Source organism: Melospiza georgiana, chromosome 7 (assembly GCF_028018845.1).
Source record: "Melospiza georgiana isolate bMelGeo1 chromosome 7, bMelGeo1.pri, whole genome shotgun sequence".
NCBI lineage: Eukaryota > Metazoa > Chordata > Aves > Passeriformes > Passerellidae > Melospiza > Melospiza georgiana.
This window is the reverse complement of record NC_080436.1, coordinates 40544808-40599616: the sequence shown is the minus strand read 5'-3', so window position 1 is coordinate 40599616 and position 54809 is coordinate 40544808. Positions and strand designations below refer to the sequence as shown.

General features: G+C 46.5%; 2 protein-coding genes across 3 annotated transcripts; one reads left to right on the top strand and one right to left on the bottom strand.

Annotated features, from left to right (window-relative positions):
- The first annotated feature begins 7606 nt into the window (after positions 1-7606).
- CCDC148 (coiled-coil domain containing 148) lies at positions 7607-45295 on the top strand. Of its 2 annotated transcripts, XM_058028375.1 has the most exons (14): positions 7607-7687; positions 9176-9297; positions 12833-12936; positions 13507-13589; positions 13750-13913; positions 14169-14264; positions 14356-14537; positions 20576-20714; positions 22665-22871; positions 36210-36350; positions 37587-37705; positions 40822-40939; positions 42502-42642; positions 43636-45295. In XM_058028375.1, exons 1-14 carry the CDS (start codon positions 7633-7635, stop codon positions 43780-43782), a joined length of 1818 nt encoding a protein of 605 aa, XP_057884358.1. In that variant the 5' UTR covers positions 7607-7632; the 3' UTR covers positions 43783-45295. The 2 variants fall into 2 exon arrangements, with proteins under 2 accessions (XP_057884358.1, XP_057884359.1); XM_058028376.1 differs by lacking the exon at positions 9176-9297 and having other exon boundaries at positions 7621-7687.
- On the bottom strand, positions 44126-52101 carry UPP2 (uridine phosphorylase 2). The gene is made up of 7 exons (XM_058028377.1): positions 52076-52101; positions 51389-51506; positions 50202-50360; positions 48113-48227; positions 47325-47534; positions 45953-46099; positions 44126-45587 (listed from the first exon to the last, which is right to left on the bottom strand). The coding sequence occupies exons 1-7, from the start codon at positions 52099-52101 to the stop codon at positions 45439-45441; spliced, it is 924 nt and encodes a 307-aa protein (XP_057884360.1). The 3' UTR covers positions 44126-45438.
- Between the last annotated feature and the right edge of the window lie 2708 nt (positions 52102-54809).

The following is a 54809-nucleotide window of genomic DNA, read 5'->3' as shown; positions in this document are numbered from 1 at the left end:
TATTTGCTTGTAGATGATGCACGATGCTCAGCATGACCACCGGCCCTCCTTGCAGGGCCCCGTGCTCTGGCTCAAGGACAATAATGCCCTGTAATGACACTGATAACGCCCTCTGCAGCTTTCCCAGTGCCAGCAACAGCATCCCGCAGCCATGCAGGGAGCTGCATGTGGAACGGGTCCAGCTTGCCCAGGAGCCTCCCTGGCGCACATGTGTGGGGGGATAGGATGTGAGAAAATAAAGATAGTGCAGAAGGTAATCTCACCCCTGAGGAGCTGCAGCTGTACTAATTACCAAAGATTAGGAACAAGCCTGCCGTTAATAGGCCACAGCTGTGTCCAATAAGCATGAGTGCTACAAAAGAGTGGGTTAGCTGGTGGTGAAGAGAGCTGGAGTTTGTTGGCTGTGCTGTGAAGGAGTCAGTGCTGTGAGGAGCTGTCCATGAGAAATCCCCAAAAAGGTATGGAACTTTTGCCATAAGATGACAACATACATGCCCTTATTTTCTCATTTGGATCAGTTTTCCGGAGCTGCCGTTGCTGCCCGTGATGCCTGCACCAAGGAATGTGCGAGCACCCATGCACAGCAGGAGTGGGGGCTCCTCTTGCCCTGGGTACCTGTTCCAGCAGGATGGAGGGGGTTCCAGGAGCAGCAGCTTGCTGCCCTGTGCTGCAGCTCAGTCCCCTGTCCTGGCAAGCCCCATCCCAGCATTGTTTCAGCTGTAGCACGGTCCCAGGAGCGCAGGGAGGGTGTTGTGTGTGGGGCAGCAGGAGAAGGGCTGTCCCTAGGTGAGCTGTGCTGCTGGAGCCAGCTAATGGTGAAATCAGGTGTGCACCTGTAAGTCAGCGCTCCTCCAGGATACTGCAGCACTGGAAATAAGCAGGCAGCTTGGCAACAGCCAAGGGAAGGATTTGGAGAAAAGATGGCAGGAAATGCTGAGTGAGATGTCCAGTAAAGACAAGGTCATCAGCAGCTGGTCTGGTCTGTGGGTTTTCAGGTCCTAAGCTTGTAATTGTCATGTAAAAAAACCTTAAAAAACCCCCAAACAAACCAAAAACAACCAAAGCCCAAACAACTCTCCCCAAAGCCCACCCACAAAGAAATAAAAAATCCCTCAGCCCCCCAGCTCCAGGCAATGCAGGTATCTGCTCAAGGACAGGGGAAGGTCTGCTAAAATCCTTTGCAGTTTCTACCAACTGCTACAGTTGCTGAACGAAATATTACCTATCTTCTTACTAGTTTGTATATGAGGTTGGAAAAAATGTTGAGAAATTAACCAAATTGTAATCTTTCTTACCAGACCAGGGATACAGAATGTCAGGCTGAAATCTAGAGATACTTTTGAATAAGGAGGCTACAAAGAGAGTGTATATGCAGAAAGATTATTTAATTAATGTTTATGGACTGTACATTTCTGATGGCTGTGACTGTGAGGCCCCAGACAAGAATGAGTTGCTTTTTGTAGTAAGATATCAGACAGCATTATGCAATAATTTAAAGTGAAGTTGTGCCAAATGCTTCCCTGCACATAACTCTGGGAATTTGGCCTAGCAGGGCTGGCAAAAGCTGTACAAAATGATACTGATGCTCCTGACAAAATAAGCTGCAGTGGCTCCTAAATCACATGAATTATCTGTCCCTCTGGCTTGTCTCTCACAGGCTGCAGACAAACGTTGTGCTCTGGCTCCCACTGCCCTGCTCAGACAAAAATCGTCTGTGCTGGCTAAAGGGCAGTGCCACAGAGTAGTTGGTGCCAGTGGTGCCCCACAGGGTCCCTCAGGGCCCTCTCTGCCCCCGGGGTGTGCCTGGGCTGTGTCCCACCTGCGCTCGGGCAGGTGAGATGCAGGAGTGCTCCCGAGTGTCAGTGGGCAAGGGCTGCAGCTCCACACAGCCGCTGCTTCTCTGGCTTAAACTGGAATAGAAGTGTCCTGGCTTGAGGAGAAACTGGGCTTATTCCGACAGGGCCTCATGCTCTTGAAGCACTGTTCAGCTGTTCTGGCAGCAACACGAACCAAGCCAGCTGACTCGTGCCTGCAGTGCACTGGGAAATGCGTGCAGAAATTGGTCTGTCAGCAGGGCTGCGAGGCAGAGGCCTCCAGCAGTGGGGCAGGGACCCCTTCCACACAGGTTTGGGTTTGTTAGGTAAAAAACATCAGTAACTAAGCTAGCATGAAAATGGGGTAGGAGGAAATACTTTCATTAAAAATACTGCACAAAAGGCAACAGTAAAGGCAGAGGCAAGTGCAAAAGGTGAGGAAAACTTAAAATTACCTTTTTAATTCCTTAAATAAGGAACCTGATTCCTGTTTCCCTTCTTGCTTTGACAAAATCTGAGACCTAGCTAGATATAGAAAATAAAGCAATCGTGACTCTCAAACTGTGTATTTCCACTTGTGCATTTTGCAGCAATGGAAACAAAATCACATTGGCTGGTTTATCTGAAGAGCAATGCGGCTGTGATTTAACAACTGGAATCCAGTTATTAAATATGTTGCACAGATTTTTTTTAAGTCCAGTCTTCGGTATGTTTTTGTTCTTCTTTTTTTCCTTTTAAACAGACTCAGTGGCTTCAGCCTGCTCTGAGCTTCTTAAACTGTCTTCCATTGAACTTCTGCTACTACTTAGTATTGACTGTTTCAGTATCTGATGGTTCAGTACATGTGATGCTTCTTGCAGAACACACCGATCTATTGCAGCTCCTTTTGAGGTCTAGCTCCTTCATTAACCCTGCCTGTAAAATTGCATCCTTATTCCACTGGCCCAGTGGTGTTACATGTGGAATCTGTTTCTGCAATCCCTGTGGTACAGTGCAAATCCTGCCTCTGCCTCTTGATAATAGAAGTGCAAAGCCCAGGTACTTTGTGTTGCAGGGAATGTTGATTCTCTGCAGTTTTGTGTAACAGCATCTTTGCTTCTGTTGTGCTAAGTGAATTCCATAGATTTAAGTGTTTTTTCTGATGCATACAGAGCAGCAGAGGGGTGAGTTGCTTGCTGCACCATTCCAAACAAGCCTTTGCACACAGCCTAGGCGATAGCAGGTATGCTTTAGGGGCCAGGCAGTCACAGGTCAATTTAACATAAACATTCATTATGTCTTAAGTAATGGAGAAAATTTTATGGTCCTGTAATGGATAACTCGGCCTCATGTCTTCCAATCATTCTTTCATATATTCATGCATATTGTTTCATTTCCTAGCTTTTGTTGTACATGGAGGTAATAAATAGAAATCAAAACAGAACATTAATAAAAACAACATATGACAAAATTCTGCAAATCTCTTGTGTTACAGAAATTTCTTGTAAGTTTCTGTAAATGATGCCTCAGAGTTTTTGCCTTTAGCTCAGCCAAGCTGGACTTTGTCCAGGTTTGTGCAGGCACATGCCAGGCATTGCCCAGAGCAGCTGTGGCTGCCCTGCATCCCTGGCAGTGCCCAGGCCAGGCTGGACATTGGGGCTGGAGCACCTGGGGCAGGGGAAGCTGGAGGAGCTTTCAGATCCAACCCCCCATGTTCTATGATTAAATACTCACAGCATCAGAGCACTTTCTCATTTCATGCTCTTTCATTTAAACCTTGCAATTGCCAGGTGTGCTCGCTGCAGCAGGCCAGCTGTGTCTGGTCACTGGAAATGGAGTGTGCATGTTTTCTTTGAAACTAAACAACATAAAATGCCAGCTGACTCACTTGGTCCAAGGTGACATGGTGACTTCATTTCCTACCCTTTTTGTGTCAACTTACCAACTTCTAAAGCATTTACTTCCTTTTTTATCTGTTTGTTTTTTCTAAGTATTCCTAAAGTTTATTTTCTCTTGGATTTTCTAAGAATATTCCAAGAATGGAGGGGAAGTGGAGTTCCCTTGTGATGTGCAGATCCTCAGAAAGCAGATGAGCTATTCCCTACCCCTGCAGTGTGACAGAGCAGTCCATGAAGCTGATTGTTTTAAGTGTTACTCAAATTGATCTTCCTAATTTGGATTAAGTTTTACTTAATGAGGAAGTAATGAGATTATCATAGACAAAAAGGACTGTGTCTCTTTTGGGAACATACCATTTCTGAGACTTGACTTTATTTCAAAGAGAGCTATAATTCTTTCTTTAGGGGAATGTAAATTTAAATTACAATCCAACAATGGGACTTTTCTAGAAACTGTTTTGGCACCGAATGATAGAAGTATTATGCTGTGTGTTTTCTTCCTGTGGAAAGGATTGACTGCTGCAAGATTAACACATTCTGGATGGGTGCCATTTTCAGATAGTTAGTTCAACTAGAAGAGAAAGGATCTGATTAAGGGATCAAGCTCATTATTTGTTTGTTATTTGTACTCCACACCCTACAATGGGAGTGAATCTTTGCCTCTTTTCCTTAACAATAATTAGGATCAGAGGGTTCAAAACCTGCATATTAATATGCTTTTTTTTTAAATGAAAGCATGCAGTAACTAAGTGATTAACATTTCCATTAAACTTTAAAATCTTTTTAAAAGCCTTCCACAGAATGTTCAAGACACAGCCAGATATCCAAAAGAGAGCACTGAGAATAAGGGACTCCTGAATTTGGGGATTTTTCCCGAGTTTGTGTTTTCTAGGCACCTCTGCTGTAATGCACAATCCCAGCTCCTGGTGATGCTGCTCTCAGTGGGTCTGTGGTGCAGTGCACCAGGTGAGCCATGGACGGGGCTGTGGCACCTGCTGTCACAGGGTTCTGCAGCCTTCCTTCACACAAACCCGAGGAGCACCTGCTGCACTGCCCCTGGAGATGCTGCCCAATTCCCTTCTGTCAAGACTTGATTCGTACTATTGATTTTTGCATTTGATAACGTGAGTGATTTAAAACATGCACAAGAAATTGTGTTTCAAAAGGCACGTCTGGCTCGTTAAGCACCGTGCCTCTGTGCCAGAAATCCATCTGTCCCTCACTTGGTGAGCAGCACTTTAGCTGCAAGGGAAAATGGCACTGGTGACCCAGATCTGCAAAGGTTTACGCATGCAAACAACTTGTTGAATGGAGACAGTGGGATTAGGCTCTTTTAAATCACTGGTGAAACTCACTGGGAGCACTGACTCGTGGAGCTGGGCCTGGGCTGGACCTGGCTCATCCCCAGGAGCAGAATGTGGCAGGCACCAGGCTTGGCTTCTCCCAGGAATGCTGGCTGACGCTGGGGAGTTTAATTTCTATTTAAATTAAACGAAGGAGAGTCTTGCCTCAACATTGGCTATTTGCATATGTAAGAATAAACATAGGTCACATACCTCAGACACCAGCAAGGGCTCACTTTAAGAATGTACTGAAGAGTTTGGTTGAATTGGAGATGAAATATTTTAGGAAACTATGTTTTTATTGCCTAAAAGAGTTCAGTGAATAGTGAAATGCTAAATTGTCAAAGGAGCAGAAGAAGAGATTTGGTAAACCTTGTGCTTTGTACTGCTGCTGAAATATTTAGCTGCTTTTGGCTGCAGGCAGAGCTGACTTGGCATTCTTGGGGGGCAGATTTCCATGTACAGGGACTTCTGCCTGGTGGCTGGTTGATCTTGTGCACTTTTTCTTTTTAAGATGCATCAAGACTTCCAGACTAGTGCCTGCAATGAAGTTTGAGCAAAGTATTGGAATTTGGGCTTAGATGGACTTCTACAGTATTTGAGAGGTTTCTAACCATATCTGCATTAAAGCAGAAATAAATATAACTAGCAGTGCCTTTATCATTTTGATTAGTATGTTTATTAGTTACTGAAGCTACTGAATGCAGATCTATATGGATCTTGTCCTTTTCCAGAACCATCTTAGTATTCACTTTCAGTGTTTTAGTTAGTTCATAATGTTGAATAAAAGAAAATAATGCCTGTGAAAGGCTGAGATCAAATACAAATGTATGACATCATTGTGGAAGGGAGAAATGGGTTGGCTAGAAGGGATTAAGGACTTGGCTCATCAAGTATAGTAGCCCTAAATTTACAGAAAATGGCCAGTAAATTTTTTGCATCAGTTCTGTTCTCGAGATATATTCCTGGTTTCTTGTGAAAGGAGGTGAAGCTAAGGTTAATATGTGTTTAATATGTGTGAAGTTTTGCTCAAATACTGACATGAAATCAGAAACATGTCAGCAGAAAGAAGATATTAACAATTTGCCAAATGAACAAATAAATAAATAACGCAGAGGGGTAGCTCTGCTGCTCTAATCTTTCTGGTATCCATAGTTATTTTTCCAAAAGGACAGCGTGTCTTATGTTAGAAGCTTGTCATTTAAAGCTGGCCAGATGGGCCCAGATTAGGATGATGGTTCCCCAAATGTGTAATGCAGGAGAGTGACGCTGATGCGGCAGCTGCACAGGGAACAGTAATAAAAGGTTTTAATAGAGGGAAGTGCCTGTGATGCATCCAATCTTCTTAGGGCTTTGAGTACTCCCAATTTTCCACCAGTGTTATTTCTGCCCTCACTGTATGGGGTAGATGAGAGTCACTGTGGTACTCCCCAAGTTTGTCAGTAGAAGCAGTGCCCAGATGATCAGAAAACACAAAAAGCAGGCACAGGAAGACTGACTGTCTATAGCTGGATGCAGAGGGCCAAACAGCTCACAGCAAAGTGCACTGTAAACTGTCTTCAGCTGCAGTCTCACCTTTTTATTTGGCTGACATTAATAGCTCTCTGTCAGAGCAGTCCCCCTTGCATTTCTTCTGCTGGTCTGCCTTCCCACCTTCCTGTTGCATTGTGCCATCCTTGGAATTTGTAGCAATAAACCAGTTCATCCTACTAAAACAGTGAGGAAATAGTTCCACAAGTGAACAAATTTTGCTGCTCCACTATTTGCTGTGTTACTGCTTGCTGTGGGACCAGGTAACTGTCAAAGGGGTGACAAAGAGCTGGAATTTTGTGTGTATGAAATTTTGGCACAGTGTGGCTGGGTTTGAGGGAGGGGGTTCATGGGGAGCCTTGCTGGACATGGCCTTTCCTTTCTGGTGTGACTCAGCTGTTGGTTCAGTTCAGCTGAAGCACCTCAGGTGGAACTATTGCTTTTATTTCTGTGCCAGACCTGGGATGACACCAATGCATGCTTAATTGAAAGTAAGGGGTCTGGCACATGCAAGACATTTTTTTACTGTGTTGTGTAACTTACTGCATGTGACACATCCTGTTTGACCCACGATGATGTGGGTGCCTGATGCGTGCTGCTCACCAGGAGCTGAGCCGCCCAAATAACTGCCCTGGACTCACAGGTGTTGCTACAGAGGGGTTAAAGGGACCTGGGCAGTCTCCAAAAGAAGGAAAGACTGATCTTTCCAGGCTTAATTTCTATAAAGCAAAGCACACCTCAAAGCCTGATCTGACATTTGGATTGAGGGACTCATATTTTGAAAAGCATAAAGCAAAGAATAGATGAGCTATGTCACAGCATTACAAATTCATCAAGGAAATAGTATTTTCTTTTCCTGGCTGCTAAATGGTATGAGGCACATGAAATCTCTCCTAAAATGAAAGATAAACTGGAGGAGTTTGTCTAATTACATTTTAAGTGAGATGTACCTCTTCTCAAAAAACAATAGATATTTTTGAAAGTGTTTTTAGATTGCATCCACAATGTTGGTGTTCTCAAAACCTATGTTTGTTTCTCAACAGGTATAAAAATACATAAAAAATAAAAATGGATGAACTGGACCATGGAGCATTGTTTTTAGCTCATAGGATTGGTGGTGAAGGTATGTATGCTATCATGTTTAATTGTTTTGTTGACTCCTTATGAAATACTCTGCGATGAACAGCCTCATGTAGGAGCTATTATAGCACCCTGGTTATGGTTTGAGTTGGGAGGGACCTCAAAGCCCACCCAGTGCCACCCTGCCATGGCAGGGACCGTTCCCCCCCGTCCCAGTGTCCAGCCTGGCCCTGGGCACTGCCAGGGACCCGGGGCAGCCACAGCTGTGCCAGCCCTGCCCACCCTGCCGGGAACAATTCCTCCTTTAGTTCCTGTCTGTGCCCACCCTCCTTCCAGGCTGTCACTGCAGATCCTGGTGAGGAGCCTTTCTGTTTCCCATGGAAGCCCCCTTTACATACCAAGAGGCTGCAATAAAGTTTCTGTGCAGCGTCCTCTGGCCCAGCATCCCCTCCTCTGTCAGCCTGTCTTGGCAGGAGAAGTGTTCCAGCCATTTCCAGGGTCTCTGGGCCAGGTTTGTGTCCCCCCGTGTCCTGGAGCTCAGTGTTGGTCTCTGCAGAGGGGCAGAGCACCTCCCCCAGCACCATTCATCAAATGAGTCAATAACTGAATTCCACGCTGCCTCTCCTGCAGGCCAGGCCCAGGCTGGCTTGCTGGGCTCCCTGCCAGTTCATGCCCAGGTTTTTGCCCACAGGATCCCCAAGCTGCCCTCCCCAGGGCTGCTTCTGTCCATTCAGTGCCTGTCCCAGGGCAGGGGGCTTGGAAAAGCCCTTCCCAGCGAGGCATCATCTGCAGAGGTGCTGTCAGCTTCGTGCGGGCGTGCAGCAAATGGAAACCCTGGGATGGCCCTGCAGGAATTATTTTACCTTTTGCCTCTCTGTGAAACCACATGTCAGGCACAGCATTGCCAGCCACAGAGCTTAGTAGGGAATGTGAAACATAACAGCCAATTTCACTACCAAGGAAAACCAAAGCAGAGATTGTAAGGAAATGCCAACCCTGATCCCTGTAAGCCTCCTAGCTTATGTGGAATGACTGAGTATCTGTGTGCCAGGGCAAAAGTTTGGGTAGTTCATTTACAATTGTAATTGTACCTCAAATTTATACCTTCCAGAAAAAACTACTCCTGCTGCTCAACCCATAGGTTACAAAAAACATTGGGGCAGCTTTCCAATCAGTGCAAGAAGGATGCATTTATTGAAATTTAGGTATATCTGTATTAGAAGTTATTACAATGCCTGTAAATGCAGTTTAAAATGAATTGATAACTAAATTCACATGTAAACTAAAGACTTGGCAAATTAACTTTTTGTAAACAAACAACTGGTTACTGTTTCCTATATAATTTTGATGTTAGTGTATTAGTTTGTTTGTTTCAAATTGTCATTCACCAACTAACAATATTGGTATGAAAACTTCTAGTGTTGAAAACATTGGTTCTGATTTCTATCTGTAGAGCTTTCATTTTATGCCTTGCACTTAAATTATTTCTTGAGAAATTGAAATGTCCTTGTGTGTTTTATACGATAACTAGACAATTTGGTGGTTCCTGCCAGAAATGCTCCTTGCAGCCAGAAGTACAAACCTGTTGACTACAAACATTTGTATGAACTCGCTGCAGAGGCAAAAATGGCCTCTGCACAAATTCAGTTAAAGGTATGATTTTTGTTTTATTTGTAATGTGAATGCTTTTGAAATTCAGTGACCTTATTTCTTTCAGCCAGAGGGGGTCAGATATGAAAGTTTATCATAGCTATACTGGGATTTGGATGTGTTAATGTCAATGTGGGGACTTTGTTTGGATCAGGGATGCAAAGTATGTGTGGATTCTACTTCCTCAAAAGACAAGAAAAATCTGTGTTTTACTGCCTTGAAGAAATTCACCCAAATTTATTACATAATCCTGGGGGAAATGAAGAATTTGTGTGATTATATGAGAAGGGAAGGCTGATCCAGAAAAAAAAAGCCAAACAAAAAGAAATGAAGTGAGGATTTCCAAAACTCAAGTGGAGGTAGATCTTACAAAGAAGATTAAAAATGTTTAATCGCCATAAAAGGTAAATGTGGAGCAGACAGAAAGGTATAAATTAGTGCAGAACATCTCAAGGGGTAAAGACAAGAGGAGCCTTATTTAATGCTAGGGAAGGGTGGGTGAATGAGAGAGAAAAAAATAGACTATAAATTATTATTATTATTATTTTGCTTCTTTAGTGCACGTAAGTATCATATATCAACAATTCTGGCAGATATTGGTCATGGATTGGCAATACCAAATTCTACTGAATTTGTTCAAGCTTTATGTTTTCATCTTTCTTTTGTTTTTTCACCTTCTCAAGTGTTTTCCAACTGAGTAGGTAGTAAAATATGTATGGTGGAAACTCCAGAGAGACTAGTATGTGTTCCACCTACTACTTTTTGTAGGAGGTGGAACACATCTGATTCAAGCCATTCAGATTTTGAAGAGCTGGGCTCTTCTTCCTTTGAGGTAGAAGCAAAGAAACAAATGGTAAATCAGCTGCTGACTGCTTAAGAAATAAAAAGACAGCCCAACAGGGAAAAAAGGTAATATTGCAGCAGTTATACATAAATGGCAATGCTGTTGCTGTAAAATAATTTCAAGAGCATGTTGAACTTTACATATAAAGGTACTTCAACTTTTGTTTCACTTAGTTTTAGAATTGGTTTGCAGATGTAACTATTTTCAAATTGCTTTAAATACAGTATTCTGTTTGCTAAGTCTGATTTCATATAAGATTTTCATATTGTAACAAGAGAAAGAAGTAACAGTAATGTTTCATGAAATAGAGGAAACTATAAGTAACTTTTAGAGTGTGGAAATATGTAAGCAATAAAAGCAAGAGATTATCTTTGATGCGAAGGTGTTGTAACACAGTGACCGAAGGCCTCGTGTGTTGAAGCTGCAGCCCAGCCCAGCGCGGCTCCTGTAACACCCGGTGTCCCAGGCACGGCACACGGTGTCCCCGCAGTGTCCCCAAGGCAGCTGCTCGCCAGGAGCAGCTCAGGGCAGCTCTGGTGCCAAGGGAAGCATCAGCCCCCTTCCAGCGGGGCTCTCCAGGAGCCAGGCGAGCTCACCCACAGGCCCTGGACCCAGCTTAACTGAGCTGCATTTGTGTGTCTGGAGCAGGATTTCAGATGGACCCAGCTTATCTGAGCTGGGTCTGTGTGTCTGGAGTGGGATTTCAGGTGAGCTCACCCACAGGCTCTGGACCCAGCTTATCTAAGCTGTGTTTGTGTGTCTGGAGTGGGATTTCAGATGGACCCAGCTTATCTGAGCTGGGTCTGTGTGTCTGGAGTGGGATTTCAGGTGAGCTCACCCACAGGCTCTGGACCCAGCTTATCTAAGCTGTGTTTGTGTGTCTGGAGTGGGATTTCAGATGGACCCAGCTTATCTGAGCTGGGTCTGTGTGTCTGGAGTGGGATTTCAGGTGAGCTCACCCACAGGCTCTGGACCCAGCTTATCTGCGCTGGGTTTGTGTGTCTGGAGCAGGATTTCAGGTGAGCTCACCCACAGGCTCTGGACCCAGCTTATCTAAGCTGGGTTTGTGTGTCTGGAGTGGGATTTCAGATGGACCCAGCTTATCTGAGCTGGGTCTGTGTGTCTGGAGTGGGATTTCAGGTGAGCTCACCCACAGGCTCTGGACCCAGCTTATCTGCGCTGGGTTTGTGTGTCTGGAGCAGGATTTCAGGTGAGCTCACCCACAGGCTCTGGACCCAGCTTATCTAAGCTGGGTTTGTGTGTCTGGAGCAGGATTTCAGGTGGACCCAGCTTATCTGAGCTGGGTTTGTGTGTCTGGAGCAGGATTTCAGCTTTGTTGGTGGCTGGCTGAGGCACTGTGATTGCAGTTTTCAAGCCCCTCCTTGTCCATGTGAGTGCTGCAAGGAGCAATTCCACCTTTTCCTGCTGGTGTCCCCAGGAGAGGGGCAGGACAGGGGACACGCTGGGGACATGTCTGGGTGTGGGATGGCAGGAGAGGGGACATGCTGGGGACATGTCTGAGTGTGGGATGGCAGGAGAGGGGGCACGTCTGTGTCTGTGGGTGTGGGATGGCAAGAGGGAGAGGCGACATGCTGGGGACACGTCTATCTCTGGGTGTGGGATGGCAGGAGAGGGGACACGCTGGGGACATGTCTGGGTGTGGGATGGCAGGAGAGGAGACACATCTGTGTCTCTGGGCGTGTTTGCTCAGTGGACATGGAGGGGTCCTGGTGGCTTTGTGCAGCTTTGCCCTGGGCAGAAGGCTGCAGGTTGTTTCCAGCTGAGCCAAGGGGAGTCCCAGCAGTTTTGACCTGGAACATCACTCCTTTGCTGGACTGGATGTGGGGTGGGATCTTTGTTGGTTTCTCCCTGTTGTGAATGAGCACAAGCTTGCCCGTGTGTGTTTCTTGCCCTGCTGCAGTTGTGGCACAGGGCGGTGTTGTGTCTGTGTGTGTGAGGGGGGCAGAGGGTCGGGCAGGAGCTGTGGGGCGCAGGGATGGCCAGGGAGCCCCAGGGAGCGCGGGCAGGAGCTCTGTCCTCAGCGTGCCCCAGGCCAGAGACGGGACAGCAGGAAGGGTCGGAGGAAACCCCTTCCCTCGGCATTCTGAGCCTTTTTCCATCACTGCGGGCTGGGCAGACTCGTCTGGTTCCACTTGAGCAGGCTTCCCTCTGCTTTGAGCAGGAACTCCATCTGTTCCAAAAGCAGGTGTTCCTGTTTTATCCAAAGTGTGAAGCAAGGTTTTTGTCAAGTCCTCCGTGTGAGAGCCTCTCTAATTGGATAGATTTTGTAAAAAACTTCTTTTTTAGTAATGCAGTCTTGAAATTCTTTTTCTTGACATATTTTCATCTTTCATCTTCCCACCTGAAAGAAAATGTGTATTTTGTTCTTATGTTTATCTTTCCTCATCTTTAGTTCCAGGGACATAGGAATGGGATAGGAAAGAAGAAAATGGACTGATTTTTTTTTTTCACTTTCTCCTCTCATCAATTGTGATTTGAAATGCAACAAACTTATTTAATGAAAGTTGGTTACATTGGACCCCATTGTTCTTTAGAAAAACACAGTTTTAAAAAAAGCTATTAGGTTTTATTTTTTTTATTAGGTTATCATTCTGTATTTTAAAGCTTCCATGTGAAGGCATTTGATAAAGCTGTTGAATATGTTCAAAACGCAACCTTTAATTTTCCCTGCAGATTAAAAAAGCAGAGCAAGTTTCAAAAATCAGCAGAGAGCAAATGCTGCTGAAACAGCATCGTCAGGTGTGGTGGCAAGAGTATAAAAGACTGAGTGAGAGCAGGTAAGGGCTGAGGACCCTGAATGAGTGATTGCTAAAGAGACCAGCAGACAGAGGTTTTGGGCTGGCATAATTGGTTCGAGGGACTCTGAGAAAAAAAGATTATAATACCTGATTTGAAGGTGTTTTTGTGTGGGGAAGGAAGGTTTGTGATGCACGTGGAGAGGGGTTGTGACATGAGGAGCTCACCTGAGGGCAGGGAGAGCAGGGAACGCTGCTCCCAGAGCTGTTCGGTTGATCTGCAGCATCTGAAGCCTGTGTCTTTGTGAGAATATAAAAATATCAAAAGTTTCCAGATGCCTTTTAGTTCCTTTAGAGGCTGTCTCTAGGCTGTGTGTTGAGGTCACACAACAGGGGACATTAACAGTGCCCTTGTGCACTACCCTGTGTACTCAACAAGAGCATTTGTGGATCCTTTACCACCTTTGTGTCCAAGGCCTTCACTTCATACCTTCCCAGGAAAAGAATCGCCTTTTTAATGTAATTATTGGGGTATTTGAGGCTCATCATTCTTGCAAATGTAATGAATAAGAAATTAGGTCTTTCTGCAAAATGCATGTTGATTTCCTTCAGGCAAAAAGCAGAAGAAGAAATGAAGACTTTTCTTGATGAAGAAAGCAATAAGAACAACTTCTTTTTCGATTTGAGGGAATTGGGTAAGAATTTTTTATTAATTTCTTAATTACTTTTTTATAGTCAACATTATCTTGATTGTTTGTTTGGGTTTTTTAATCCCTTCCTTGACAGGCTTAGATTTACATAGCACATGCTGTGTAACATCTTTTGTGTGTTTGAGAAAGCTTTATGTTCTTACAGAGCAGAAACTGTCCAAGGAGTGGGACACTTATCAAACAAACACTTTAGTTCCTGTCTGGCAGCTCAAGGAGGATCTGAAACTCAAGCTGTCTCAAGTGCAGCGTTACCTCTCAAAAGAATCTTGTCAGAAACCCAAGATCAATTCAGCTGAGGTGCTACAGCAGGTCGGTGTTTTAACTTTAGTTTTACAATTCGCTATCACCATATTTTTGGCATTTTAATTTATTTTTTGTTGAACTTTGAGACTATAGCTCACATGCAGAGTTAGCCATTAGCCCCTCTTCTTATCATGGTGTAAATCTGCTCACCGAAGTCTGTAAAACCGTAGCAGTGTAGGGCTGGAAATCTGACTCTGTTTCTAAATAAGAGTTTTCATATTGTAGCAAGAGAGAGTAACAGTAACGTGTTTCATGAAATAGATCAAATTTATGAAGAATCAACAGAAGGCAATTTTGGAAGGTCTCATCCTTGAAAGTCTGGCTTTGGAAAGGGAGCTCGAAGAGTGCAAAGAAAATGTAAGCTTTTCCTTATGAGTTGAAGTTGAGGTTGATTGAGGGGGTAAATAAGATACAGAGTAGTGCCCTGAGCAGCATTTCTCCATTGCAGGCATTGGAGCACTCTCCTGAAGATAAAAACGGGCTTTTCCTTGAAGTTCCTCCCGAGCTGGTGTCTCTGGAGTGCCCCTACCCTGACCTGCAGGCCTTGGTGGTGGAGGAGTACCAGGAGCTCGCCCGCGGCTACGGCGCCAAGCTGCAGCAGGTGGATCAGCAGCTGGAGGCTCTGTGCAGGTACTGCCACACCTGTGCAGGGCTGAGCTGTGTGCCTGGGCTGTGCTCTGTGCAGGTACTGCCACACCTGTGCAGGGCTGAACTGTGTGCCTGGGCTGTGCTCTGTGCAGGTACTGCCACACCTGTGCAGGATGGGCTGTGTGCCTGGGCTGTGCTCTGGGTGCTGTGGATGGCTCTGTGCAGGTACTGCCACACCTGTGCAGGGCTGGGCTGTGTGCTGTGGATGGCTCTGTGCAGGTACTGCCACACCTGTGCAGGGCTGGGCTGGGTGCCTGGGCTGTGCTCTGTGCAGGTACTGCCACACCTGTGCAGGGATGGGCTGCGTGCCTGGGCTGTGCTCTGGGTGCTGTGGATGGCTCTGTGCAGGTACTGCCACACCTGGGCTGTGCTCTGGGTGCTGTGGATGGCTCTGTGCAGGTACTGCCACACCTGGGCTGTGCTCTGGGTGGCTGTCCCATTCAGTGTGGCTCTGCTCTGTGCAAGCAGGGCAGGCACTGCCCAGCCCTGGGCTTGGGCACTCGGTGCTCTCACAGCTGCAGTGAAGCTTGCAGGCCTTGCAAGGGTGATCAGCTGAAATAACAAACAATGTGTTTGGTGGATTAAGGGACCAACAATCTGGTGTGCGTCAAATGTCCTTTGCATATGCTCTTACAGGAATGGAAATTGCTCCTTCTCTATGGTAATTACACTAGCAAGATTATGACAGAGAAGTACAGTCTTTTTCCAAGACACACCTCCAGGGCTTTTATCTATCAAGCAGATAAAAAGGTCCAATGTTATCACAAATTTTGGATCTCTGCATTAATTGTCATCACAAAGAAATACAAAATATGTATATAGCTCTGATTCAGATAACCAAAAGGAGGAGAGATTTTTCTGTAAATGGAAGTGTTTATTGAAAGAGCAGTCTTCATAATGATCTAGAAGTGTAATAAACCTGTGTATTAATAATATAAAGCTTAGTCTTCCTGCTGAGGCTGTCTAGAGCCAGCAGGTCCTGAGTTGCAGGCATTGTGTGGCCTTTGTTTTTGCCATCCCTGATATTCCTCTGGATGGCTTCAGGCTGTCAAATGACTAAGAGGGGGTCGGCCAGTGGAGTGGTTTGAATTCTGGGCAGGAGAAACCGGGGGGAACAGGAAGGTCCCTGAATTTCTTTGGTAGAACAATCTCCTGTTGCTTCCAAATCGGTTTTCTGTGTACACATACAGTGCAGTGTTTGTTCTGTCCCTGCTGCTGAATGGGTCTGGGGTGCTGAAACAGGCTGAAGATGCTGGCTGCCATAGAAAGGGATGGTATGATCTACTTATCTTTTGTACAGATTGTACAAATATTCTGTGTTCTTGTGGTACCTGAAACATACATGTTATTACTGGAGCATCCTAGCAGTTAGCACATGATGCTTATTGAAAATTGTTTTGATTTATGGAGCCACAAATGGCAAATTTAGGCAGTTCTTTTGCTGTTCTCTCTGATATTTTGTTATAGTTTCTCTTACAGAAGAAGTTCTAACAACCTCAATAAGAAAATCTGTGGCAAATGCTAAATCAGTAAATATGTACAAAGTCTTTCTCACAGTTTTAATCAAATTTGTGTCAAAGTTCATGATGAACACAACTTTGGTGAAAATTCATAAATTAAAATCCTTGACTCTCACAGCATGTGTGCTACTGAACAATAGACAGATGTGGATATAGACAACAGAATTTCTGAAAATGGTTGAAATATCTGCCATAGTATTTTCAGTGATCATAGGCCAGGTGTGAGTTTAGGTCTGGAGTCAGTTAATTTTGCACCAATAATTAAATAATATCAGGATTTAAAGATAAAATACCATATCTGCGATGAAAGAAAATCAGTGGTAGCCTGAGCACATGTGCAGAGGCACTTGGAAGGAGGGAGTGTGATCCCTAGAGGGGAGAAATGCAGTGGATGGGGCTGGGGGACGGGCAGGAATCTGTGAGAGGCTGCAGGGACACAGCCCCAGCTTGGGCCAGCCCTGGGAACTGGAAATGGAGGGAATCATAAACGAACCACCAGCAATCATCAATCAGGCATTTGATTTAAAACTAGACCTTGGACTTTTGTTTGCCTTCTGGTCTCCAGATTTTTAATGTGTTGCTCATTTATGTTCAAGTGATTTTATTCACAACACGAGTAAAAATTAGTTTTCAATTTTAAAACAAGAAAGACTTTGTTCTTATAGCATTGCTTGCTTCCAAGGTATGAATTTGTAAAACTCAACTGGCTTCTTACATTTATATTGGCTAATTTGCATGGAGATGTCCTATGAGTTTGCAAAGATGCAGCCTTGTGATTGAGGTATTGTATAATTCATCATGCTAACTGTGATCCAACTGGCGCAGATATTGGAGTGACAGCCCCTCGACCTTGGTGGGTACCCCTGTGCTCTTGTGGTTAATTCAGCCTTAGGAAAGCCTTTGCAGCTCCTGCCACTGCACCCAGAGAGGCCACACATCCTCCTGCAATGCATTCCTTTCTTATTTTTGTCATTTGAGAAGTTGCTCAGTAGCACATGATTCTATGATAACACAATAGCTGGGTCACTTAACCACTTCACTTCCTCTGCCATCATATGTTGATTGTACAGTAAAGAAACCTTCAGTTAATACTACTCTAGCATTGCACATCCCCTTTTTTTAGCACTTCAGACTGTCTGGAACAGAGAATTTGGAAAATGTACATAAAATGTTCAAACCAGAAATTTTGGAATAAGATAATGTTCTGGTCTGGTCTATTCTGTGTGATTTTCATTCACACTAGAATGCACATTGCAGTAGTCATTGCTTTTAGAAATGGAAGAAGAGCTTGGGTTTGATTTCAAGCTTTATACAAGATTACAATATTTTATAATCTAATTTAATTTTTTTTATGTTGCTGAAACACAAATGTTTGTGCTTGGGAAATACCCAGGTCGTGAGCTATCCCACAAGTTGTGAGCTTGGACTGATGCATGTTAGAATGATTCTTTAAGCACTATTATATTTTTTCCACAATTTCCAAGGGTGTCTGAATTATTTAAATGACTGAAGGATGAATGGAGCATTGCAGGCTCAGCACTGCATCCTGTGCAGCATCCTTTCAAAGGAATGGGACAGCAGGACAGAGCGGAGCAGATTCAGGGTGGATTCCTCTTCCAGGCCCCTGCGGGCTGTTTGTGCCGCAATGGGCAGCGCCTTCAGTGACAGCAGGGGCTGGGCTTCTCACCTGGCGCCACGGTGGCGCTCTGTGTGGTGGCATTGTGGCACTCTGGCACGGCGGCACTGTGTGTGTAGTGTCACGGTGGCACTGTGTATGTGTGGTGTCAGGGTGGCACTGTGTGTGTCTGGTGGCATGGTGGCACTGCGTATCTGATGATGCAGTGGCGCTGTGGCATGGTGGCACTGTGTGGTGGCATGGTGGCACTGTGTGGTGGCATGGTGGCACTCTGTCGCGGTGGCCCTGTGTGTGGTGGCACTGTGTGGTGGCATGGTGGCCCTGTGTGTGGTGGCATGGTGGCGCTCTGTCGCGGTGGCACTCTGTGTGGTGGCATGGTGGCACTCTGTGTGGTGGCATGGTGGCACTGTGTGGTGGCATGGTGGCACTCTGTCGCGGTGGCATTGTGGCACTCTGTCGCGGTGGCCCTGTGTGTGGTGGCATGGTGGCACTGTGTGGTGGCATGGTGGCACTCTGTGTGGTGGCTCTGTGTGTGGTGGCATTGTGGCACTCTGTGTGGTGGCATGGTGGCACTGTGTGGTGGCATGGTGGCACTCTGTCGCGGTGGCATTGTGGCACTCTGTCGCGGTGGCCCTGTGTGTGGTGGCATGGTGGCACTGTGTGGTGGCATGGTGGCACTCTGTGTGGTGGCTCTGTGTGTGGTGGCATTGTGGCACTCTGTGTGGTGGCATGGTGGCACTGTGTGGTGGCATGGTGGCACTCTGTCGCGGTGGCATGGTGGCACTCTGTCGCGGTGGCCCTGTGTGTGTGTGCCCGCCGATGGCCGCGGTGCCGCTCCCCGGTGCCGGTGCCGCAGCGCGGGATGTGCGGGGTTGCAGCGGGGAGAGGGAGCTCCCCTGGAGCCGTTTGTATTCCTCGGAGCGTGCAAAGCCAGGGATTAGTGCTGGCTAAATCTGTTCCAAAGGAAGCAGCTGCCTCGGGCTGTGCGGGTGAGACAATTGCTGTGTTTCAGCTCCGAAACAAACAGAGATTGTGCTGTGCTCTGCTACAATGCTGCATACAAGAAAACCAAGCTCTACGTTTAAAATTTGGGTCAGGCATTCGGCCTGGCAAATGTTTGTCAATATCTTGACAGTGCAGAAACTTGATAATACCTTAAATATTCATGTCAAATGTGTTGGCACTTTTCAGACTTGTTTTAGATGAGATATTCCTTTCTGGAATTTTACAGAAGTGTAAGTGAGGTGACATCTCAGATTCATTCAGCAGGAAATGTTGAAATTCTCCGTGTGTTTGGTGGCTATGAATATGCTGGGCTGGGTCATGCTGTTTTGGGTTTTTTGGTTGGGGTTTTTTTTTTTCACTATTTTTCTACAAGCAGCTGACAAAATCTCAGCACAGCTGACAAATTCTGGCACAGCTGACAAACCGAGGCATTGGCAGTCAGTTTGTCCCTACTTACAATAAACCACTTGTAGCTCTCTCTCCAGCTGATTGCTCCCCAAAGGATCTCCCAGAAAGCCTTGTCCCTGTGGTGAGCAGCGCAGAGGTTTGGCTGGCTGGCATTAGAGGAATATAGACGAGCAGGAGCTGGCAGCGATGCAGCGTGGCAGGAGCAGTGCAGCTGTGGCGGGGAGGAGCTGCCCGGGGGCTGGGGCTGCTCCCTGCTCTCAGTGAGGGATCCCACCCTGCCTCACTCCTCCTCTCTGCAGGCAGATCTGTCTGTTCACCAGCCCACATGGGCAGAAATATCCAGAGTGAAACGTTACAGAGCCGAATCTCAGCTCTTGGAACTGTCTCCCTGCTGCCGCTGAAGTGGCACGTTCAGGTGCCACCGTACTGAGGTGTGTCACCTCATACTGAGGTGTGTCAGGACTCACAGGGGAGGATTGCTGATTTATTTAGTGGTAGATCATGGTGTCTAGCTTAATGTTAATTACCTGTGAGGTTTCTCACAAAAATCCCCTTTTTGAAGCACCTGTTCTTTCAGCCTGCATAAAGATAAGGCTGTTCCAACGCCTCGCTGCATGCAGTGCTATGGAACATTGAGACAGGGCTGCTGGCCTGGGAGCCCAGGAACTGCAGCAGCTGGAGGCAGCAGGAATTTGGGGGGTGGGTAGAGTCTCAAGATTGCCTTTTAATTATCCCTGGGCTCTTAGTCACTTCTGAAACCAGGTCACTGGGCTAGAGAGACCTTTTGGTCTGACTCAGTGTTGCTGCTTGGATGTTAATGCTGACAATGACAGCCTGACATTAATCCTTTCAGGGCCAAGAGTTCAGATTGAGGCTAAAAATCTACATCCCAGCCTGTGGTATTCTTTCAGATGGATGTTACTTTTTGCTCCCCTCATTTTCTGAGACAGAGGCATGCAAGCTGATTACTACAGATCCTACTCTAAAAATGGTGACTCTTTTGCCTTGCTGATGAATTTATGGCTGTTTGGAGTTTGGTAAACTAGATCCTCATTTAGCTGTGTGCAAGGATTGTCACTTCATCCATTCCCTTTTGATCATTTATTTAGTGCTCAGTGGTGGAGTCTGATCATCTTGTTCTTTTTACGCTGTATTTTCCCTGTGGGGTCACTGATTATCCAATTATGTGGCCTGTTTGAGAAACACAGTGACATTCCCCAGTAAAAAGCCAGATTAGAAACAGAGCAATTCACTCAAATGATGACACGGTGTCATATCAGCAAAGCAATGCATGTTTGCTTTATTTCATTAATCCCGTTTATTCACCTCTAACCCAGCTCCAGTTTACAGCACCAGGACTGTGAGCCCGCTCGGGGCTGGGCTCTCCAGAACCAAACTCCTCCTTTTCAGCAGTTAATTTAGACTGGGATGCATTGTTTTGTATTCTGTAGGAACAGTGACTGGAAGGAAGAAGATCAGTGGGTTTTCCAGACTGTTATCAATCAGTACCCAAGCGATCTGCAGAGGAGGAGGACTTTGTACCTGGATATGCTGCAGAGGCACCTTCCCCACAAATCCAGGCAGGAGCTGGTCAGTGCTGGCTTACCTATTCATTCAAATATGCACATTCTTAAACTATGTAGTGAATGGTTGTATTAAAGAATGTATGTTTATTGAAATTTTTTCATGTTAAAATTTCTTAATTATAAATTTTGTGGTGCACAGTAAACAAGAAACATCCCTGGTTTTAAAATGCAGGAATTTTAAAACTTATCTCTTCAAAACAACTCCTGGGCAGATTTTTTAGTTCCACATAGTCTTACAGCCAAACTCACAAAAATAATTTGTTAGCATTGTTTCTGCTGTACAGTTTTATAGCTGTGTTATGCCACTCTGCTTCTCTTGGTGTTTTTATTTTTTGTGAGGATGTAAAGCTTTGTTGCACTATCTTGGAATAGTTATTTTAATTGTTCTGTGGCACATATATAGCAGGAAGAGTAGAAAGTTATCTCCCACTCTAAGGGAGAGGCTATTTTTATATACATAAGGCTTTCAAATTGATTGCTGATTCCTCTTGCACTCCACAGTGAATAAGCACATAGCCACTAATTGAGAAACCCATTTCGAGGCCAGAACACTTCAGGATGTCATAAGGAAAGTAGGAGGCTTTTCTTATCTCTGTCTGTATTTTTAGACCTTCTACTTCCCTGTGTTTGAGGGATGTCTAGTGCAAAGGAATGACAGTGAAGTGATACTGCTAATTAGCCAGAGTTTGACTAAAAATAAAGTTCTTGTGGATTTCAGACATTTTGCCCTGGCCTGAATAGGGCTGAATAGTTGTGTGCTTTGGACAATGCAGGTATGTTGTAAGCACAGACACCATTAAAGGGTCTCCCTACACCTCGGAAGGTTCATCTAAAATTTAAAAACATAATTCTTCATTGAGCTGATGTCTTTGGTGTGTGTATCAGCATGATGACTATGGAAAATGTTAAACCACTGTTCTTAGAAGGTGTTTGTGCCACACTGGAACAGCAGCCTGGAGCCTTCCTCGCCTCCTTCCCCCATGCAGAGTGCTCAGGGCACTCAGAGCTGGTCCTGGCAGAGCTCTGTGTTTGGAGGCGCAGACTCCAGCCCTGCCCTGCTCAGGAGGGTCTTGGCTGCAGGAGCCTGAGGTGTGGGGGCTGCTGGGGCACAGCGCTGAGCTGCGGCCCTGGGAAGCTCGAGGAGCAGCTTCAGCCAGCCAGGAGCTGACAGGAATGTCTGTGAGTGAGTGAGTCAGCATCCTCTGCTCCCCGCCAGAGCCTGGAATTAGCATCTGGAATGGTCCCCTTGGCACCTGAGAGAGCCAGCCATCTCTAGAATCTCACTCATCTCTATATATTTTGGGGATATAAGACAGGTTCAAGACTCTGCTGCCTCATTCTATCAGCCTTACTTGGTACTGCTTCCATCAAGGCCTTGAACCTTGAATATCCCCATGAACCTCACTGAATTAGGCCAAAGCAAGTGGATTTTGGATTAAACACTGCAGTTTTTGCTAGGTGGTGACACTGGTGGTGGCACTGTGCTGCTTAGCCAACTAAGCTTTTATTTCCAAACTTCCTGCTAGGAAAGAAGTGAAGCTGATTCCCCCCTGCACTGCTTTTGTACAATGGCTGTTATTGTGTCCTGTTTCTCTGCAGATCAGAATTTGATAGGAAAAGCCTCATCTTGCTGGAAGTGCTCAATATCTCTGGAGAAATATTGAAGGACCTGCTTATATGTTATGTCCTTCAGGGCAGGGAGGGACCATTGCATTTCATTTATTCCCCTTGCAAAAGAGCAGCTGAACAGAGAGCAGGGGGCCAGGGGGATGCTGTGGTGCTGGAGGGTGTCACTGCCCAGGACAGCAGGACATGGTGACATCCCTGGCACCTGGCACAGTGCCCTGGATTCCGTGGGAATACTGGGGATACAAGACCTAAATCAGTTACAGCCAGGTTTGCAAGAATGTCTAGAATTACAATTTTATTAACAAATAGCTTTTAATCCTTTCAGGTAGCTCACGAGAAGGCTCGGGATCACTACCTCTCCATCAGGAGCCAGCGCAGAGCCCTGCTGTCAGCCTGGGCTCAGCTCAGGAGAGCCTTTGTCCTCAGGGCCCTGGCTGCTGCTGCTGAGGCTGCTGCTGCTCACGAGGCACAGCTGCTGCTGGCTGACTCCAGGCAAAAGCAGCTGGACATCTGTGCTGATCTGAAAGCAAAGGTACGTTTGGTAATAAATCCATCACCAAATCTGTACCCAACAGATGCATTCAAAATGAAGTTTTTTACATTAGCACAAATCTGTTTTCAGGTAAATAATGGGTATCTGTCTGTCTTTCTGGGCTTTTTTAAGAATGCTTTTTAAGACATGAAACAATGGATCCCATAACTTGTTTGGCCTTGTTATAGAAGGTTCATGATATTCTGATTTAATGTGGTAAGAGGTGAAAAAGATAAAAATACCTGTGTGGTTTTGGTAAGTGAATAGAGTACAGTGGGAGGAGACTGGACACAAGAGGAAGATGTTGTGATATTTATGCCTAAGGTGTTTGTAGGAGGAATCCCATTTCTGGGCATGAGGCATGTTAAGATTTGTTTAAACTGCTCTCTGTGATTTTTGACTCGCACAGAAATGAACATCTGAGAGCATGCATGATGTGTTATTCTCACTTTACCAATATTCTCTCTGCTGTGCCCTCACTTTTCAGTGAAATACTAAACACTTGATTCAGGTTTCCTACGAGAAGGAAAGCATGGTAAAACCTGTTCTGTGAGGCAGGATTTTGATGTTGATGCTAGTTTTTAGTTAGCAATAACACAAAAGCCCTTCTGTCTTGTGTTCTGGAGCTGTCTGGCGTAGGAAGCTTTGAATCTAAACTCTTTGGGGTTAGAAACTGTCTGGGCATGACTAAGTGGGGAGTACCCTGCTCTGACTCCTGTGTCAGCCCTGCCTTGAGCCAGGGGCAGGAGGGGGTGGCTCTCTGGAGCTGAGGGGATGTTTGGTGATTCTTTACCCAGGCCTTCCTTTCTGGAGTGCTCTGTGTCTCTTACCTGCACAACCAGAGATGGAAGGGCCAATTATTCCAGAACTGTGAATTTGAGCCACTTTTCCCCCTTTGTTTCTTTTACTTTTCTTCCACACAAGAAGTAACAGGCTGGTTTTGGAGTACTTTGTTGTCTCTGTGTAAGATTCTCACAGGTGCACTGACATTGTCTGAAAGATTTTTGGATTCTGACCTCCTGTTTCCAGGAACTGTTTGAAACTTAAACTTATTAGGCCTACACTTTTCAAGGGTGAATTCAAAGGGATCTTCCTTAAAATGTTGAACGTTTGAACAAAACCAACTCACCTGTTTCGCAGAGAAGAGGAATGGAAAAGGAACATTTCTTTCATTAGAGGAGGATATCATTGTGACCTTGTTTTGATCAGCTCCACAATGAAAGGGCTGCAGGGCGGAAGCTGAGCTTGGGCACAGAGCTCACTCATTTTCAGAGAAATGATTCTCAGTGTATCCACGGCCTCTGTTTTGGTTTGATGAGGATATGCATTTGAAAGCTCATAGTTTGCCCAGTTATAGTTCATGTTACAGACTTGTCTCTTCACTTCTGAGCTTTACAACTACAGAGTGCTGGACATGGAAAGCAGCTGCTGGTAAAAGGGAACTCAGTCCAGCACCAATTCACACAGGTAAAACCCATCCTGAGAGAGATCCATAAGATGGGTAAAAAGCGAGTCTGTCTCTGAGGGAAAGAGTGTGGAACTGGAAATCAGGGATTAGGGCTGTTCTTCTGCCTTTTCTTTTTGACCATTGGTTGGCATTTGGTGCTTCAGGCAGTTTCACATCAGGAAATATTCCCTGTCTCCCCTGCCAGAGGGGCAATGCAGGTGCTGTAATAATGATTTACCTGTCAGCAAACCCTGGGTGTGCTCGAGAGGAGGCTCTGTGTGACTGAGAGGGACAGAAGCCTCCTCCAGTACAGCAGCAGCTTGCAGAGAGCCACAGCTTTTCTGCTGGCCCCATCTGTGAAAGGAACGATGGCACACACACAGAAAGAGATGCACTATCTGACAGGCTGTGCACTGCTTTGGTTACTGCAATAACCACACAATACCACCCAGCTTTTACACAGTTCCCTTCCTCTGGCAACAACAAACCAAAGGGGCAGCAGACTGACTAAAGAATACATGATTTAAAGCTGTTTTAAATGCACTAGAAGCACCTATACCATTGGTGAGACTCCAGGCCTTGTGACTGACACGGAGGGATAATTAAAAAATAAAGCAGCAGAGAAGTTAAATTAATATTTATAGCAGTTTTTGCTTGGGGAAAGGACTTTGAAATTTTTCTTCCATGTTCCATCTCACGGAAGATCAATGTGTGTCCTAACAGAAATCATAGACCCGAAGGAGGGAATTTGGAACAACTGAAGAAGCTCAGGTGAAATAAATCACGAGGGCCATATGGTAGCCATCTGAAGGAAATAAAACGTGAAATGGACAATGCTGGGGAGATTACACTGTATATTCCTAAAGAGTAAATGTGCCTGGTACATGGCTTTGTTTTTCATGGGAAAATAAAGCAAAACCTGAGGGGTCACACTTTGAGCGATCAAGAGCCACTCAGATCTGGTGTGCTTTGAGCTGTGGGGATCTGATCCCCCCAGGCTTCTGGAGCAGACACTGTGTAAAACAAATTCAGTCTCTGTAAAATTCCTTTTCCTAAACAACACAGAGAGGCAAATTTTTACACGTTGCAAGGCAGGTAAGGCACGAAGTGAGGAGTGATCTTTCCAGAGGTTAGGAGGTGCTGCCTCACAGCTGGGGTTTGAAGAACTTGCTGTACTACAACACAAATTCAGTTGAGGTGTCTGCATGCATTCCAAACATTATTTTTCTACTGACTCTATCTTAAAATATTTGTAATCTGATACTTTCCATCTTCATAGAAAATGGTTTTAAAAGAAGGCTAGAGGGAAGACCCACAGCAGCAGACCTTAGGGCAGTTGGATCCCCTGTGTGTGCTGCTTAGGGGATGCTTTTTCTTCCTCAGCGCAAATCTTGTGTGCCTGCTTGCCTTTAAATCTCTTCTTTCCCTCGTTTTGTGCTCCAGGATTAATCCCCACTCCAATGCTAAAATCTCTTGCAGCACATTGTGTAGTTTGGGAGAGCAGCTCTTGTATTTTTTTATCCTGGCAGAAACTATGATAAAATAATTTCAAAAAGAAAAGCATTAGGTGGCATTAACAGGGCTATTGCAAATCGTATAAAACATTTTGCAAATTGCTTTCCTTCTTCCTTCCTGTATTGTAAGAATGGATGTGACAGTAAACTTAGGGGAAAAAAAAAATTCCCTATTCAGCATGTAGTCAAGTCACTGGTTTAAATGCTGTGACTATCAGAGCAGATCAACATTGAAGTATTGCAACTGAATGTTAAAAAATTCCAGAGGTATCAGATCCAGTGCTTTGACTTCAAACCAGTCATTTTGAAGGAAACTTTTTAAAAGAATAAATATTTGAATAGTAAGGCACTTAAAAGAATGGTTTTCTTTTTCAGAAGTGTTGTCTGTTCACCACTGAGTTGACCCATTCATTTGTTGGACATAAAAAATACAAGGAAGTTATAATAACCTAAATTTTAAATATAGCTACTCATGTTTGTGGTGAACTGAAGAGCTACAGGATGCTAGAGTGTTTCTCCAAAATGAACGTGAGCAAGTGTCTAAGACTCTAACACTCAAAGATGAGCCAGCTCTGACTCTAATTAAAGTTTTCAATCCCGACCTAATAGACCTGTATTTAATAGTCTGAGGTCAGCACAGCACTGACCCGTTGTGTCTTTTGGGTCAGACCAAGCTTGTGCACAGTACATGTGAAGCACCTGCAGAGGCTGTCCCTGCACGTTTGCCTTGCTTGCCCTTCCAGCAGTCCTTCCCCCCTGTTTTGCTGTACCTGTGCCCCATCACATGCTGTTGTTACTCCTGATCTGTCTCCTGTTAATCTCCTCCCACTGTTTCTGGTGTTTGCCCGGGCAGGACTGGGTGCCCGCAGAGCCCTGCGCTCCTGGGGCTGTTTGAAAAGCTGCTGAGGGCACTTTGCCAAGCTCCGAGTGTGTTCCTTTGCGTTCCCCCACGGACACGGTCACAGCTTCGTGCCCCATCCCTGGGCTTGAATTGAGGCTTTTGGGAGCAGGGGCTCAGGGCACTGCGTGGGAGGAGACCAGGGACTGAAACAACTCAGAGCAGCTCAGAGGAGCACGCAGGGCCTCAGCCTGGTGTAAGCTGCCCAGCTCCCCCTGTGCTGGGGAGAGCTGGGGTGTGTTTGAGACAAGCGCCTCTCTCTCAAATCTAGCTGAAATTGCCCACTGATACCTAAAGTTGCTGGAGGATGGATAACCAGACAAGCAGACACTCTTGCCCACAGTGTTTTCCTAGAATGATCTTCAGTGAGCAAAGAGGCGCCTCAGGCAAGCAAAGCCGCACCAAAATTTTGCAGTTGTTAATGATCAAAGGAACTCTCATCCATATGAGAACTCAGTGGGTCTAGAAGGGAGAATTCTCTATCTAAAGGAAGCAATTTAAATAAGTAGTTGTAAATAGAAATGCAGCCTACTTAAGGTTATGCATGTGTGAATATTTAAGTCTGTATAATACTTACACATGTTAATAAAATGTTGACATTCCCATTGTCAAGAACAGGAGGGTGTTCCCAATAATGCTGGATGAGGAAAGAGAGGAACGACAAGGACAAGCTGTGAGAAATAAACTGCTCATGCACTGCCTTGAGCAAAGCTGATGTGACGTGCTGTCAGCCCCAGGGAATTGGCACTGCTCCTGTTCCGGATCCCAAGTTTTACCAGTCCTGCTCCCAGCCCTTGTGACCAGTTTCCTCACTGAATTTGGTACCTGGTGTTCCTCCTCAGGTCATGAGTGAGGGCTGTGCTCAAGTGCTTTTCTTTCATATCCCTTTTTCAGATTTAAACACTTATGTAACTGAAGACAATATTCTGTTAATGATCAAAACAGTTACTTTTAACCACTTTTCTGGTATTTATTTTTTTAACCTCTTAGAGGTAGCCTGTGGAGCACAAGGATCGTCAAAAATCTATTAGGGATGTGAACCTCCATTGTTTTTCTACCCACAGCCAGAATGAGATTATCCTCTGAGATTAGCAAACTTGTAAATGTATTATTTCTTAATTATCCTACTGCCAAATGCTCTAATGCTGCTCTAATTCTTCTTGTAGGTCTTGTGCAGGCCAGTCAGATGCAGAAATTGTTAGTTTTTACCATTTATTGTTTGTCATTCAGGACCCTGTGGAGTCGGGATGTGGTTCCAGGTGCTGTTCAGAGGTTTTCAGGCTTGAAGAATCCCCAGTTTAGGGAGAAAGGGGCAGATTTTTAGAGCTGAAAGTTACTGGAGTCTTCCTACCGCAGCTGTTAATAGCACACGAGCTTGTTGTTGACGATGTGGGTGCCAGAGCTTCCCTGTGCCTGTGTGGTGTCAGGGCTCTGTCCAGCGACACAGAACACGAGTTCTCTGCCAGGGCAGGAGAGCTGGGCTGTGCTCCCGGGGCGAGGGAGCCGGGTGGGGACAGCAGGGCATGCAGGGCACGCATGCACTGCTGGGTTTGCAGTGCTGTGAGTGGCGCTGAGCACAGAGCGCAGACAGCAGCGCATCCCTGCGCCTCTGCCGCCAGCATCCCAACACAACGGCAGCGGCCCTTGCTGCCTTGGGGATACCTCGTGTGCAGCCCCTGAGCAAATCTGAGCTTCTCCCACCTCCTTCTGCAGACCCTGACATACTGGCTTTTTAAAAGCTTTGTGGCAGTTCAGGAGGTTACTGACACCTGAGAAAAGAAAAATGATATGTACCATGCTTTTAAAAAAGGACTCTCTAAATTTAAAAAAAGATGGCTTTTTCATATTGTTTGGATGAACTCCCCCTGCCCTGTAATATTTCAGACTCCAGGGAACTGTTCTTAATATACACTTTAATTTTTTCCCTTTTATAACCTCTAGTATTCACACCCTGAGGCATCCATCTCATTAGCTTTCCATTTAGGAATACACGCATACACTTCCTATTCTTATTGTATTTCCAGAAATAACACTGTTAATATTTTATATTTCAGCGTGTGGAGGCTTTGAATAGTGCAAGTCTTTTTTTTATTATTATCAGTTAACACAATTACACATCAGTAGCAGGTCTCCCATACATCCCAGTTTCCTTGGCAATGTCAGCTTTGTTGGGACACAATTTGCTTGTGGCTTCTAAAGCCTTGGGAGGCAACTCCTGCCTGGAGATGTGAAACCTGTGGGGTGCACAGAGCCCTCCCCAGGGCTGGCGGGCTGCTGTTCCCTGGCACGTGCTGCCAGCAGGCCCAGTGCCCCCCAATCCCCTGTTTGCCCAAACTCTGTGTGTGTGTGCCCAGCACTGGGGCTGCTGCACCTTGGCATCAGCTGCCAGCAGGCCCAGTGCCCCCCCAATCCCCTGTTTGCCCAAACCCTGGGTGTGTGTGTGCCCAGCACTGGGCCTGCTGCTCCTTGGCATCAGCTGCCAGCAGGCCCAGTGCCCCCCAATGCCCTGTTTGCCCAAACCCTGGGTGTGTGTGTGCCCAGCACTGGGCCTGCTGCTCCTTGGCACGTGCTGCCAGCAGGCCCAGTGCCCCCCAATCCCCTGTTTGCCCAAACTCTGTGTGTGTGTGCCCAGCACTGGGGCTGCTGCTGTTCCCTGGCACGTGCTGCCAGCAGGCCCAGTGCCCCCCAGATCCCTGTTTGCCCAAACCCTGGGTGTGAGTGCCCAGCACTGGGGCTGCTGCTGTTCCCTGGCACGTGCTGCCAGCAGGCCCAGTGCCCCCCAATCCCCTGTTTGCCCAAACCCTGGGTGTGTGTGTGCCCAGCACTGGGGCTGCTGTTCCCTGGCACGTGCTGCCAGCAGGCCCAGTGCCCGCAGATCCCTGTTTGCCCAAACCCTGGGTGTGTGTGTGCCCAGCACTGGGGCTGCTGTTCCCTGGCACGTGCTGCCAGCAGGCCCAGTGCCCCCCAATCCCCTGTTTGCTCAAACCCTGGGTGTGTGTGCCCAGCCCTGGGGCTGCTGTTCCCTGGCACGTGCTGCCAGCAGGCCCAGTGCCCGCAGATCCCTGTTTGCCCAAACCCTGGGTGTGAGTGCAGCGCTGGGCAGGTCCTGGCAGGGTCACGCTCTGCCCATGACCAGCTGCAGCAGCTCTGTCCTGCAGATGGGAATGGCTTCAACATCCATCCCTCACCTTCTTCCTAGTCCTGGCACACAAGGAAGAGTTTGAGCAGGTGAACTGGGGTTTGTATTGAGAAATTGTGGGTGAGTGCAAGTACCTTTGAAAAACCACTTTTTTTTTTCTGCTAAGAAGTACACTACTTTTTAGTAGTTGTTGGATAGACATTTCCATACAGTTGGTGACTTGAAAAACCTGGTTAGTTTTGTAACACAGACTTCTATGTTCCTGTTTAGTTTGTAAAATATTTAAATCCAAGGGATTTATTATCCCATTAACCCAAGTGGGATTTATGTGTTTAACTTCTATTACTCTTGAGAGAAATTGATGGAATCCTTACTTTTTTATGGGAGGCTGGGTCTTTAACTTTTTTTTCTTCTATGTTTCCCTCCCATTTTCTTAAAAGTATTTTCTTTTTTGTGCATGTCAGAATGGCAGGGAGTTGCTCAGGCAGGAGACACAGATCAGCATGTGCTGCTTCCATCTGAAGTATGAATGGCTGAACTGCTTTGCAAGTAAAGAGGCTGCACTGCTGGCATTGCAAGTCACCTTTTAATAAGTTTTCCATGTTAATCTTGTAGTGATCTCAGTTTGACCAGTTCTAGAGGAGATAAAAAGCATTGATCTTGTGTGGGGAAATAAAAAGCTTGCCAAATCTAAACAAAATCATCTTCCTTGTTTGATGATGTGTCCCTTAGGAACTGGACTGGGAGCAATATCCCTACTGAAGGGCTGGTGTTGCAATCCTGCTGTTTCTTCAGCATGTGACTTCTTATGACTTAATCACCTTTTACATCTGCTTTGCTTTTTCTCTTTTTCAGAACACACTAGAGAGGCATAGCTCTAAAGTGGCCATTTCTCTAGAAACAGAATTCCTTCGGTCACCAACTTATTCTCTGGCTGCAGCCCTTCTTTTAAAAATGTGAAGGAAAAATGTCATAGTTGACGTGGTTTAAATCCAAATTTGCAATTGAGAGGCATTTTTCTCTCTCTGTGCCTTGTGGCTTCCATCTGGAAGAACCAAGAGGTATCTCTGACTTGCCATAAATGGGATAACTCTCAATTCTATATTCAGCAAGACCCTGAGCAGAGGAGAAGGTGGTGACGCAGGGAAAGGAAGGAGAGGAGAGGCTGGAGCTGGTTTGGGCAGGGGATCAGCGTGGTTATGTGAACATGCCCATTCCTCGGTGTGCTTTGGGGCTGCCAGCTCTCCCGAGCGCAGTGTGAGCAGCTGAGTGACTGAGCAGGGCTGTGGGCAGGCAGCCCACGCTGGTCCCGCACAGCACAGCGCCCATCCTTGCCAGAGCTCCTCTCCTGCTCCTCCCTGCCTGCGGGGGCTCTGCCCGGGCTGCTCCTGTGCTCCAAGGGCACCTTCAGTGGCCCGACATGGAGCTTTGACAGCCAACAGCAACGTGCTTGGTACTTGCATGGTTTTTGTGCACATCGTGTGCACAGCCTGACACTGGGCTCAGGCAGCCCATGCTGGCCCCACTGGGAAACATGGAATGGTGCTCTGTGCCTCTGGCTCACTGGGATCTCCCACCTGCTTTGTACAACAACCTGGGAGAACTGTGGCACAAATGTGGGGAGACACATTGTGTGTTTTCTTTTTTTATGCATGAGATTTTTTTAAATGCTGAATTCTTTAAATAGTATTTGAATCTCTAGTTGTCTCATAATCCCATTGTGCTGTTTGTGACCATGCAGCCCTGACCTGCAGCTGTTGTGTTTCTGTGATCCCACTGTGAACAGGCTGGCTCTGTTCTGCTGTGGGCTTCCATGGCTAGCCGAATTTTGTGGTTCTTCTTTTTGTGTTTTTTTTTCTACCATGTAGAATCTTCACTTGTGAAGTTATTTTTCTTGAAGAGACCCCCTAATTTTTTTCCCAGGGATTCTTAGAATCAGTTGTGAACAATTTGAAGAAGAAAATGAAAACTGCAAACCATAGTATAAATAAGGAGAGATGACAGAAGTGATTCAGAGATTAATTAAATTCTGTGAGATACTAGAAGAGTATTTAGATTGTGTGATTTTATATGGTTGAAAAAGTGAGCTAGAAAACATCAAAGTGGGATCTCAGAGGATTTCCTTTTATGCCTTCACTTATGACAAACAGTACTGGCTTTATCACACAGTTATTGGGAACTTTTGCTTAGAACTTGGATTCTACTAGCTTAGTATGTCTGTGTGGCACAGAGTGCTCTGAGTTCTGGGCAATCATTTCTGACACCGTTCCTCCCAGGATTTTGCGTCCTTTTGGTTCCTCGTGCACATTTTCCTCTGTTTCCAAAGCTGGGGCTGCCCCTGCTCGAGCTTTGCCAGCACAGCCGGCTGCCCTGTGCTCCTGGTACCCAGCTGAGCAGCTTGATGCCACCCCTTGTGTCTGTTTATAAAAAGTCATTGCTGCTTCAAGGGGAAACCTCCCATGGTGCTGTGGTATTCTGCATTGTTTTGTCTTTAAAAGAGTTGTATCTGTAACATTAGGTGAATGGTAAATACATTATTGCTATTCAGATGTTACAGTGAAAGAACTAATTTTTTACTTTAATTAGTTTGTAGTGCACTTTACATTATTGTAATGTGCAATATTGAAAAAATGAACTGAAAAAAGGTGTGTATGCATTCTGTTCAGCACAGCAATTTAATAATTCACTTGGCAAAACCTCCTCTAATAATGCATGAACTGTGAAATGTACTTGAAATGCCATTTGTAATTAAAAACTTTCAGAACCTAATGTTGGCAGTGCTTGTACTGCTGAAATGAAAACAGTTTTGTGGAACAGGCAATGGGAGAGCCAGGTTTCAGTGTATTTTCAATATTAGTTTAACTACTAGGATTTTTTTAAATATTTAAATAAAATATTTACTGTTGACACAGTAAAATATACCCTTGTGATTTTGAATTGATAGGAATGGAAGAATGCAATCAAGAACACGCTAATTTTTTTTGGTGCAGTCTGCGGTGCCAGATTGCTGCTGTAGTGAAGCGGAATTATTGTTTGGGAGGTTTTTTGTTTTCCAGATCCGCAGCAGAGCCCCCTGCCCAGGGCAGGAAATGCAGCTCAGGCTCTGCTCTGTCCCTCCTGACCCTCATTCCTAACCTGCCACCACACGGACAGGACTGGTCTGGGAGCCTCCTGCCACCTCCTGAGTGTGTGGATTTCCCTGCCTGCTGCACAAAGCGATCTGGGGCTGTGAGATAGAACTGCTCTCTAGCACAGAGGATTTTAATGTTCAAATGTGGTTTAAAGAGTGAAATATGCTGGTATTTGAATCACCTGATTAATGTGTAAGTTTTGTTACTTCTTACACTTCACTCTACCTCTGCTCTGTTAAGAACATTTTATCCTATATGATTTCAACTCTTGTTCCTGGAAAAGTCATGGCATAAGGCCTGCCTACAGAATCACAGTCACATATTATACATATTTTGCATGTATTGCTTTTCTGGTTTTTACCAATGTTTCTTGTTTTGTTTTGTTGGTTTTGTGTTGGTTTGTTTGGTTTTTTTTTTTTGGGGGGGGGCTTTGTTGGAATTATGTCCTTTTTTGTCACAATTACGAATTTTTAAAAAAATTTTTAAAGGAAATTATTCTTATTTTGCCCTAATGAAAAGGCACGGAGGGAGCAGGGATAAATCTAAACTAATTTCATGTGCTGAATACAGAAAATAATAACTGGGTATTGTGAACAAGTATGGTAGAGTGAAACTCCTCTGGTATCCTTGTTACCCATTTTTCTGATTGGCCTTAGGCTCATACATTTGAAATCCTAACTAAAAAATGAAAAAGTAGATTCAGAATTGAAATTTGAAAAATGGAAAGCATGTTCTACCTCCCCGAGTAAATATATGTTTTGGCAGTGATTTAGGGCAGAGTAGGGAGCATTGTAGGGTTGGGAATACACACTGAGTTACTGGCCCATCTCTTCTGTCTGGGGAACGCCACTGTGTGATTAATGCTTTGTCACCTTCGTGAAGTTCTGAATTTGGTGCTTGGTTGTGCTCATTTGTTTGTACATAAGCTGTCAGAATCCTAGATTGTGCCCCAGTATTGATTTCTGACTTGGATCAAAGGCTGTAAGGAAAGATCTGCATGGAAGCAGCCCCAGAAGGCGGTGGTGGCACACCACAAGGGCAGGGTGTCACATGCACCGTGCCGAGCGCTGTCATGAATGGGTTAATGGGGAGGCTTGAGATGGTCTCGGGACAGATCAGTGTCTGTCTGCTCACTGCTGCAGTGCGGGTTGCTTCCTTCAGCCATTTGCCATCGTCCCAGGCTCCCTGCAGGCTGCGCTCTGTCCTCCATGGGCATTTCCACGCACTGGTTCCCCTGCAGCATCAGGGAAATGCAGCTTTTGTTGAGACCAGTTTATGGCCTCGCCATGCTAATGGCTGCAATCAAACCAATCCAACAACCAAACAATTGATAAATGAGCGTCCAGGGAAGACCTCTAGAGGATTGGGAGAAATCTCAGACATGGGGGGAACTGAGGCTGCATCATGAACTGCACCCGGTGGCATTGACCTCAGCATTGCAGAGCATTTGAAGGGACTGGGAAGCAGGATGTAGGGAAATCCAGGCTTACAAAAAGCAATTTTTTTGTTACATAATCTGTTACCTCATATCAGTTGAGAAAATCTGTGCTGTTATTACAGAAGTTTAAAGCTCCTTCAAATGCTCCTGCAGCTTATCCCAGCTCCAATCTGAGTATGCTTTTTGCAGATTTCACTCACTGTTTACTTGTTGTCAGATTTTAAATATTTTCTCTATATATGGTTTTGCTTCAGTTTGTTTCAAAAGCAAGGTAGAAAGGATTGCATGTTCTTCTGACTCATTTTCAAAGCATTTCTTTTTGAGTTCATTAGCGTGGCAAGTGAAGGGTAACTGAGACAATTTAGCATTTTATTTTAGATTTTTAAACCGCTAAACTGCACGAGCAGGCTGCTGGCAAAATTGCTACATGAAAATTTCAATTTCGACAGCCCTGGTGTCACAAGTTTCAGGCGTGTGGGAAGCCTGATCCGGGTGTTGCAGCAGAGGCTGAGGCACCTCTCCCGACCCCGGTCACCCCTGCCCAGCAGGGTCAGGTACAGCTGGTGACTGCGTGGAATCCAGTTTAAACAGCTCCACAACCCCCCTGGCCAGCGTGTTCTAGCGTTCACCCAGCCCCTCAGCAGGGAAGTGATGAATGCATTGGAATTCCAGGTGTTTCAGTCTGTGCCTGTTGTTTCCCCCCATCACTGGGCACCTCTGGAAGAGCCTGGCTCCATCCTCTTTGTACCCTCTGCATTTTCAGGTTATTTTCATGTTATCACTTTGCCTGAACTCCATGAGAAGCCACAGCATTGTTCAGTGCATTGCAAAGAAAAAAGTAAAATTGTTATTTTAACAAGAAGCATGGCAAGCAGGGCATTGTTCAGAGATGCAGCTCTCTAAGAACCTTGGACCACGGGGTGCTGGATTTCTAAACAGAACATCTTTTATAAGCACAAACCAGAAGAATTAATAATCTGCACACACAGCCAGTGAAATGCAGAAAAGGTGGAAAAATTATAAACATTTTCATATCTTTGTATTAAAGTGCTGTAGTGTAGAAAACCAGCTGAAAAATGGCTGCAATGCTTGCTCCTTAGAGGAAGGCAGAGTTCTGTTAGTGCTTGACAAATCCATTACAAGAGGAGCTGGCAAGCCAACAAAAAGGAGACATCATTGATCCTGTAGAAAGCAATGTGAAACAGATGAGCACACAACTGCTCTGAGAGCCCCAAGGTGGATGGGGCCACGCTGGCCGGGACACTGCAGAGGAATCCCTGTCCCTGGCCAGGTATGGGGACAAGCTGCACAGTCAGGATTGTGTCAGGAATGCGTTTTTGGCACGCTGGGCTGGGGGGCTGCACCACCTGTGCTGACAGAGGTGAGGTCCCGGTCCCTGCAGTGAGCCCTGGGTCAGCAGGGAGCTGTTACAGGAGTGCCTGTGCTGAGGGCTGCAAATGCACTCTGCTCTCTGTCTCTTGGTCTCCATCCCTTCACAGGTTCTAAGTGATGAAGGGAGATGTGAGTTCCTTAGATGGTTTTAGCAATTTTGCCTAAAACCTTTTCATATGTGACTTTATTGCATATTATGCTATCAGTTGGGAGCTGCACATGAACATGCAGAAAGGTAGTGCTTGCTAAATGGTTGTGTTGCTGATAAGATTATAAAACTTTGTAAGAGGATTACATGAGTTTCCTTTGCAGTCTCAGCTTGGCAGGATCAGTGTTACACAGTCTGCTGCAGGACTGTCTCTTCAACTGTTTCTTCCAGGTTCTACAGTGGAAAGCACAGCAGGAAGAAGCTGCTAAACTAGAAGCTGCTGTAGCTGCCAGAAGAAAAGAAAAGGAAGATGAGAGAGAAAGGCTGCAGAGAGAACAGGAAACCATCCGTAGAGCTCAGGATAAAGAGAAAGTATGAGAAACTTTTATACATTTTTGTATATATAAATGTGTACCATTGCTTCTAAAATCTATAGCTGATCTGATAGCACATGTATTCTTGTAAAGTATTGTGTATTGATGTAGAGATGGGCAAATGATTAGTCAGGTCTTTCTCCTGTCCATTTCAGCTCTAAAGCTGCCTGGTCTGGCACATCAGTTATGTTGCTCTGTGGCATTTCTCACAAGTCACAGTGTCACAGGAGCAGCACAGAGGCACAGCAGTCTGCCTGCACAGGTGTGTGCTTTGAGCAGCTCCGGGAGGCTGCCATGCTGCAGCTGTGTGCTGCAATGCAGCAGGGGAGCCCGGCAGCACCATGCCTGCAGCGCAGCACAGCTGCAGGGCACACCTGGGGGACGGTGCTCCCAGGGCTTGTATGCTGACTCCTTGGGAAATGGCTTGGATGCAGCCTAACAGCAACTCAGAAATGCACTCTAGTGAATGTAATGCTTTAGAAAATCAAGCTGTGTCACAAGAATTTGGGTTGGCCTTTTTACCTAAGGGACATGGCAGAAATCCATGTGGTTGTTTCACTGAGCTTTTACCTCTGAGTCCAGAGGCACATTTAGTGGGGGCTGCTGCTTAGGTCACCTGTAGCTTTGCTGCTGCTCCTCTTTCTGTTCCAGTTCTGTGTATTTGCCTTTGTACACATGGTGATTGTAGTGGCAGGTGGCTCTGAAAGCACAGGGAAGGAAGAGCTTTAGGGAGCCAGTGCTGACCCAACCACCACCAATATTCATTTTATCTGTAAATATTCTGGTTGTGCAAACTTTTCTCTAGCTATGTGTAAAGTCTAGAGAGAGCAACCCTCTGCCTATGCACAGATGGAATAGCAGCTGTTTGGGGTCAGCAGTCGTGTTTCATTGGAGTATTTTACATCCCAGATCCTTTAAAAGGCTGATAACCTTATACTGCAGCTGCTTTTCTGGGGAATGCAAGCAGAATAGTAGTGGTGGTCTTCAAATTGTGGTGGCAAAATATATTCAAATTAGTGTTCAGAGTGTGATTTTACTACTTTTGTTGTGGGAGCTCCACACCCTATTGCTCTCCTAGTAAATATTCTGTTAGCTTGTAATGCTCTAAAATAGAAATTTTATTCTAAAAGGATCAAAATTGGAATCTCTAACTTAATGCTTCTCTTGCTTTGTTCTCACTGTCTGGGCTTTGGAATGAGTGTTATTTTGTTTGCTGTATTTTGTCAAACTCTAGCTGAAAAAATACTGGGCTGAGAAAGAGCTCAAGTGGCAAGAACAGGAGGAGAGAGATCTACAACAACTGGAGGAATTGAGAAAATTAATGGCTGAACAAGCAGCCAAAGACAGAGAAAGGTAAAAGAAATGAAATGTAAATACCTTTAGTATCAATAGGATCTTTTTATAATCTAATTTGCTTTGATCTCCTGGCTTTAATTTTTAGAATAAATTGAGGATATTTTTTTCCTTCCTGTTTGGCAAATGCTTCAAACCATCTAGTAAGATTGCATCCTAGGTGACTGTATCCTAGATGCAATTTATTTCAGTTTGAATTAATTAATTAGCATCCATCAAAATTTCAGACCATTGTAAGCACTAAACTGTCATGAAATGTAGCTGAGTAATAAGACCTTCTATATTTCACTTTGCAAAATGATTTATAATCAGGTTTGGTTTGTTTGAGGGGCAAATGCAAGGAACATATTAACAAACTCAAAGATATTTATTGTTATCTTAGGGAGTCCTAAATTGCTCATGTGGTTGTAGATGCTCTTCACCAGTTTGATGGGATTTAGGACTTGAGCCTGCTCAGGCTCAAATTGCCAAGTCTTTGTGGCACAATATGACCTTTCACAGCCTGTTGAAGAAATACTGGATTTCACAGAGGAATCCCTCTGTCAGAGGAACATAAAAACCCCTTCATGTAGTCTGGTTATAACTGCTCTTATAAAAGCATAGGCTGACTTTTTTTACATAGAGGAAGCCACCAAGTTGTGTAGACCAGAAGTGCAATTAAAATAGGATTAAATTGGCATTAGAATATTAAATTTGGTCGAAAGGATTCTGTGGGAAACACTACTTGAGTATTACTTTGTTAGGACACCTTTCTACAACTTAATTTGTCTGTGTCCTTATGCTACAAATATATCTCTACCTTTCCTTAAACATGCCTGCACTGGTTTTAGCTCACAGGAGAAGGAACACATGTATTTGAATTACTGGGAGAAAATAATCACCCCTTCAGGCTATTGTGAATGAGAAATCAGTAAATGTTGTGCATTCTGTCACTCAGAACTGACCTGCTGTACAAAATGAGACATTTCACTGTCCAGGCTCAGGTGCACATGTGACATTGTCACGTCCTGTGCAGCACTGCAAAACTGACAGTGTGCTGGCATGTGCCCCCTGCTAGAGCACAGAAACTGGGTTTGAGTCTTTGCAGAACACTCATCAAACATGGCACAGGCTGCTAGCACAGTTCTGATCCAACACATTTTCAGGGTCCTTTGGAAAAGGAAAAAATGGGCTGACTGACTACTCCAAGTACAGGAGATGGCCTGGATAGAACATAGAGTTTCTAATACGATAAAATATTTTTTAAAACTCTGCTATTATCCTGAATTGCTTTTAATCAAACTAAATTAATTTAAAATTAACTAATTTGCTTTGTTTATGAAAAAGAAACCTATTATCACAGAGTCACTACGGTTTTCTGTTTATTCAGGTCTTAGTTCGTAATTGCAATAGCCTGGGCTCTGACCAGGTCAAAGTAAGGGATTAAAGGCACTTGGTTTCAGACCAAGTATAAAAGCCAAGTATAAAAATTGGAAGGATGTTCCAGCTTAGGAACATCGTGCACAGTTGAGGATGTATTTCCAAGGTGTCTGCCTTCCCTGGTGTGGATTTCATTGCTGTGCCATTGCCTGCTGACAATGAACTCCATCTCTGGTACTGCTGGCTGTGCTCCCTGCAGCCTGTGGAGGATGGCAGCACAGCCTCAGAACAGGAGCCTCACAGTGCCTGGCTCTGCCCCTGCTCCCTGGCTGCTCCCTAGCTGCAGTCAGCCGGGATCACCCGGACTGGTTCAAACTGGGCACAGAAAGGCCTCAGGATGCTTCAGTTTAGCACTGCTTTGTATTCCCCTGGGCAGGAAAACTGCCAGGGGCACACAAACTGTTTGACCTTAGGCCTGTGGGGCCAAGTGCTCCCCAGTCTTCCTTCTTGGCTTGGCACAGAAGCTTCCAGAGTATTTAATTTTATGTTTGATAACTCTGGAGTATTTTAAAACATGTATCACAATAGTCAGCTCAAGCAGAGTGAAAGAATTTCAGCATGACAGCATGATTTTTGTAATTTTTCAATAAACATGAAGGTCTGCTTTTTATTAAATGTTCTCCATATAAAAAGCAGATTAGGCTTTTTCCGTGGCACAGAATGACCACTGAGCACTGCTGGTGTAGCATTTCTCTGCCTAAACTACACTGGACACTGAGAAAAAACTGGAAGCCTCTCTGGGGTACCCTCAGGCAGCCTTGTACAACACTCTTGGGATAAATCTGTTTGTCCTGCTAATTGTGATTGGGTTATTGACACAGAGGTCTTCACTAGCCACCAGCAGAACTATAGGTTTAGTTCTGATTGTTGCAGTTTATAGTACAAGTTTTATACTCCTTTGAGCTTACTAAAATTTGGAGACTAAAATATAACAATACATGTTTTATTGTAGTTGAAGCAGTTGTCTTGTCTCTATTTCTCTAAAGGCAAGTTCAGATTTGAAGGGCAAAAGGAGGGTAATTCTCCAAATTCAAAGCATGGCATTGGCACCTCCTGCAGAAGGACTAAAAGTGGCATCCCAACAAATATCTATAGCTCACATAAGGAACAAACTCTGCACAATAGTCTAAAAATGCCTGCAGTGAAGTTTGGAGCAGCACAGTAGTGCTGTGGGTAAAGTTCTGGAGTTACTGATGTGAACCTTCAGCTTTTTCCTTTTAAAGAAGGGTGCAAGTCTCAAGTATTTTTTCCTTTTTCCAGGGACAAGACTGGGAGTGAGGTGTTTCTTTTAATGGAAAGGGTTATAGGAAAGATTTCTTCTGCCATACGCAGATGTGAGAGAACATTTCTTTTGGCAAAGAAAATGGGGGAGAAAAAAGAGTACCAGGGCTATATAAAGCATGCTAGAGAAAATCTGTGGTCTAGACATGGAATCTGAAAGGTTAGCCAAGTTGTTTAAAAGAACAACTGACCAGCCAAAACCCACCGAGAAACAAATGAAAAAGCACAACCTCCCAAACTCCCCTTGCCCAAAGAACTCCACCAAAGAACGCACTGGAGTGAAAAGCACCCTTGTGTTTTGGAGGCGTCGTGCTGGGCCCGCGCGGCCTCGCCAGGTGTGTCTGGCGGAGCTGCGGCAGGTGTGGGCTGCAGGGCAGCTCGGAAGGTGCCACGGCAGCGTTTCCCTGTGCCCGCAGGGTGCGGTTCCGACGGGCCCTGCTGGAGAGGCGGCGGCTGCAGAAGAAGGAGCTGGCCCTGCTCCAGGCCCGGCAGCAGCAGCGCAAGGAGAAGCGCCTGGAAGCGCTCCGGCAGCAGGTGGGCAGGCCCCGGTGCGCTGGCTGCGGGGCGGGCAGGGATAAGAGAACAATCTCTCAAAAGTGGAGAAGGGAGCCAGGTAAAAGGCACTTGGGGCTGACCAACAGCAATTCCCTCCTGTTATAAATCCTGTGTCCTTGGAGCTCTGACAACAGGAACATTATGACATTAAATGTACTGTAGGAGCTGCTGATATCTGAGAGGAGATAGAGACGGTTTTTTACAGGTTGGATGTGATTTTTCTTCTGTGATTTTTTCTGGGTTTTGTTTGTTTTAATAACCTTAAGTCTGCCTTGAGTCTAAGGCAAGATTTATGAGTAATTTATATTCTTTTTAAATTCTGGAAACTTGCACACCTTGGATGACTTTTCTTCAGAGATATTTGAGTCTCTGAAACTTTTTCACATTACTTTTAAAAAGACACCCATAAAATATAGTATTCTATAAATAAATATATAGCTTCTAATATAGTAGTAAAAATAGTGCTAGGGTTATTTTTTCATACTGCTGACTTTTGAAAGAGTAATTTTGTCTTAATTTACATTTTTGTGTGTAATCTCCTTGTTTTTTCCTCCAAAGAGGCTGGTTGGTAGTCATGATCTGTTGAGCTCTTCCCACTGAGTCAATTCTCTTGCCAGAGTAGAAAATGCTTCTAGAGGGGCCTTTGCCTGGATTTTGATGTTCCCACTTCATTATACTTCTCTGATCAACATCTATTCTTTGTTTCACACTAATGAAATGCTGCTTCATAAAGTATGTACAATGTTTGTATGGGGAGGGCGGGAAAGGTCTTTACTAAAGTCATTTGGCCTCTAGATTTGGGCAGCCTGTTAATACAGAGGTGATATTTTATTAAGGAGATGGACTAAAAAATTATCATATGCAATTTAAAGTATTTTTTTCTGGTTTTAGCCATTCTTCATATGGGCTTCTGACTCAACCTATTTTGCTTATGCATCTTTCTGTATTTCCAAAGTAGTATTAGCCTGTATCTGAATATTTTAACACAAAGAAAGTAAGCAATGAAAAATATTAACTCGGGCACAATACAGTGTCTGGGAGTCTTTGATATTGATCTAGCCACAGGAAATTACACAGTTAAAGCAGATGCACTTCAGAAAAAAACAGAGTTGTATTATTTGGGGCATATAGCTCAATGCTGTTGCCTGTGACTATGTAAAATTGTGAGTTATCACCCTGAACACCTTTGTTTGCATTGAAAGAAAAAGAAGAAAGTCTGGAATTGTGGGTATTGCAGAATTTTGAGGCTGCTGGATCCTTGTAGAGACCCGGTTGGACACTGGAGCTCATGCCAGTGTCTGTTGGAGAGCTCAGGGTTTCAGTATAAATTTATAATTTATACTGAAAAACGAATCTGCAATATGAAATTGAAATTGAATTGCGCTTCTCCCTCACACACCCTTGCTCTGTGCCGCTGTTACAGGGTCACTGCAGAGACAGTGAATGATAGTGCTCTCAAAGGGTGTGCTCCTGACAGCGACCTGCTCTCGCCTTAGCTCCACACAGACAGAGTAACTGTGACTTTCATGCTGTGTCCCTAGGTTGCCATTGTTGCAGAATTAGATCCTGCCAGAGCAGTGGCTGACACGGTGGCGTCGAAAGCTCGGATGGGCATTGGAGCCAACGAGGAGGTTGAGCTGCAGCAGCCCCTGTTCAGGCTGCACACCTACAGCGAGGAGCAGGTAAGGGGCTGCAGTCGTGCTGGGTAAATGAATCAGGAACTGAACTGGCTGTACTCGTGTTTCAGGGCACTCAGGTTGCTGAGGAGGCTGCTCCCTCAATTTCAAGTGAACTCAAGGAACATCTTGATATCTTTAAATTCCCTCACTCTTCCCTATCTGCTCAATGTATTTGCAATTATTCCCACTCTGGAATTTCAAAATTATTTATGAAAAGAGAAGAGCTATGGTACAATTCTGCAGCTTAAAAATTTTCTTTTGACACTGAATAAGATGAAATTCAACATTGTCTACAGCTAAAGTTATCCAGCACTGCCCATTTTAAGACATTTTAAAGCTTCTCAGTTTGGTAATGGAAAGATGTGGGTTTTGTTTTGTTATTAAAATTCCCCAAATCTGACCAATGTACAAGGTTATGACAAAACTTAAAGATGCTTTGAACATGTATATTTGGGTCCTATGTCTTAATTCTCAGCATGTTCTCTCTGTTTCAACTCCACACAGGTTTGGGGCTGCAGTATGTGATGCCCACCCAGCACATCCCCATGCTCCTTCCTGTGCTGCAGGGGCTGAGGATGATGTTCCCAGCGCTGGTGTCAGCAGCTCTGGGCACTGGGGAGGTGATGCTGGAACTGGAACCAATGTGTTGCTCTTCCTTGTACTTCTAGTGCAGTCCCACTGCACACCATGCAACAGGATTGGAAAGAGGCTTACAGATTTTGTCAGAAAAACTTCTGACAAATTCCAGAAGTAATTTCCCTCCGATTAATTGTTGTTCTGACAAATGGAAGTGGCACTGCCATGTAAGCACAAGGTGACACTGTGAGAAAAATCATAAAGGCATTTAAAGCACTTGGGTTCTGCAGGAACAGCCAGGAGGAGACTGGAGTCTGTGCTGCACTTGGGGCTGTGTGCATGGAGAACATGGGGAAAGGCAGCAGCTCCTCAGGGAGCTTTTTGGCTTCTATTGATCATTGCTGTGGGTTTTTTTAACAGGTCATTTCTGACCCCAGGCTCCGTGTTGAGCTCGCTCTCCGAGAAGCTGGACTGCATAAAACACTTTATGCGAGAGAGGTTTTGTCAAAACTTCCACCACCGAAGCTTCCAAGAAGAGACACGGAATCTACAGCTTTTAAAATGTAGAGCACGTCCCATGAGAGGGGCAGAGCAGCACCAGGGCTCTGGTCTGGCCCACGATATGCAAGCCCTAAATTCCCTTTGGCTGCCCTAGAACTGCTCAGGTCCCTGGCCATGCAGCCATTCTCAAGCACTTGAGCCTTTCTGAGCTGGGAGCACCACGCTACACCTGCCCTGTGTGGGTCTGGAGAGGCTGGGCTGTGTGCTGTTTGTGGCATTGCCCGTGTCCCTTTGACTGCGAGCAGGGACACCGTGCTCAAGGAGTCCTGCACACAGCCCAGGCCAATCTGATGTGCAGCATCTTGAGTAGCAATTACTGGGATTTAATTGGCAGCAGAATCCAAAATAGCTTAGCACAGCAGTTACTTTAGATTTTATTATGTTACATGAATAAATCCCACAATTTTCTTTCCAGGTTTCTTGAGAATTTGATTTTTTTAGTTATAAAATCTTCATTGCCATGAATGTTTCTAATATTCCTTGATTATGATGAAACATAAACCTTTGTCTATATTTAGAAGGCAACTTGCTGCATCATATTTACTGCAAACCATTCATTCAATTTCATATTGCAGTTTAGTTTTTCATATAAATTATAAATAGAGCTGGGATCTTTATTTTCTGGTGTGACAGACTCCTGAGAGTGAGCACAGGGTCAGCCCAGAAGCAGCATAATCCCAGTGTTGCAGCTGAGTTTAGTGGGGAAATGCTGCAGAGCCTGCCCTGAGCTGGGGCAGTGATGTCTTCTGGACTCAGCCTTGGTGTGCTTGTGCTAAAATTACAATTCTGTGAATATTTGTGCTTTTTATTTTGGTATCTCCTTTGGGGAAACTCGTTATTTTTAAAACACACTTGGACACCTCACAGCCGGCTATTCCTGTGGGGATATTCCCTGGATATTCCTGTGGGGAGACCAGCAATTCCCAGAAAGGCATCATCCCAAACCTAGGCAATTGATTTTTTTTTCCCCTTGCCTTTTAAAGGCAATCTACAAGTTAAAAAAAATTGCACCACTGAATTTGAGATTATAGTTATCATATTTTATAAATACCAAGATGTTAATGAAAAAGAAAGTTTAAAGGGAACAGATATTGGTTTTTGAAATAGTGGGCACAGATTTTTAGGCTGAGACTTGTGGTTGCTTCCACATCCTTAATGTCTCAGGGTAGAGACTGAGTAGAAGTCTATAGAAGTCTGGGCTACCTCAGTGCAACGGTAAGTCGGGGCCTTTAGTGATACAGTGAGGCCAGAAGGATTTTTGGGGGGGTTTCACAAAATAGTGGAGCATGGAGAACACGCAGGGCAGTAAAAGGGTGTTTCACACAGCTGCTCATGCCAGGAGAGCTCTGCAGACCCCTTGGCTGGTCACAAAGACGGATTAATTTTCATGTTATTTACTTGAGTTTTGTCTTTACTCCTTCCTGGAAGATCGCTGCGGACAGGAGTGACCCTAGCAGGACAGTCCTTTACGGCGGCTGGAGGCAGGAGTGAGGAGTCTGCAGCTCTGTTCCACAGCCTGAGCTTGCTGCCAGCGCAGACGGCGTCAGGGCGGTCCCGGCCGCGCCGCGGTGTCCGCTGGCTCCGGGCAGCCCGGGCCCGCAGCTCTACCGTTGCGGAGCGGGCTCCGTGGGCCGGGCCGGGCCCCGTGCTGCCGCCGCCGCCTCAGTCCGTGCGGGTGAGCCCCAGGCGCTTGCGGATGAAGGCGGCGATCAGGCGCTGCGGCCGCTGCTGGTACTCCCACAGCACCTCGTGGGACGCCCGGATCTGGTCCCCTTCCAGCCGGTCCAGGAGAGTCACGCACACGACGGCGGCTGCGGGGGGACGGAGCGCGGTCAGCCCCCGGCTCGGCCCCGCCGGGCCCTCACGGCCCCTCGTGCCCGGCCCTCAGGCCCGGAGCCGGGAGCCGCGGCTCCGCTGCCCCCAGACCCTCAGGGGCTGCGGCAGCACGGCCGGGACGGGGCCAGGAGGGCTTGAAGGGAACGAGCTGGTGGTTTGTCCAGCACGCACTCAGGTCTCCTAATGCGCACTTGGGTTTTACTGAACTATGAAATTTGCTTTAGTGTTCTTTTCTAGGTAAAGTCATTAAGGATGTGTGTTGGGCCCTCTGACACAGAACAGGATCCTTGGAGGGGGTTTAGTCCGTGTGTGGGGAGGAGGTGGAAGCGACAAGACTCACCTTTGAGGCCACACAGTCTACACAGGGCAGCGAATGCACTGGACTCCATCTCAATATTCCTCACACCGGCCTCATAAGCCCTCCTTAAGTACTCCAACTTTTTTTCACTGGAAAAAGAGCATAATGCACCATCTAATCTTCCCTGACCTGGAAAGGAAGCAGAGAACTGCTGTTGGCCTTGCATGGCGTCATGGAGCACAGTTGCAAATGGCAAGTCCAGCAGTGCCCACATTCTATCTGAGGCACATAAAGTTTTCCTGTGAGCAGCTGGTTAATTTGTATTCCCCTCAGTGTTAAAGCCAGCGAGGTGTGTGTCTGTGTAGGGGAAAGAATGACGCAGGTTTCAACATTGATAAAAGGTGGAGTCAGCCCTCAGGAGGGAGGTAGCAGCGGATGCTGTGCTCTGTGGGGACAAGCCATTGCTGCATATCAGCTGTGAAGGTCTGCCAGGTTCAACCCCAAAAATGCCAACTGGCTGCAGAAGAGGTGCAACAAGCTGTGCAGAATGGGAACACTGAGGAGAGGAAACCCCTTTAATGTGGGTTTAGTTTTTCTGCAGGGGCTGCTGTGGATGGAAGCTGGAACTGCTTGCAGAGGCATTCCTGGTGCGGGCAGCACCAGTGTGGTCAGGGAGCTGGTCCCAGGGCACTGGTGCTGCCCTGCTGCAGCTCCAGGTACCGCTGCAGGCAGGACTAACGCTGTTCAGTGAGGGCAGCCATCCCGACCCTCTCCTCTGACCCCTGCAGGGGCTCTGCCTGTCCTGCTGTGCGCTCAGAGCACACCTGTGCCCCGTGCAGCTCCTCCTCTCACACTGTCTGAAGGCCCTGGGGCAGGCAAATGCTTACCTGTGGCTGGCCAGCCTGGGCCGCCCTTCAGTTTATTACTGCTCCTACTTTAATCCTCTCAAAGGGCTTTTTGTTTAAATAAAATACGGACTTGAGCAATACACAGATGGCTGCATCTGCAAGCAGATCTAAAGGTTTATAAATAGTGCTCAGATTATTAATTCTTCATTTATTATGTTTCATCTAGTCTGCAATCAGCATTTAATTTTGCAAAGGAAATGGTTCCAGAGTAACCAAAGTTTGTTTATGGAAATCTCACAGGCAACCTAATGTTTTCCTAGTGTTTGGTAGTTCTGTAGTGACAGTCTTGCTGTAGGGGAGCAGCTTGTGGCAAACTCAGCAAGGTGCAAGCAGTGGTACTGTGTGTTGTGAGGGTGCCTCCTGCTCTGCCTGGGCCCCTCAGCACCACGTGGGTCTCTGCCTGCAGCCCTTCTGTGGCCTGGGTTCCCTGTACAGCCTTGTCCAGAGAAGAGTGGAAAGACTTGGCATTATGTATGGTGAGGAGGGACAGACAAAGCTGGTTTTACCTTCGTAGAAGTCGTAGGTGCACATGGTGTGGCCAATGAGCGTGGGGAAGTCGGGAATGTCCCTGCTGCAGGCGAGCAGCTCCTCCGCAAGGTCCTTGTCCAGCTCGGTGCTCCGCACCACCACATCGCCCAGCACCACCTGCTCAAAACGTGGCTGGAAGGAGGAGTCCACGGCCGTGTCAGTGATCACAACAGACCCAGCCTCGATCCCTGTGGAAATGGAAGCTGAGCTTGCCAGAGCTCACAACACCTGTGTCCTGCTGCCAAACCTCAGCACGACAGGAAAATCTCAATAGAGCTCTTGCAGGGCTCTTCTTTTCAGCGAGTAAAGATGTCAGAGAATAATTGAAATTCATGAAGTAGCATGGATGTACAAGTAAAATGTACAGAATCAGCACCAGGTAAGTGATTGTGAGAATGTGCTGAGTGACAGTTTAGCTGCTTCTGGCTTGCAGAGATCCTGTACCCCCTACCAGCTTGTGCAGGGATGGGCAGCACCACTGCCTCAGCCAGGAGACACAGATTCATTTGGGTCACCTCTAATCCATGTTTTCTGTTTGGAAAGTTGCACATGGCTGTAGTGGAATCAAGGCCTATGTGCACTCTGAGGATGTCCACTCTGCCAAATGAGTTGCTACAAGTTCTCTGGGTTTCACCCAAAACAAAATACCGTGATGGATATTTAGAGACCTGGAAAAATGCTAAAGTTCAGAGCTGCATGACCTATTGCTGAGAGTTCTTTTTAATAATAGCTGTTTTGCTCTGAAGAAAGACCATGTATTGCTTACCTAAGCCCCCAGAAGTACCGATGCGTATAATAGTAACGTCCCGGCATTTTGCGTGGTGCAGCAGTTTGATCAGCTCATGAAGCATAATGGAAATGGAAGGGATGCCCATTCCATGCTGTTGGAAGGAGAGAAAAGAGAAACATCAGTCCACGAGGCTGCAGCAGGTGACAGGTACATGACTGCAACAAGCTCAGGGTTAGGATGTGGCCTCTTCTGCCAACAGCTATTTTTTTGAGGGGGAAGAGACATCTTGGGGTCTTTTTAGTCTGTCCAGGTGAGGTGTCTAATCTGTTCTTCTCCCCTCGATGCTTTAAAGGTTCTTCAAGTTAGTAGAGCTGGTGTTCATCCCTGGGGACCCTGTGTGGGCACACAGATGGTGCCCGTCCTTCAAGGAGGGTCCACAAATACATCCCAACATCTGAATGCTCCCAGACCTTCCCCATGCATTGCCTGTCCTTACACCATGTGCTGACTCGCACTTTGTTGTGTCCTGCTTGTGCTCTGGGAGTGGTGAATTACATCAAGAACAACCTGAGCCTTCACTTCTCCATGTGCCTTCCAGCCTGTCCTCACCCCACACTGGAGCATCTCTGCAACATTGCTGGACACAATGGACAATGGAAGGGTTTGTGTCCCTTGCTGAGGACAGGGTCAGGTGTTTGCTGTGTGCCTTGCAGGCTGCCTGTCCCTCTGCCCTGCTGCCCTTGTGTCCCCAGCCCCTGCCTGGCTACCAGCTCCCCACTGCTGGCCCCAGCTGGTTCCCCTACTCCATGGACAGTGCTGCCCCACTCCCATCTCTGCTGCTGCTCCCAGGGCAGGCAGAAGTTCTGCAGGCCTGGAGCTGCTGGGGCTTCTGCTGCATTTGCCCAGTGCTTGTTGCTAGGTCATCTGTCTTCTGCTCCATTGCTAGACCAACATCCTTTTCTTAGCTTTACTTTTAAGTACAAAAAGTGTTTGGTGCTGTGGAGTTTGGTTTTTCCTCTTGAAAGTGCCTCACATTTTTTTGGTTTTGCTATCATCTTCAAAAACCTGAAGGAAGCATGTATGGAAGCACCATTGATTAAGGTACACAGCCTGTTTTTGTGTTGCTTTGTCTCCTTTCTCTTTGAGCTGTGAGAGCAATGCTCTGTTTGCCTAGTATCATGTTTTAAATATGAAATCTTTTTTCATGTTGTTATTCTGGAACATCAGCCTGGCTTACTCGCCGATGCCTAAAAAATTAATTCTCATTGTAAATATTCAGAGCTGGAATCTGTGTTCCTGCCCCTGTATGTTTGAGCTCAGTTGTGTTTCTAAGCAACTTGCAGAAATGTGATGTTGGCAGCAGCTCTGCATGATGCTTCTCAGGGCGGCCATGTGCTCTGCCCCGTGTCCCCTTCTGCACTGGCCAAACCTGGTGCATGGCCACGAGCTCAGTGAGGGCTTGCTTCTGGCCACATCACTGCTGCTGCCAGGCTGGGGAACAGCAAATCTTGTGACAGCTCTCCCCCTTGGATCCTCTCAGATTGATTCCCTTGGTCAGAATTCGTTTGGTTTTTTCAGAGGACAAAACACGAGCTCTGTTGTGTGAGTGATTCCATCTGCTGTGAATCACACTTCAGACTAATCTTGTGCCTGAAGAAATGGTGTCAGGACCAAACTTTTAGGTGTGAGTGCTCCCCAGCACAGCCTGTGTTTGCTTTTTCCTTTGTTCAGTGCCAAAAATCCTGCTCTAAAAGAATAATTAATAATAACGCCAGCTTTTTCTTTTAGAGCTGGTATCAATGTAATGCTCCCAGCAGCGTTTCATAGTCATGTGTAGTGAGAAGTGGTTTTGCCTCCCAAACCGAGCAGAGCAGGACATGTGCGTGTCTGTTGTTGATGCAGCCCTTTCCAAATGGAGAGTGCAGGTGCTGGGGCATGCTATTCAAACAGGAGCAGCTTTGCCATGGCTGAGGTTGCACTGGTGGCAGTGGCTGAACGGTGAAAGGAGGAAAAGGCTCTGCTGGTGGGTGCTGGGGGAGGCGAGGGCATGCGAGGGAGAGGCTGTGCCAGCCCCGTCCCTGTGCCAGCAGCAGCCCCGGGCCCCGACTGCGCACACAGAACTCACGCTGATGGAGAGCACGGGCCCTGCCCGGTACATGGCGTAGCGGTCCGAGCCCGCGCAGATGTCAGCCACGTCCTCGCCGGCAGCCGCCAGCCCCAGCTCCCGCTGCATGAACTGCGCGAACGCCCGCATCCTGTTGGGGCTGCCGCCCACGCACACAAACTGCAAGGAAACACCAGTGAGGAGTTGGTGCTTGGCCAGAACAGGTACCCCCCGTCAGCCTGAGCGTGGCAGTGAGGCTGTGCCACGCACATCTTCCCAGAGAAGGCAGCAGGATGGCCCTTCCTCACCATCAGTCAAGGGACAGTGGAACACCTGAGCGTCATGAAACCCAGGTTTTCACTCTGGCAGGGGGGCGGCTGCCCTGGGTCTGGGCAGCCATACAGCTGCACGTACTTGGGTATCACTCCTGGGCAAGAAAATCTAAAATAATTTCACAAATTTGAGCTGGTAGTATCACCGGGGATAGCAAAGCAAACCCAGATGTTGGAGGAGCTCATTGGTTAATTTATTCTATGAACAATGCTGACTGCAATTAGTGAGCACTGCTGATGGCAGAGAGGCTATAAAGTCAGGGAGTAAAAAGGACAAATTTTAAATATTGAAGGAAAATATGCTCTCTGAGGGTAGGAGGAGGGTGAGAGTGCAGCTCCCAGGGCAGTGCTGATCCTGCTGCCAGGGTGCAGGGCACAGGAGCCCACGCTGTGCTTGCAAGGCTGCTCCAGCCCTGGGCACCGAGGCTCTTCCCCCACACAACCAGGGAAAGACTCTGGTTTGAAATTAAAGAGGATGCCATCGTGACAAGTCAGTTTTGACAGCAGGTCTCAGCCAAAACTGATATGACATTCTCTTTCCCTTGTCTCCAGTAAATGATGATCAAGATTCTTTGGACAAATGCCTCTTCTGTCTGTCCTCCAACATGGGGCCAATATTAAATCGGGTTTTACAGAGCTACAGGTTCTTAAAAAGATAATTTTCTGTTGTGGTTTCTGCCCAAAACAAACAAGGACAGACAACCTCCTTGCCCGGGCTGGTTTGGCTGCGGAGTCCCTTAGCTGAGCAGCCAGACCCCACCCCACAGGAGCTTTGGCAGCAGTGGGGCCCAGCATGGGCTGGCAGCACCATGGGATGCACAGCTGCAGAGCCTGTGCAGGGGGAGCTGCTGCCTCGCTTTTGGACCTGCTCTTTACCTTTATGTCCCCAAACATTGCTGGCAGGTTGTGCGTCTTCGTTCCCAAGTCCAAGTGGTACAGGACATCCTCCTCCATCAGGTCCAGATGTGGGTTTTTAACAAGGACAAGCCCATTCCTGCAGGGAGACAACAAGGAGATCAGTTGGGGCACCAGGCAGTGCCCACAGGGAGGGGGACAGGCAGAAGTGGGGCACAGGGCAGCCTGGAAGTTCCACAGCCCTGGTGTTGGACAAGGGATGATACAGGGACAAGCCAGCTGTGTGTGAGTTTGGACCAGCTGTCTTTCTGCTCCAGGTAACCTCTTTGACATGTCTGTTATTATGTCTATGTATTTGGCAAAAAATATGTCTCAGTATTTATAATTTTTTCAATGGCTACCTTAGCTCTTTCCTTCATAGGGTTTTGCCAGCAATGCCCAGGGGTGATATACTGTGCTATTTTCTATGTGAAAGTTTATTAAGCTCTTAGCAAATCAGGATTTCACACTTGTCCCAAATAACTGCCTGGCAGGGTGAGTGCAGACACTGCAGGCAGCCAGAGGCCAGCTTGCTGTCTCTTTCCACCTGCTGTAAGAGATGGGAAGCAACTAACAGTGCAGGATACTCTTATAAATGAGGCCTAAATGAAACCCGGAGAGCATTTTTCTTCTCTTATTAAAACAGATTCAGATGTTCCCGTTACTCACCCCGAATAACTTGTTGTTTCGGTCATAGCGGCTCCGCCAGAGTCAGCTGAAGGCGATACCCTGCCTGTGAAAAGGTAAGGAAAACACTGCCTGTGTTCTCAGCTGTCGAGGTTTAGAGTCAGAAGAGGTTTCTAGGGGCTCTCCAGGGGGTTAAATACCTCCTGTGCTTTGTGCAGCTCCCAAGGTCAACAGTGGCCAGGCCCTGCCGCCCACTCCTGCGTGCCAAGCTTCCTCCTGGGCTGGCATGGTTCCTCCCAGACTGGCTTTTTGGGCAGGTGCGTCACCAATAACCTTGACTGGTGGCCCTGGGGCCGGGGCCAGTGACCTGCTGGCCCTCTGGTGACGTTGTGCCCTCTGGCCGGTGGGAAGGGCACCGGGCACGTGGCTGCACATGTGCACCTGGGGAGATGGTACGTCCGAGCTGGATGTTGCTATGCTCCCACCTCGGGCTCTGTTTCCTTGGCCCTGGGGACTGAAGGACACTGACAGCCTGGCCACTGCTGCTGGCCTGGACACTTCTGTCAGCTGAGCCATTCTCTGGCCCCAGTAGGTACAAATCCAAAACGTCCCTGCATTTGTCTGGGGTGCACAAAACCAGAATTTGGGCTGTAGCCAACCTCCAGCCCTGCTCAGAACAGCTTCTGGACCACCAGGCTGTCCTGGGGGGGCTAATTTCACTCTCAGCAATGCCCAGACAGCACTCACTGTTGGCTCTCGTGGTCCACCCAGCCCTGTCTCAGCCCAGGAGCCTGTCAGAACAGTGCTCTGTGTGCCAGGGACAGCCTTGCACAGCTCCCCGGGACAGGGCAGCCCAGGGCAGCCAGAGTGCTTGTGGGACTGTGGGACGAGCGTGTGATGCTCCTGCAGGGGCAGGAGGAGACTGGAGATACTGGTCCTGCTTCCTGTCCCAATGACAGGAGACACTGCCCTGGAAGATACTTCAGGCAGCTGCTGGAGGGGCAGAACCTGGCATTTGCTGTTGGCCTCTGGGAATTGTCAATGGAAGCTCTGATAATTAGAGAAGGCATAGGTAATTATTGGGTGAAAGCACATTGTGTGGGGCTCACTTGCACCCTGCATTCAGGCAGTGATGTGGTGCTGCTTTTCTAATGGGGAGGGACAGAAATTGTTGTAACTAAGGAAGCCTTTCCCTGAGCAAATGCCCATTTTGCTACCCAAATTAACTTTAAATTGCAAAACCTTGGATAAAAATAAGCCAACACATCAAGCCAGTGGCCTGGGAACATGCAAATTGGGTGCCTTGCCCAAGATAGGGTCAGGATAGCTCTGAGAAGGGGAAGGAGCTGAGCTCTCAGGGATATTTCAGGCTTGCTGGAGTCATACCAAGGCAGGCTGGAAGGATTTCTCTGCTCTGATGAAGTTCTCCTTCCTTGGATGCTGTTCACATATGCCTGCCAAAAATGACTTATTACTGATGCTCCATAGCACTCCTGAAGAATGAGGATCTGGAGACTCTTCTCCCTTTCAAAAAGCACCAGATTTCTGTGAGGGGCATAGAAAAAGTTTCCTTGGGGCTGCAGGCACCTTCTGCCTGCTGGAGTCACTTGGTGTGATTGCTGTGGTTTCAGGGACACAGCACATTGTGCAGTGGGCTCCATGCAGGGCTTCCAGTCGTGTCCAATGAGAGTTACCTGATCTGAGAAACCAGCAGAAGGTTTGCTGCTGTTTGCCAGAGGTGGCTGCTAGTGCTCTGGGGGAGTGGGATCAGGCTGAGGCTTCCTGTGGATTCTCCTCCTTCTCTGGTCCTATTTGGTTGGAGGAACACGAGGCCCTGGCCCTGCACCCACCTCCAGCAGGGCTGGGCAGGGCTTTCATCAGGGGTGAAAGGGTTCAGCAGAATGGTGGAGGGATGTGTGGACAGATGGACAGACAGCTGGACACCTGAGTGACTCTGTGGCCGGGCATGAGTGTTCCCACATGCTGCCTGGGCTGGTAAAGGCAGTGCTTCCATGTCTCCTCTTTCTCTGCCTCCCTTCCATGCAGAGTATTTCTGGGCATATCTGGAAGGGTCCACACCTGCATGGTTCAAACCATCCCACGATAAAAGAATTTTCCCAAGCACATGGACAAATTCTTAAGTATTTTCTTATGAGAAATAGTGTTCCAGCACAACCAGCTGGGACATCCCTGCCTGGTGGTCAGCAAAGCCCCTGCCCTGCCCTGCTGCAGCCTCTGCCCCTGGTGTGCTCGGTCCCAGGCAGGGACCTCCCCTGTGCTGGCAAAAGGGGCTAGATTTTGGAGGGTGTTCCTGCTGAGTGAGCAGGGACAGAGTCCCCTGGAGCCACAGCTCTATCTGGAATGTCAGGCTGAGAACTGGCGGGCAAGCAATGCTCCTATGGTGTTTGTCCCTGCTGTGCCCAAGGTAAAAGGAGCCAGGGTGTTCTGTTTAAGTAAACATGATTGCACCAAGGGAAATTGTTGGATTGTGCTTTTGACTTCCTAGAAGTGACGTTGAAGAGAAGGGACAGCAGCCATCACCATGGCCATTCAGGTTTCAGGGCCTGTGTGGCTCAGGTCAGCTCCCTGCCTGGCCAGTATGAGCAGCCCCTCACCTTTGGTTCCTGTGTCTGTGATTATTTTTCCCAGGGTTATTCTTCTTTGGGATGGCTTTCAGTAAATCCCAAACTGAAGTGTGGCTGTTCTTTTTCTACCTCTGCTGCTTTGCATGCCAGAGGCTGCAGAATGGAATGGAATGGAATGGAATGGAACGGAA

Coding starts and splice junctions, on each gene's coding strand:
- CCDC148 (XM_058028375.1), top strand. CDS start 7,633: ATGGATGAACTGGACCATGGAGCATTGTTTTTAGCTCATAGGATTGGT. Junction 13,590..13,749: donor TTTCGATTTGAGGGAATTGG/GTAAGAATTTTT, acceptor ATGTTCTTACAG/AGCAGAAACTGTCCAAGGAG. Junction 14,538..20,575: donor CAGCTGGAGGCTCTGTGCAG/GTACTGCCACAC, acceptor TGTATTCTGTAG/GAACAGTGACTGGAAGGAAG.
- UPP2 (XM_058028377.1), bottom strand. CDS start 52,101: ATGACCGAAACAACAAGTTATTCGGG. Junction 47,535..48,112: donor CGGTACTTCTGGGGGCTTAG/GTAAGCAATACA, acceptor CCATTTCCACAG/GGATCGAGGCTGGGTCTGTT. Junction 46,100..47,324: donor CACCTACGACTTCTACGAAG/GTAAAACCAGCT, acceptor CTTCCTTTCCAG/GTCAGGGAAGATTAGATGGT.